The following is a 71,900-nucleotide window of genomic DNA, read 5'->3' as shown; positions in this document are numbered from 1 at the left end:
CCGTCTGTGCCTTTTTTACTTGTGTGCATTACCCAGATTCTAAAGGCTTCCTGACTTAGGTGCTTTAAAGCAGCTGTTCATAGGCCTCTGAGCAGGGTTTAGGGCTTCTTCTCCTCTGCTTTTGTCCAGGGGCCAAAGGCAGCAGAAATTTATCTTCCCCAATAGCCTTCATGGTAACTGTCTAAACAAACACAAAAGTCTGGGTAGATTAACTTAGAGAGTTGCCCTTCCAGCGCTCCTTCTTATGCACCAAGTTGCCAGAAAGATGAACATGATACATCTGTACCCATTTTTTTCCTGAAAGGGCTATCAACTGCCGGGGCAGTGGAGGGGATGGCCACAAGTGATTAAAAGTGTGGGCCTTGGAGTTACAAAGAACTGTCTCCAGCCCTACCTGGTGTGGCTCAGTGGACTAAGCGCCAGCCTGTGAACTGAAAGGTCTCCTGTTCAATTCCCAGTCTGGGTGTATGCCAAGGATGCAGGCCAGTTTCCCATTTGGGGACTTGCGGGAGGCAACTGATTGACATAGAACCAACCATTGTACCTGGCCTGTGGAAGGGAGGGGTTGGGTTGTTACAAAGTTATACTGACTCCAATTTCCTGTTCTCTTAGGAGGCGATACCTACCAAATCATTCAGTGGCTCAAAAGGCCTCCACGTGGGGCAGAACGTTTTCTTGAACGTTACAGAATGAACAACACAGAACGCAGTCCCTGACTTAGAAGAGCTAACAGTCTAACTAGGGAGACTATGTGAACCCAGAACCGGAATGAGTAAGAAGGCAAATACTCATAATTAGAAAATGGCAAATTCCACAGGCTTGATGATAATTCTGGGCAAAGTTCTAGAGCAGAGGATTAAACAGGCAATTTGTCAGCAGTTTGGAAAGGAAGCAGGGATCATCCAGCTCAAGCTCCTCTCCTCAGATGAAGGCATTCCGCAGCTGCAACAGGTCTCTGCTGACCATGTGTCAAGTACCAAACCAGGGGCTGGGTGCGGGGGCTGAAGACAGGGTTCCCACGCTCATCGAGTGCACACTCTGGCCGGGACATGAAATGTTAACTGAGTAATAACAGTAAGGGGTTTTGAGTGTTGAGAGAGAGTAAGTACTGGAGGCTCTGAAGCAGAGCAACAGAATCTGTCATTTTACGTCACCGGGTGCGCGTTACAGGTGCCCCTTTGGCCCCTGTGTTGGAAACACCATGCCGTGCCGATAAAGTCAGATCCACGTCATCTCTTTCTCTCCCGCCCAGTGTTCAGTTTTAGGGACTTATTGTACACTAACCAAACTTTCAGTTGATGGATATTTATATTATTTCTTTCAATTGTCTTTCTTTTCAATATTAGATTTTAAGGAGCTTCCAATTTAAATGTTGATGAAAATAAATAACAAAAACAAATGACACATTTTCCCCATTTGCATCTTTGTCCTGAAATTTATAAAATAAAGAAACACAACTTCAAAAAGGACACATTTTTAAATCTTTCTTAAATTCTTATTTGGCATAAAATCCTTATATATTTCTTTACTGTTGATGCATGTATACAATAACTAAGAATTGCTACATCTTATTTATTTATATGTTATCTGTGGAGTGAAACCAAATATTTAACATTATATAAAATCAATACAACTTTTGTGAGGTTACCAGGTTATCAAATTCATGTGCAAAGATCTTTAACTTAAAAAAGAAATATTTCTGAAAACTTATTGCAAATGTGAAAACTTTTTGATAAAAGTATCTTTTTAGTCATATACTTTAAAAATCCGTGAACCATAACTGTATCATTTAGTGGAAGGCCTATGAGTGAGATGCAAATTTCCATATTCCCAAGGTCAAGAAAGCTCTAATGGCTCTGGGTCACTGTGGTTGGTCCAGCGTGTTAAGGGGAAAGGCGCATGTGGAGAGTGGGCGTTGGCATTTTTATAACAATAACTTTATGAGGAGGTGATGTAGAACTCCATAGTAGTTACATTTGTTTCCCAAAGACTCAGCTATTAACTGTGGGGCTGGGTTCAGAACTGAGATTTTTCTTCTAACGCATATGTTAACTTTGATTTAAAAATCCATTCATTCATTTACTCACTAATTAACTAATTAATTAATTCATATTCTTATTTTAATGGACTTTTGTTTTATATCCTGTGGTTTAACAGTCTGTGAGGAAAGAAGCTCTACCCAGCCAGAACCATTTAGAAATGGCCCAGGAAAGAATTCTGGTTGGCTGAGTTTGTGTCTGCAGAAGGGAAAGAGGGGTTGGCTACTAGAAGAAGGGGGCGTGGACAGAGACTGGACCACGGGGGATTTGGGCCAAGGAGCTCCCCTGATTTGTGTCCATTACACCTACAATGTCACGTGACCCCAGGATGTGTCCTTGCCCGTCTCCAGTAAGTGTCACTTACACAGAATGCCTGCGAACAGGCAAAGGCCAATCAATGCTCCTGTGGAAAATAAAAAAGAACTTTTTATCACTAAATGGCTGGGATTGCTAAAATACAGCAATATTTATCATGCATTTTTGGGGAGAAACAGTTGTTGGTGACTGAAGGGTCACGTGGTTCAACCACCTCTTGGTATGTGACCTTGTTCCAACCAAATGCCAACCAAGATGGAATTTTCATTGCTTCACTGGGTCCCAGGTCTGCGTCTAGGCTTCCCGGATAAAAAGTTTCCCATACTCTGTAGTGGCACGGTCCAGCACAGAAGGAACCCTGGTCTAAGGAGGCTTTCCGGACTTTTTAGAGAAGCGTCGCTCATGTCCTTCTCCCAGGTTTGGGACCCAGAGAAGCACGGAGGTTTTTTGGTTTTAGTTGTTTTTTTTTTAAGATTTTATTTATTTATTTTTAGAGAGAGGGGAAAGGAGGGAGAAAGACAAGGGAAGAAACATTGATGTGAGAGAGAAACACGCACCCCAAATCCACAGCCCAGGCATGTGCCCTGCCTGGGAGTCAAACTGGCAACATTTCGCTTTGCAGGATGATGCCCCATCAAAGGAGCCACACAGTCAGGGGGAGAAGCAGGGAGTTTGGGGCTGGAGAGTGTTGCTTCGTGGATGTGTACTTTTTTTCACCATTCATTCAACAACTATTTATGTGCCAGACACTGTTCCTGATGAATGAAACAGAAAAAAGTACCTGTTGCGGTACAGTTACCATTCTAGTGGCATGGAGACAGAGAGTAAACAATAATTGTAACAAAGGAGTAAATTATATAATATGGTAGACTATGTTACAATGTCACAATATTTTGTAGTATGTACTATAGAAAAAATTAAAAATAAGAGTAAAAAACGGTGGGTGTCCCAGTTTTAAGTAGAAGATGTTTGAACAGGGGCTTGAGGGAGGTGGGGAAGCTATTCATGAGGCTCTATGGGGAAAAAGCATTTCGGGCAGAGGGGACAGTCAGTGCAAAGGTCCTGGGACAGGAGCAGGCTCGCCGTGTAACGTACAACCACAAAGAGGTGTTGTGACTGGGCAGAGTGAGTCCAGGGGGACCACAGCAGGGTGAGGTCAAGGGGCAATGGATCATTACGTGAAGCCACTGGAGGATTTTGGGGAGGCACAGTGTGATCTTACTTACATTTTGAAAGGACAACTCTGGCCACTTGTGGAGAACAGACTGCTGGGTGTGGGAAGTCCAGTTATGATAGACTGAACTGTAGCAGTGGTGTAGGGGGGCGATGGCGGTGACTCAGACTGGGGTGGTAGCAGTGGAGGTGCGGGAAACAGGGAGATTCTGGACATGTTTTGAAGGTAGAACTGACAGGATTTCCTGGTGAACTGGAAGTAGGGTGTGAAAGACGGGGGAGTCATGAATCACAGCAAGGTTTTTGGTCCGAGGGTTGGACTGCTGTGGTTGGACATGATCAGGTGGTGAGATTATGGTTAAATTTTTAAATGCTGCTATAATATTGCTTTTTATATCAATAAAATGGGAAGAAAGGCATACATTAGTGCATTAGTGACCTAATACTAACACACTTTAACATTTCAGACAAGTCATTAGTCTGAGGAGCAGTCCTGTGAAGTGGCAGGCCCAGAGAAGTGAGATAGTCATGTCAGGGCAGTAAGAGGAGCTGGCTTGCAGCCCGACTGACGGTGTGCTTGATGGTTCTTATGTCCAGAGCAGCTTTGCTCAGAGGGGAGAGAAAGGATGAGGTGAGCAGGTGAGTGAAGCCTCTCTTGACCCAAGAGGGCTCTGGGTTCTCTGGCTTGCCCTGTCTTACATGGGTGAGCCCTACATTAAAAATGTGCTTTGTATCTGTCTTCTCTCTCTCTCTGGACTTGAGATCCTTGATGGCGAGAACTAAGCTGTTTTAATTTTTTTTTTAATTTTGTTTTTAAAGGGGGTGGGGAGGCAGAAAACTGTACTTGAACAACAATAAAAAAGTTAAAAAATATTTAAATTTTGTTTTTAAAGATTGTATTTGTTTTTAGAGAGAGGGGAAAGGAGGGAGAAAGGGAGAGACACATCAATGTGTGGTTGCCTCTTGAGTGCCCCCTACTGGAGATCTGGCCTGCAACTCAGACATGTGCCCTGACTGGGAATTGAACCAGTGACCCTTTGGTTTGCAGGCTGGCACTCAATTTACTGAGCCACACCAGCCAAGGCTTTTAAATTTTTTAAATTTTAAATTGTGATAAAATAGACAACATAAAAATGACCATTTTAACCACTTTTAAGTGTACAGAAGAACTGAGTCTTAATTCCAGCTATGGCCTCAGTGCCTCACACACAGGAGACCTAATAACTAGTCGGGAAACCAGGGATAGATGAATGTCTGGAGATGGGGGAAGAGAAGGGTCTCTGCCTGTGTACAAGAGTGCATGCATCTTGTCTGTGTCTGGCAAGTACTTGTTAGGAAAGGACATAAGGGCAAGAAGGTGGCTTTACCCAGGGTCTCTTCATCTCTGGCGCACCCTGCTCTTTGAATCTGAGCTCAGGATCTTTCATCTCCTTCCTCCCTCTTCCCACTCCCACTCTGTGATGGTTAGTTTTTATGTGTCAACTTGGCAGACACATGGTGCCCAGATATTGGGTCAAATTTTATTCTGAATGTTTCTGCAAGGATGCTTTAGGATGAGATTAATGTTTTTAAATGGTGAATTTTGAGTAAAGCAATTGCTTCCATAATGTGAGTAGGTCTCCATAATGTGGGTAGGCCTTCAGCTGAAGGCCTGAATAGAACAAAGATTGATGTCCTCTGAGCAAGAGAAAGAAGGACTGTGGCATGCAGCCTTCACACTTGAACTGCGTCATCAACACTTCCTGTGGCCTCCAGACTGGCAGGCTTTGGGGACCCCGCAGATTTTGGACTTGCCAGTCTCCATAATCATGTGAGCAAATTCCTTAAAATAAACTTCCCCCTCTTTACACAAGCACCCTGTTGGTTCTGTTTCTCCAGAGAACCCCGACGAATACATGCCCATATTCTCTGTCTCTCGCTGTCATATACATATGTGCTGTTCTGCAGGTTTGGGGCACAAACACGTATGAACAGACAAAAACCAAAATTCTCCTAAAATAGAAGTCTGGGTGTGTGTAGGTAATGCAGGGCAAGGCCCAGTGCACCTTGACCAGAGATGTGTGCTATGACTTTAGGAATTTTTGGCTAATTTGTGAGCACTGAATTGCCTCTAACACATATAATAAAGAAAGATTCTGTGAGCCGAGTATCCACCGCCCCCATCTCAGGGCAGCCTGTCTTTTAACTAGAGGCTGAACACTGTATTTGCGGGGGAATCTCATAGTGAATTTCCTGCTTTGTTTCTCCTGTCAGTCTCCCTGGCCCTCCTTCTAGGTGGTTCAAAATGTGTTTAGAATTTCAGGGAGCACAAATTCTGAAGATACTGGGTTTGAATATAATAAAAATGGTTATAATAAAAAAGTAATTTATTTTAGATGCTCAAATTGCGATAATATAAATCATCCTTCCATATGAGCTGAAATGGAAACAAGGACCCTGAGAGGGGAAAACCTGCACACAGCTGTGTGCAGAAAGGCTGGACAGTTCCAGCTGCCCCTCTGTAGCTCTGTGGCTGCTCTGCAGCCACTCTGTAGGACGGCCTTTCACGTCCTCGAGGCCTCACCTGGATGTCTGCCTGAGGGTGGATCAGCCACATCTCACCTCGCTCATCTGTGTGCGATGAAGGTCCCGTTTGGCTGCCAGGCCTTGGGGAAACAAAGGCAAGCTACGGTTGTGTTCAATGAGGCTAGTATCCTGCTATGGAAACCACCTGTCTGGGAAAGGCATTCCCCTCACACGGTCAGCCACGGTGAGTAATGTGGAAAGCTGCCATTAGGGCCTCCGTGAGTCAGGATTACGTGAGCCAGGTGTCCTGGGGAGTGGTGGGTACCAGGCCTGGCCCCTGAGTCAGGCTGAGGAAGCAGTGGCTGGCGCTGCGAGGCTTATCCCTGGAGGTCTGCGGTGGCCCAGGGTTCTCTGTCGGCAGGATGGGCAGATGCTCCTCTGGGGGATCTGAAGGTTCTGTGGTTGGTACTGATTTGGAGGTGCTTCTCTCTGGTGGCCTGGTTGATGCCCCTGCAAGGCTAGCTAGGGCATCTTCTGCTGGGGTTTCTCCTTAGAGACATTTCAGTTATCTTAGGCCCATCTCCCACTCTCCCATTTGGCAGAGCAGGTGAAGCCTGGGAAGTTTCCTCACATCACCCCACTGCTTTCACAACAGGATGGCAATACAGTCCCGGGCAGAGTCAGCGTGATGCCCACTATGAAAGCCTTCCTTTATCAGGGGTTTGAAACAGTATCAAACCAGTGGGATAAATCAGCTTCACTGCCCCTCAGTTTCTTTATCTGTTTAATAATATATCATTTCCTGTATTCCAAGCATCACTGTTCTAATTATTGTACATGCATTGGGCCATTTAACCCTCATTAATCCAATGCGATAGGTACTATTGTCACCCTCATTTTAAAGATGAGAAAACTGAGGCACAGAGAGGTTAAGTCACGTGGCTAACAAGGGGCACAGCCAGGACAGGACCCTGGCGGTTGGGCTCCAGAGTTCTTGCTCTTACTCACTGTGCTCGGTGTGTTCTGATACCCTGGCCACCAACTTATTGCTGTGAAAGCTCCATGAAAGTACCCCTAAAATTCAGTCATGTTGTGTAGGAAGAAAGTCTTGGTTAAAAAATTTTTTTCAAAGCGAAATAAAAAGAGGGAGAAGGGGAACCTATAGATTAGAAGAGATCTAAGAGACATAGCAACCAATTATAATGTTGAACTTCATTTGGGTGCTATTTCAAATAAACACATTTTAATAATAAAAGAGGAAAAAAGAATTGGGAAATGTGAACACTAATTGGATATTTTGATATTAAGGGGTTATTGTAGGTGTGACAATAATAAATGGCTTTGTCCAAAAAATTAATAGATGCTAAATATTTACAGATCATATGTCATCTGGGATTTGGTTCAAAGCAATCAGAGGAGGGGAGTGAGTGGGGGTACATAAGGAACAAGATTGCCCATATTTAATAATTGGTGAAGCTAGGTAATGGTGCATTCCAGTTTATTATACTCTCTACTTTTGTTTGGAACTTTCCATTGCAAAAAATTTTTAAAAATCACCCAGGATACATTTTTTTATTCTCTCAGAAATGTCACGAGCACCATGGACCTCCTTCCCAGGGCTGGTGGGAAGAACACAGTCTGTGGGGAGAGAGTGTGTAGGACACTGCTTTCAACACTCACCTCCAAAGGGTGTCATTTATTTGAGGGTGATCCCCAGGGCTTTCCACATGGCAAATTCTTAGAACATTCTTCTAGACTGCATGAATACATGAGCATATGAATGAACAAAGGTGAGCGAATTTGTCTACAGTGAGTTGGAGAACCGTCCTGTCACAAGATTAGAAACAGAATCTAATTTGTGGACCACATATAATGATAAAATGATTCTGCGTGTTTCCCATTTAACCAAATAGTGCATTTAAAGACAGTTTCATCTACCACAATCATAACAAGAACCAAAATACCACTCCACTATTCCTCTTTATTCTGGGGGACAAACGTACATGAAGAAATTTGTTTAACACAAAACTCCTCTGCACATCTCCGAGTGCCACTGCCATGGTTTGTTGCTTGCCTAGCTGTGCCATTAAGGGGCCACTTAATTTGGAGGTACCCCTAAATTGTTCAGATTCACAGACAATAAAAACCCCAAGTCAAAGGTGAATAGTTAAGCAATGTATTAAGCCAGAGCAAAGAGACAGCAAGAATTAAGAGCACATATCACCAGACAGGAAATCACTAACACCCCAACACAGACACTGGGGAATCCCAGAGGCAGCTGCATTCGGGGTTTGTCTGGGAACAGTTCCGAGCAAAGCATCCATCCCTCGGGTGGGATTCCACAGTTTCATTTTGGGGGCTCTGGTTAAACATGTTTTAGACAGAAGTGGCTACGCGCCAAGAGCCTGTCGTGACTTGATTGACCAACCGTACCCTCTGGGAGAATAGCCAGTTCTTCCCCAAGGGAATGATCAGTGTTTACAGGTACTGAGTTAAAAATTAATGGTGCTTAGTCTTCTGTGGAGAAGGGCTAGTTCTCCCCGGGAGACAGCACACCTATATTTAATTCTTACAATAAAAGGTCATGGCTTGGGCATAATTCTTAACATTTCTTTAACCCGTCACCAGTCCAGCATCCATCCCAGTTTTTGTGATTACCTGAGTTCCCTCTGAGGAACCAGCATTTTTCTACTCATCTGTCTCCAGGACTGCCTGGGACTTGCACCTGCCAATCGTAGCATACAGTCCTATGTACATCGTGATGTATTTAGGGGTGGGCGTTCGACTCAAGCCAAGTCAGTCAGGCCCAGTCAAAATCAGTCCTGGGACTTTTTGTTTTTCTTTTTTGTTTTACATTTTTTCATTTTCTTTTTTTTCCATTTTCAGTTCTGGGACTTTTGTGGGAGTGACTGGAAAAGAGGCACACAAGTGCCTTTGAACTTGAAGTTGTGAAGGGACATACTTACATGAGGAGAGAGCCTAATTGATAAAGCAGAGCGGAGAGATCAGATTCTGACATTTGAACCCCTGGATCCAGCTGTACCTGAAACCATATACAGTGTACTACATGTGGTTTGCTGAAACTGATTCTGAAATATTACTGACACTGTCTCATAGTAGCAAAACACATAGGGAATGAAGATTCTATTTTTAGCCTAGTGTTGCTTGCTGAGTGGAAAAGAAGAGCTATTAATTTTTATACTCCTGAATTTGATTAGAAACTATTATAGATGTAGACACAGAGTAGAAAATTATGTCAGTGTAGTGGTTGGGTAAAGTATTAACAGATTAGGATCAATCTTTTTTATTATTCCATGCATTCTTCCTGAGAGCTGAGAGAAGCCAGGTGACTAGATGAACCCCTGTGCAGGTGAAACCCATGGATGCTTGACCGTCTTGCGTATGTATGTGGTAAGATGACTTCACCCTAGTGCTCAGATGCCCTCTGTATGCTTGGCGGTAGCATCAGACAGATCCAGATTGTGGTAATGAGTAACTGTGGGCTGTCCTAGATTCAGACGCAGCATGAGTTCAGATTTTATCCATAGACCTGTAACTGCCCCAGCTGGAGCTTCTGAATGAGTGATTGAAGCCTAGCCTTCAGCTACTGTGAATGTGCAGCAGCAGTTCAACATTTAGTGAATCGAAACCTCTGGGTCTGGCATGGTAGGTCAGGGTTGACCTTGCATGTCTCCTTGCATGAGGATGAGAATACTGATCATTATACTTTGGGCAAGTTCCCTAACATTTCTGTTTAATTTCCTCATCTGCAAAATGAGGATAATAATAGTTCCTAGCTCATAGGATTATTGTGAGTGAAATGAGTTGATAACATTTAAGCACTTGGAATAGAAATTGGCACCCTGTAAATGTTAGTTATCATTATTACTGAAAATCAATAATTTTCTCCTCAGACAAACATTTTCTCTAGAACCTGGGCATCTGAAATAAAGCAAAGAAAAGGCAGAAATATGAGGATTTATGAAATTGTGAAAAGCTCTATGAGAGTGTGCCATGCTTGTCAGATATCAGCACTTTGAAGTGATGTTTTTTAGTTTTTTGAGGTACTGAGTCAGTTGGAAAGCTGTATTGAAAGTTCTCAGCAGGGAATGAGGGCAGGTATTTCTTTTTTAGGGATCTTGGTAGGTGTGGTTCTGGGAAGGACAACTAAAATCTGTAACCACACCTACCCAGACAGTGGTTTCTGTAAATCTCAATAGTTAAGCTGGCAGGGGTTTGAGAGCATTCTTTGAAATACCCAATTTTCACAGGAAATGGTAGCAATTCAAGACCTGGATCCAGCTTTAGCCAATATATCAAGATGGTGAGGATAATGATAACAAGGAACCATTAGTTTTTCAGGGGTGAAGTGGTTTTTGTTCAAATATGTAGATTGCCGTTGTTATAATTTTCTTTATTTTCTTTCCCTCCCTCCCTGTTGGCCTTTTTTCCTTCCTTTCTCATCTCTCTCTGATTTTGTCACAAGAACTATTTGCTCCCCTCCCCAGAATTAAGCACTTTTAACAATTTGGCAGATATCCTTTAATTCCTTTTTCTATATATTTATACACATACACAATTAGAAATTGTTTTGTAGGTGGATTAAAACTTTCTTAATGTAAACAGGATATTCTGAGTTAATATCTAAATTATTTCTTCTCTCTTAAAATGTCTTTTCTCTTCATACCAGTACACACAGATCGATCTCTTTCTTTTGAATTGTTGACTACAGCCTTATATGGGTGCACCATAGTTTTATTTATTTATTCACCATTTGATGGAATTGGGTTGCTTTCCATTTTCTGCTCTTATGAAAAATCCTCCCATAGCCCTCTTTGGGCACATGCCCAGTTCCTGTGCCATAACGTATATTGAAAAACAACTTGCCAAAATTTAAATTATATAGTTTCATTTTACTCTAAAATTTTCCAGTGCCACCCTAGCTGGGTGGCTCAGTTGGTTGGAACATTCATCTCATATACCAAAAATGCTGCAGGTTTGATTCCCGGTCAGGGCATGTACAAGGGGCAACTGATTAGTGTTTGTCTCTCACATCGATGTCTCTCTGTCTCTCCATCCTCCTCTCTCTTTAAAAAATCAATAAACATATCCTTGGGTGAGGATTAACGTTTTAAAAAAAATTCCAGTCCCTATGGGAATTTATTTGATTTTTTGGATAGCCACAACTTAATGCTGGTTAAAATCATTCCCTATCTTCTCAACAAAATGTGGCCAGATAATGGTGATGGCCACAAAAAGGTGAAATGTACACCCCAAACATTCCCTATTCTTAACACTCATCATCTGCAAGTGTCATAGTGAGAGTGGTAACAAAAATATTTTTTGAAATGTTCAGGATCTCAGAAGTAATTTCCTGAACATTTGTTGCATAGCCTGGCAACATTTTGTGCCATTACACAATCTCTCTCTTCCATAAATACCAGGACCCTTCATTTTTAGCTAAATTGTATGCTGAGTAGTTTGCTGGCAAGTCTGCAGAGGAATGCCCGTCTCCACAAGGTGCTCATCACCAGTATTTGTGGTTAGCATTCTGAGCAGCCTGCACACTTCACTATCTCTGTTGAATAAAACACTTGTGTTTTCAAAAGCAAGAGGCCCAGATCTGCTGAGTCAGATGTGATGTTATCTTTCAACGACCCAAGTTCTATCACAAAGGTTTGGGAAGTTTGTTATCTGACACCAATCTGTTGGGGACTCTTCTGCTGTCAACTGTGCACAAATCAATGAGCTAAGATTAATTCAAAGAGACATAATTAGTGCCTAGATACTCTGAGACAGTGCTATGCAAAATTGCTGCCCTGTGAACTCTTTTTTACTGGTCCAGAATGGAATAAGGTGTTTGTTCCAGAATGTAAATCAACACTGTTTTATTCACTGAGAAAGTCTTGCTGTGAAAAAAACGTTGACTGAACTAAACAGTGTGTGTGCTTCCAGATGTAGCTGATTTACATTCTGGTGCAAGCTCCTCAACCTGTATACTTGTCTGTGAACCATACTTTGAGTAGCACCATCTAACGTGCTTCATGAAGTTGAATGAATGAGTGAATGAATGAATGAATGAAAGCTATATCTATGATGGATTAAATGGCTTTTTAGGATGGAGATTGGGAGAATGGAGAGGACGGTGATTAAATAAAGTTTTCTTTTTCAGTTGGAGAGTGTTCCTTCCCTGCTCTTGAGCTGCCACAGGAGGAGACAGTCAAGACACAAACAGCCTCCCTGGCTACTCCTTGCTGCCTGTACCACTGTCGTTCCCTGTCAAATGAATTTCCCCTTCTTACTTTTGCCCATCTTCCTGTTATGTCTGGCATGGGATTTGAAGGAAGAAAAACGATATACAGAGGGCTCATTGTATGGCCTTATGTTTTACAGAGAATACAATTCACAGAATTCTCATAGGAGTGTGTGAGCAAAGTATTATTGTCTACTTTGTAAATGCTCAGAGAGGTTCAATTAACTTAGTCTGGGTTCCATATGTAATAAAAGGGCAGGTTTGGGACTGGAACTTAGGTCTGTTTGGTTCTCTCCTGGGTGGTTTGGTGTCTTATTGTCACATCCAAGGAGGGTGCTAACAGAATTCAGGTCCTAGGACAGAACTTTAAAAGGAACGTTGAGGCTCTGGTAGTTTCATAATCTCAGTGCCCTCCGTAATGGCCACAGTCCTGCCAGTTCCCCACGTCTCTGTACTTATGTTATATACTTGTGTGTCCCTGTAGGTGTGAATGCCTCATCTTTGCATTCCTCATAGTAGTGTATGAAGCTTTGAAAATACTACTCGATGGGTTAGCACATTAATTATATTAGTCTATAAACTTCTTTATGTGCCTCAGGTAAATTAATGAGACTGAATGAGGCTCAGACACTTACATTTTAAGATGCTGTGGTATGAAATCTATTGAGCATGTATGTCACCCAATACAATAGTGTGCACTGAGGAGAAAGGCATCAGGGGCCATGTCAGGAAAATTTGGGGGCAGTGTCCAGCGATCAGGGCATGCTACCACATCCCCACTGAAGCACAAGACACATTAGTACAACTGGCATCTCACTATGAAGGTGAAAGCACAATGCGTAACAGGCCTTGTTGGGTTTTGAAGGCAGCATATTTCATACTGAAGAGTACCACTCTCTATACTGGGTGACATGAAAGGCTGTCGGTTCTGGGTGGGGCCCAGAGCAGAAATGGGCTCTCTGGTTGGTCCACATGGTGGGGGAAGCAGCCTGCCACTTGGGACATTGAACCTAGCAGACTCTGTGATATTAGAGATCTTGGTGGAGGGAAAAATGTGGAAAAAATTAAAGCAAAACCGTTGTATATAAACTCCTTTTTCTGTTTATTTTACTGAATAACTAAATGTATAAAAACCACACAGCACATTACTAAAGAAAATATTTTATTTTTAAACGTGTAATGGATTCTTCACCCCCAATTATTTCTGTAATAATTTTATCTTTTTTAAATGTTTATTGATTTTATTTTTATTTTTTGCTTTTTAATATATTTTTTAATTTTTAAAAATAATTTTTGTTATTCTATGACAATTGTCCCAAAATTTTATCTTTTTATTAAAACTATATATTTTAATACATCTTTCCTCAAATTAAAGAGTATGATATAATTGTGACTGTCTTTAGCAACCAAAATCTAAAGACCTAAACTTGACATGGAGAAAAATGTCGTGTCAGGTCCTTTGTACCTGATTTGGTGCTGAGGCTGAACTGGTGTATCGGTTTGTTCCAGAATCCAGAGGCCACTCCAAGCTTTAAAACAAAGCAAAACCCTTAGGTTGGCCTTGGTTGCTTGAGGAACCTCTGGTTGGGGGATGACTGCTTTTGCTCTGCACAGGACAGTGCCGCCCCAGGCTAAGAAGTGTTCTCTGGGAACAGTGGACTGAGGTACCTATGGTGTTCAAGTTTGCCTGGGGCGGCAGGTGGGGAGGACCTTGTTTGTTGTGTCATGTCTCTAATGCTAATCATTTCTCCACAAAAATAAAGAGCAACTGGGTAGCTCCAGGTCACTGATGACACCAATACTTTCCTCACAGTTCTCTCTCTCTCTCAGTGATACTAAGACCAGTGAAAAGGAACACAAGAGCTGCAATCACTGTGAACACAGGCAGTAAAAGTGACTGGCAACTGTGAGAGTGGCCGAAGCTGGGGCTTGACTTTTGCAAAGGTCTCCCAGGCTTGATTTATTCTAAGCAACCTGTAGAGAGCTAGAATTTGGACACACTGTTTTAGATCTATCCTTTTACTTTTCTCCATTGTCCTTTGACTTTAATTTTTATACCCAAAAATAGAGCGAGGGAAACATTTTCCATCTCTATCACAGAATATCCATAAAACCTAAGGTCATACCCAAATTTCCTATTTAGAGTGTCCATTATGAATTCAAAATTAAATAACTAAAATAAATAATGGGTAGCTAATAAATTTTTTTTAAGATAGTAAAAATATATGACCTTAGTGATTTGTTAGTATAATTCTGATCTCTTAAATGTGGGTAAAACCCTATTCAAAAGGAAGGTTTGGAATCCTACACAAAAACATAACATGCATTAAAACAAAAAATTCTTAAATATAAAAAATTCAAGTGACCATGTATCCTTACTGATATTAATATAACACAAATAAAATAATGAACATTTTAGCACAAAATGCACTTCATTTCTAGTTAAAACACTGAAACAATTGATACTCAAATTTGACTCAAGAATAGTCAAATTCTAATTACTATAGCATAGATGTCTGAATGAGACTCATATATGTACATATGCTTCAAAGCAGAATTTGACTTTGGGCTAGTAAATTTTATTCTAATCCACAATATTTATGACTCTTAATTTCAGTTGCCTTTTCTAAGAAATTGGGGGAAAAAAAACAAGATTTCTGACATTTGGCTCAATCAGAAAATAGCTAAGAGTTATTATCTGTATATACAGTAAGAAACTATTCTAAAGCTGCTGTTTTTCTTACCTATTTTGCTAAATAAAAGCTCTTGAATGGTAATCTACTCTCCTAGTTAAAGAAAAACAGTGTAACCCTTTCTATAATTCCTATTTCAACCGGAAGAGCCATGTCATTATTTTTAATGGTTTCTTCTGTATTTTGTATTTTTTAAAATGTCGGCAATATTACAATACTTTCTGTAAAATACAAAGCAGCATTAAAAGTTCATCTAGTACTGGCATTCAGATTTTGAAGATGTATCTCTATGATGAAATAAGTCATAAAGCCAAATGTTCAGAAGAAGTGTCTGAATAACTAGCTATTTAAAAAATCAGACTTATCACCCTTTCTAAAAAATTTTAAAGCTATGCAGGTTAACATCAAAGTGCTCCTAGTGAGGAGGAATAGTGTACTATACTGGAAATAGCTTGTCTCTGGACAACTTTGAAAGTCAAAAGATCTGTACCATACGCTGTTCTCAGGGTCAGTACCATAGGGTGTCTTGTATTTTTTTGGTATTACTGATAACAAAAGCACCTTGGATTAGATTCAAGATTGACATTGTTATAAATGAAGTAAGATGCATTTAAAGTACAATTCAAAAAAAGTATAATTCAACATATTTACCATAAAGAGTACCTAAGCAATAATGAAAAAATTCATTATTTTTCAATAATGAAAAAATAATAACAAAAGTATTCCTCTGAAGTCAAAAATCTGATGCTGCTGAAGAAGTGCCCAGTTCCTTCCCAATATAGCTTACTATGGCTGATTTGATATGACTTCCTTAGTCCTGAGAACTTTTCTTGATTTTTTAACACCTTACAATAGTGACCTGGCACTAATTTAGATCTATAAAAACATAATTGTCACACGTCACACAAAAACATGATAACTAGCACATATTTCTGCATGTCTTCAAAAAAAAGTCTTTGGATACCAACTATGATGCATAATGCTGCAGAGGAGGATCCAAAGAAGCACTCTAAATGATGGATATTGTTTAATGATGATAAATAAGAATTACTTTCTAAAAAGCTGTACCAATGTCAACTTTAGGCAGAACATAACACAAGATTATTTCATGAAATATAGTCTCGTTCTATGCTTTCCTGACAATGCTCCCAACAGAAAGCTTCCAGTCTATTTGCTGTGTCTTGGCTGATGAGACAGTCATCCTTTAATTCCCTGATTGTCTTCCTCAACGATTTTTGAAAACGTTTCTCTCGGTCTAAAACATTCCGCAGGCTTTTCTTGGTATCCTCTAGCTCGCTGATCACATGATCTAATTTATGCTTAAGTTTCTTTGGACTGTCCATTACACTGTAGCTATGTTCCTAAAAACATAAACACCAAGTTAGTAAACCAGACAGATAAGTACCTAAAAGCTTATAACTAGGCTCAGCTGTTTCTCCAAATTTACTGTGCTTATAGAAGGTCTCCCAGTTGATGACAGTAAGAAGTTTAAAGAACATAAGGAGAGGATGAGGGCGGCAGCAGTGTTTCAGGTGCCTGGGGCCTCTTTCTCTGGGCTAAGCCTAGGTAGACCTGGGGAGTGCACAGTACCTGGGTGGGATGAACTTCTCCTTTCGAGGTAGGTATCTGCTTATGAACACCATGGTACTCACAATGACTACACAGCTTTTGTTCCCTAAGTGTGGGGCTGCTAAGTTTAAGTTTTATCTATAAAACAAACTTCCATTCTTAAACTTGTAAATGAGTTACTTTATTTTGATGAATATTTGACTTTATAAGGGAAGGAGCACTGACTGAAGCAGGTCCTTGGGCTGGGTGTTATGGGTTTAGAGAGGACTCTGGCCTTGAATTTCTGAAGAGATAATTTGTTCTCTCAATATTTATTATGATTATGCTTATGTTTGCTGGGTATACCTTTTTTTAATTTGAAAACAGGGAAAATAACACTGACATTTATAAAGGTACTATATAATAATTTTGAAAAGCTTTTTATTTAATATTAAAATTAGTGAGGAGACCTTTTGCTTCCAGCCAGAAATAATAGAGACTGGAGTGACTCCCACCTAAAAAACATTTTGACATAATGAATGGCAGGCAAGGAAGGAAGCGATGGTGGAGAGATGGGAAACAAAGAGTTGGCCCTCTGATCGCCTGCTGTGGCTCACTCCCTTGAGAGAGACTGTAGGTCTCAGTGCAGGGAGTGGAAACACAGGCAGAGCCTGGTGAACTGAGTTGGAAAGATAGTGCAAAGCATCCAGGGAGCCTGAGGTGGCTACAGTTCACAGGATAAAGAACTAGAGAGGAGAGATCTGCACAGAGAGAACTCTGCAGATCCACAGAAGCTCCCTGTCTCCCCCCACAACAGTATTCTGAGTAAGATCAGAGCACGTGAGTGGGAAACTGCTCAAGGCTGAAGAATGAATGACCAAAAAAGATTAGGAGTGCACTGTGCTCACAGGGCATAGCCATGCTTCCACCAGCCAGACTAGAAACCTTCAGGATTCGTGGGGCACAGAGTATATTGAAGGGTCTTGCCTCTGCAGTGGAGAACAAAAACGTCTGAGCACTGCTCGGGTCCTGCCTGCCAAAGTTAAACCTGAAAGGATCAGACTGTTTCCAAATAACTTAACTATATCCCAGAACAAAGTCAAGAATACAGCATGCAAAACTATCCAGCATCCAGCTGAGTAAAATCCACAATGTGTGGCACACAAAACTTACCAGGCATCAGAGGCAGGAAAATATGAGCCACAGTACTATATAACCAATCAACAGAAACCAACCCAGAATTGATGAATGTGTTAGAATTAGTAGACAAGGGAATTGAGAAAGTTATTAAGACTGTATTCTGTATGTTCAAAAGTTAAGTAGAGACATGAAAGATATACAGAAAATCAAACAGAACATCTAGAAATAAAAACGATATAAGGTGTGAGGTGAAAATATTTTGGAGGGGATTAACAGCAGATTAGACACTTCAGAAGAAAAAGACTACTGAAGATGAAGACATAGTAATAGCAACTGTCCAGAATGGACTACAGGGTTAGAAAAAGGAGTATTTAAAAAAAAATGAACAGAGAATCAGTAAGTGGTGGCACAACTTCAGACAGCCTAATGTACATGTACTTAGATTCACCAAAGGAGAAGGAAGAAAAGTTGAGGTAAAAGAAATATTTGAAGAAATCATAGCCAAAAATTTTACAAGTGTGATAAACACTATAAACCCACAGACAAAACAGCTCAACAAATCCCAAGCACAAGAAATGTGTAGAAAACTAAACCAAGGTACATCATAATCAAATTATTAAAAAACATTGGAAAAGAAAAATTCTTAAAAGCAAAGAAAAAAAGAAACGTAGGTAAAGAGGATAAAGTATGACAGTAAATTTGTCATTAGAAACAATGTTTGTGAGAATACAGAGTAGCAACATCTTTAAAGAACTAAAATCAACAAACTCCGAAACTGTCAACATAGAATTTGATATCTAGTGAAAACATGTTTCAAAAATAAAGACTAAATAATGACTTTTTGAAGACATATAGAAACTGAAAGAACTTATCACCAGCACAGCCGCACTGTAAGAAACATTAAAGACAGAGGATGATACGGACTGAAACAAAGGAATAAAAACCGCTGGCCACGGCTACTACGTGGGTAACATAAAAGATTTTTTCTTGTTATTTAAATCTCTTTAAAAGATAATTTACTGTTTAAACAAAGTAATAATAATGCAACGTGGGGTTCATAGCATATGTAAAAGTGAAATGTATGACAAGCAGTAGCACAAAGGTTGGAGAAATAAAAGTATATTATTGTAAGATTCTTATACTAAATGTTAAGTAGTTTAATATCACTTATCATGTAGCCTGTGACTAATTAAAGGTGGATGCTATAGACCTAAAAGCAACTATTAAAATGAAACAGTTACTGCTAATGAGTAAAAATAAAAAGGAGGGGGATACAATGGAATCATAAAAGAATTAAATTAATCCCCCCTCAATAAAAAACAGAAAATGAAGAAAATGGGAATAAAGAATATAAATAGAAAAAATAGGGGATGACTACAATTACAGATTACTTGTTAGCAAGATTCCTAAACTAAACCATATCAATAATCATATTAAGTGTAAAGGGTTTAAATAACCCAATTAGAAGGCAGAAATTATCAGATTAGATTAAAAAAATTCAAGATCCAAAAGCATATGCTGCCTACAAAAATTGTACTTCAAAGATAAAAAGACACAAATAGGTTGAAAGTAAAGGAGTGGGAAAAGATATACTATGATAACACTAACAAAAAGAGGGCTACAGTGGGTATATTACTATCAGACAATATAGATTCAGACAAAGGATATTACCATGAATAGAGAAGGTCATTTCTTAATAATTAAGGGTTAGTTTATGAAGCTGTAATAATACTAAATATTTAGTACCTAATGCTGCAGAAAGTAAGGAGAAAATACTGACAACTGCAAGAATTAGACAATCTGTAATTATACTAGAAGATTAAATACCTCTCAATAACAAACAAGTAGACAGAAATTTAGTAATGATGAAGGCTTGAACATTATCAAACATTTCAATCACACTGACATTTATAAAACATTGTAGCTAACATGACCAGAACATACATTCTTTGCAAATGCACAGAGAACATTTGCCAAGATAGACCATATTCTGGGCTATAAGCCTCAAAAAATTTAAAGGCATTCAAGCCATGCAATGTATATTCTCTGTCCACAACAGAATTAGAAATTAATAACATATCTTGAAAATTCTCTAATATTTGAAAGCTACATAGCAAACTTCTAAACACATGGATCAAAGAATAAATCAAAATTGAATTTAGAAGCATTTTAAACTAAATAAAAATGAAAATATAACATTTAATTTGTGGAATGCTGCTAAAGCAATACTTATGGAAAAATTAATATCACTAAATACCAATATCAGAAAGGAAGAAGCCCCAAATCAATGACCTCAGCTTCCATCTAAAGACACTAAAAAGATGACAAAATTTTACTGAAATAAGCAGAAATGAGATTACACAGATGAGTGGAGATCAGTGAAGTAAAAAACAAAGACAACAAAACAAGTGAGAAAATGAAAGCTAGTTATTTGACATGATCAATAAAATTGATAACTCTCTAGGTAGACTGATCAGCGATAAAAGAGAATAGAAACAAATGATCAATATCAGAAACGAGATGATATCCCTACAGATCTTATAGATATTAAAAGGATAATAAGGAAATATTATGAACAATTTTAAGCTAATAAACATGTCAACTGACAAAAATACAAGCTACCAAACAATCTTTTCCACAAAGAAAACTCCAGGCCTAAATAGCTTTGCTAGGGAATTCTACCAAATATTTATAGAAGAAATAATTAATTCCAATTCTATACAAATTCTTCAAGAAAATCAAAAAAGGAGGCAATATTTTCTAACTCATTCTCTTGAGTTCAGCATTGTTCTGATACTGAAACCAGACAAAAATACTAAAAGGAAAGAAAACTACAGGCCAATATCACTCTTGAACATACAAGAAATATTCTAAACAAAATTTCAATAAATCAAATCCAATTATATATACAAGACATAATCCTTCATTAAGAAGTAGGGTTTATTCTAGGAATGCAAGTCTGGTTTAACATTGAAAAATCAATTGATGTAACTAAACATTAACAACATAAAAAGAAAAACAATATGATCTCTCAATAGATATAAAAAATCATTTGACAAAATTAACATTATTTTCTGATAAAAACTCTCAGCAAACTAGGAATAGAAGGGCATGTCCTCAATCTGATAAAGGGCATTTATAAAAACTATAGTTAATATCATATTAATGTCTTTAATAGTGAAATTTTAGGAATTTCTTCCTAAAATGAGGAGCAAAGCATGAAGCTGTGGGCAAGTAGCTCAGATGGTTGAAGCATCATCCCAGTATGCCAACATTGCAGGTTTGACCCTGGTCAGGGCACATACAAGAATCAACCAATGAATGCCTGAGTGGAACAACATATCGATGTTTCTCTCTCTCTCTAAAATCAATAAATAAAAATTAAAAATAAAATGTAGCAAGGCACAGAGATTAGTTCTTAGTAATTCTGTTCAGCATAGCGCTTGGTTCAAGGCAGTACAACAAACCAAGAAAAAGAAATGAAAGTTATTCATATTTAAAAAAAGAATTAAGACTGTTTTTAATGATACACACCATGATGTAGAAAATCTAATAGCTTCTACAAAAAGTTTTGACAATTAACATATGAGTTTGGCAAGTTTTCCAGATACCATAATCAATATATAAAAATCAATTGTATTTCCATATAGTAGCAGTAAATAAAACAATACCATTTATAAAAATGAAGTGAAAAATCTGTCCACTGAAGACTATAAAACATTGCTGAGAAAAGTTAAAAACCTAAATAAATGAAGAGATATAATCAGTTCATGGGCTGAAAGACTTAAATTAGTCTTATTAAGATGATGATTCTTCCCAAATGATCTGTAGATGCAACACATTCCCAGACAAAATTCTAGCAGGCTTTTTGGTAGACATTTATAAAGTGGTTCTAAAATTTATCAAATAAGATGCAAAGAACACAGAATATCCAAAGCAACTTTGAAAAAGAACAAAGCTGGAAGACTACCTGATTTAAAGAATGATTATAAAGCTACAGTAATCAAGGTAGTAAAGGAGATTTGGACTCCAGACCTGCTTCTAATATGAACACACAGTAAGACGAATAAGTGTATGCAAGATTAACTACTCTGCACATGTATGACTGTTCTTTAAAACCTAAAGATGTAACTATTTCTTAAATTAGACATTTCCATATAAAACTATAGTACCTAAGGGGAAGAAGTAATTACTGTAACTTCTTGGTTGAAATATCCTTGTGAAAGCATTATCTGAACTAGATATGTAACTGAAGGATTAACTACCTCTATATTATTATTGTATTATAACAGCCCAGGGAAACACTATTATTTTTGGATATTACAGATTAAAAGTAATTCTCAAATGCCTAATTTTTTGGATAAGATTTCAAAAGTTTTAATACTAATGGAGAGGACAAATTCATCTTAAAAATACCAACATTAGCTCTGTAAGTAATTTTACTTACAAAAACGAACTGGGATTGAAATTCTTCAATACACGAGGAAGCACCAACAAGCTGGCGGTTGTGGTTTGTGACTGGGAGGGTCTTGAGGGTGAAGTTTTTTCTACAGTGAAGTTTTTCTCTTTTCTCCTGTTGAGAATTGTTAATAACAATTATGGTAGATACTTCTGTCCTTTCAAAGTTTTTATTCCTTCCTAACTATAGTAAAATTAATACATTTCTTTTCATGGAAACTGCTGTTAAGTCAGCAAATTTTAAATTCCACTGAAATTATTTTAAAGGAACCTTCCCCAAATTACTCTAAAGTTAATCTAGAAACACAAATTTTCCTAAAAAAGAAGAGTGATAATGAGGGAAGTTATGTCCTATAGCAGTGATTTACATACACATCCCTGGGCCCCAGAAATCCCACATCCAACAGAAGTGTGCACATACTCTTTAAAAAAGTGTACATAAGTGCATCATAGGACATAGACTAAGATGTTCCTAGTTGAATGGGGAAATTATAATTTACTTATAAAATGGAGTATTATAGTGCAAAAAAAATTAAATGGACTACTATCACATGCTACAATGTGGTTGAATCACACCAAGTGTTGAGCTCAAGAAGCCAGAGTATACACTGTCTGACTCCATTTACATCACTGACAGTGACAGCAGCTACCCTTGTGGGTGTAGGGTTGGGTAAGAGTGTGAGGGAGGCTTCTGGGGCACTCGTAGCATCCTATAGCTTGGTCTGAGGGGAGTTACATGAGTGTTCATTTTGTGCAAGTTCACTGATATGTGTGTGCGTGTGTGTATATATATATATTTAAGATCTGTGCACTTTTCCATGTATGTTATACTTAAATGTAAAGTTTAGTTAAAAAATTGATGTTCTATATAAGTATTCTCTTAAAAATGTGATCTACAGATCTGCAACACAAGCATGTAGGGTGCTTGTTGTAAAGTACAGATACCTAGACTCTAACACAAATTTATTGAATCAAATTCTGTAAAAGAGGGGCAAAGGATTCTGCATTTAAACAAGCTTCTGGATAAGTCTTACATAGGCTAGCAGTTGAAAGCCACTGTTGTGAAAAAATACAGACGAGGGCAAATGTAGGTTTACAGTTGTTAGTATGTGAAACAGTTTATTCTTGTATTACTTTTCACAGGAACAACTGTATACCTACTTTTGCCCCAGTCTGTATTTAACATCATGGAAAACAGTAGTTAAGAGTGTACTCTGGAGCCAGAATACCTGGGTTCAATTCCAGCCTCTGCCTTTTTAATAGCCGTGTGACCTATTCCAGTTCTCTGGACCTCAGTTTCCCCAATGGTAAAATGAGAATAATAATAGTATTTATCTCATATGACTGTTGTTAGGACTAAATGGATGGATAATATATGTAAAGTGCTTAGAATGATTCCTGGCACACAATAAGTAATTTCTTTTCAAAAAAAGAAATAGAAGCAAATAAGAAAGAGGACATACACAAACACAGATGTACAAATGACTGAAAACATACTCACCAGAGTGTTAACAGTATTATTTCTACATTATGTGATTAGGAAATAGTTTTTGAAAGTTAGTAACTTAGGCTTTATTTGGATAATTACGCCCACATTACTTAAGGTCCTTTTAACATTATAGATAGATGACACCTTACTATACGGAAAAAACCTTTAGAGAAAATTGCACAAGACACTGCACATTTATTATCAGGAAAGAAAGTGAGGCAGTCTCGATTTGATAACTGAGGTGCCACAATGGGAACGACTGCAGAAAGCGGCCAAGACCGCATGGGTGCAGCTCATGGTTGTGGACTACTGCCCGTGTTTCCAGCAGCCGGGAAGGAGATGCCTTTCCCTGCTATTGAAATGAAACTTTCCACATTGGAATCAGGCAGTTTAGTTTTTGGAAGCAAATACATTTCCAGGTATGTGAAGTCAGGAAAGGTACTGGGGAGGCAGCCAGCCCATGGCACTAATATAACTGAGAAAAAACAGAATTCAACTAGAATTTACTTATAGTTGACTTATAGTTGACTTATAGTTTACTTATAACAATTCTGTTATTTTCTTTTTCTGACCTCTTAACTACTTACATTCTCCTGTTCTTATCACATTTTGGTTTTCCTTCTTTCAGTCCTACCTAGGCTTTAAGTCTGAATGTATGTGGCTCTAAAAGTGTATTTTGGTCCTGATTGAGGCTCTGCTCTTGACTTTTGCTCAAGTGTGAGGAGGGCTGTCCACCCTCTGATGTTCCTCTGTTTCAGTTACAAATCTTGAGTTATGCTAAATCCTAGGGTCCACTTCACCAAACCTTAGTAAAGTACAAATATTTCAGATAAAACATTACTGGTCAAATACTCCTACTACATGTTACAAAGTGTGAAGCAGCACTTTACATATTTAAAAGCTTAAGGATTTCAAAGCAAGTATGGTGAAGCTTCTTCAATAGTACCATAAAGAGTGAGTCATGATGGTGAATGGTACCTCATAAACAAACCTGAAAGTGAGATGGGGAATCAAAGATAGAAGGTATGACTCCAGGTTTCAGTTTAATATTTGGAGCACTTCTGTCAAAATCTGTCTTCTTAAAGTGCCTTGAACATAACACATCTCCTTTTTTAGGCTCCCAAATGCCTGCAGCATTTACATCAAGTCTTTTCATTGCTAATACCCATTTTCTTTTGACATTTTCATCTGTGGGGAATCTAGAAAAAAATAGAAAAAGTATTTTAAAGTTAAATACTATTGATATTATTTTTGATTAAGGCTGTGACTAAATCAATTCCTTAACTAGTTTGTTATTACTCTTGGGAAATATTACGGAAACCATCAAGATCCATGCTTTCAGTTTTAATAGATTTTTCTACCAATCATAGTGTAGATTAATGACCCCCATTTAAATTTTTCTCATGTTATAAAACAGTTTCAAAGGATATTTAATACTGTATAGTAATATCCTGTAGTAATATAGTAATAAAGACAGCTGAAGGTTTGTCTTTATCCATAGATGATAAAGAACATCACTTGGGCCTTTTCCTATCTGAAGTCATATCCAGAATTTATCCTGGGAAAGAGCCCCTGGTATTTTTATTGTGTTAGCATTGCAAAGTAAAGCATTTAATACACAACTTAGTCTGTAAGAGCGTAGTGAATGAATGCAGGGAACACCTGCATTTTGGCCTTCTTGGGATCAGAACTATTTTGAGATTTAGAGGCCAAAAACCTTATACCTTTTCTAGTTTTCTAAGCTGGTTCAAATCCTTTCCAGAATAAGGTAGAGGACACATACTCACTTTTGATTTCCTTATACCAAGCAGAGTACTTACTAGATCTTTCTCTAGCACATAGCACAGTGCCTGGCACAAAAGCAGCAAAATAAATCTTTAGCAAATGAATAATTATTAAATTTTACTGCTCCTATACTATCAGAAGAGTGGCTAAAATACTAAATTAGAATAATCTTGATTTATGTGCAATACAGCTAGAGAATTATTGGTCTGAACCTGTAATTTATATTTTCTCTCTACAGCCTAAACTTGATGTTTCTAAACTTAAAGGACAGAATATACTTGGGCAAAGATCCTTCATTCAAATTAGAAACTACATGTAAACAACACTGCATTTCTTTGTAGGTATGTTGAAGTGCAAAGTAATGCTAGCAAACATGACTTGGATGATATTTTTGTTAACCAGACAGATACCTTGGCAGGTATTTTAAACCTTTAAATTATAAAAATGTAAAGGTATCACTGTCACTTCAAATTTAACTTAAAAAGTTATTTAAAAAGAACTTGGGAACTAAAGTTCAAAACTGAAATTTTAAGTAAAACTGCTTTTTGCTTTTTAAAGTACTTGGCTTAACTTCAGCAAAATCTTACACGTGAAATGTCAGTCCTTTTAATTTGGAATTTGGCAAACAGCGAGAAGCACATCCAATCGCCGAGCAACATTTCACCATGATTTTAGCAACTCATAACAGAACTGAAAGAAAATTAAAGTTCAGAGTTAGTAACTTCAAAGCTAAGGGGAACATATTTACCTTTCTCAGTACATTTCAGGTAAAGTGAAATCATGCTAGACAGCCAAAGGCAAAAATTTTCTTCCCACACCTGCAGCTTTGCTCATAAAAATTTCCAGGGGTTTGGCCCTTTAATAAGGCAAGTCATATTTAGCTATGCACGTGCTCAAGCATACGATTTCAATTCCACGGGCTTATTTGTACAATTCCTTTCCACTGCTTCTTTCCACGTTCTCGCTCCACGGGCTTTAGCACACTCAACCTCTCCTGGCATTCTAACCCATCCTCAACCTTCAGCCCCTGTTGCTTTCCCGGGGAAACCTTCCTTGACTCCCAGATTAAATCAGATCCCCTCTGGCATTAGCTCTCGTAGAGCATACACTTCATTCTAGCACTTCTCAAAGTTCTAATCTTAGATTTATTTCAGATATTCTCTGAGGTCTTTCTCCCCCACCAGCCTGTAAATTCCCTGACGGCACGGTGAGGCGTGTTCTTCCTCACTGTTTGTCCCCATGACCTAGCTGGTGACTGGCACACAGTAAATGTTAATACATATTTTGAAGGAATGAAGAGCAAGTACAGGGGTAGGGGAGGACAAAAGGAAGAACGCAGCCCCAGGAACGAGTGAGTGCGGCGGTGCCCAGCAGAAGCGGAGCACGCCCGGGCACCACTCGTAGCCCGGAGGCGGGCCGAGCTCCGCCCCTTTCTCGAGGTTCCCAGCTCCCGCAGGGAAAGAGGGAGGGGCCGCTCTGTCAATAGCGCGGCCGCAGAGGGGCCCTTCCCTGGAGGTCGCCGGACGTCGCCGGGCATCTCCGCACCGCTGCAGTCCTCCTCGCCCCAACCACGCCCAGAGTTCGGGCGGGAAGCCATGGGGTGGGGAAAGAAGAGGCAACTTAAGAGTTATTACCGTTAGCAGCGAAGGCAAAGACTAACATCGACGACAGAGATTGCGTCTTCCTTTGCTTCCGTCCCGTCAGCCGGAAATCCGATTGCCCCGGGTCACGTGCTCAGTCGCCATACTGGCTCTGGTGGCAGCTGTCTCCGGGAGGGGGTGTGCTAGGGCGGCACTGCTTCTCTGTGCGTAGTTTTCCTTCTAGGAGAAGGGTCCTTGGAGTGTAAGGGGAGGTAGAGGAGATGGCGGCCTTGGTGCGGGAAGATGGCGCCCGAGGCCCAGAGAAAGGGCGTCGGGGCTGCGAGCATTATGACAGAGGATGTCTCCTGAAGGTGACGACTTCATTGGGCTCTTCCTCTACGAGCTTCCGCCGGGCCGGGCTGGGGGCGGGGTGGGCGAAGGGGTTAGGTTTGGGCTTAATTTGAGGTTAGGCTGTTTGTCAGGCTACGTTCTCCACCTCGAACTGGGTTCCTACCGCAGAGAACGTTCTTGGCAAGGCGTCCACAGGCTTACCTCACCTCATGTTTTGTGGTTTGCAAGCAGAGCCCTTTTTGCTTGGGTAGAACCTGGGTTGCACAGTGATAATTTTATGAGTGGGTTTTTCGCTGCTGGAAGTAGACTGAGGCAGCCTTGGGCCTGTGCCTTCTTTTCCCCAGGATCCCTTTCGGGGCTGTGATGAAATAATGGAAACGGGATAAGCAAGTAGAGACTCGGCCTATGATTTCAGCACCTGTAGTAGATAAGTTTTACGGCTTGCCAGCTTCATTTTAGAGTCAATGAGTGTGCTCAAACCTGCCAAGGAGAAAACGTATGTGTGAAATAGTAAGACAGTCATTTAACTGCCAGTAAGTAGAAAATTATGGAAAGGGCAGTACCTGGTATGCATATATTGTTATTTTTGCTGTTTACTTTGAGAAAAATTCCTAGTCAGTCTAGAATTTTTAAAATTGGCACCCATCTAATTCAAGTTTCCTGATTTTTCTTGCAAGAAACAGTTTAAAGATTTTGTTTAGAAAGCTTGAGATTTGGAGTCCCACAGCCGTACACCGAAATCTTAGCACTGCTTGGTAAATAACGCAGTGATTTTGAGCAAACTACCCTTTAAGTGCCCCATATGTAAAATGCGAGTAATAGAAGTTCCTGTTGCATTAGAACTAGGAGGCCTTTAGGGATAATCTAAAACCTTTTTGCAGGCCATGGTTTGGTGAATATTCCTCTGCTGCACTAAATGAGCTCTTTGAAAGTTGCTCATTCACCCAATGTTGTGTAAGGAATTGAATACTATCATTATGATTTCATTTCCACTGAGTTGTTCTGCTACTCTTCCAAGGTTGAGATCTAAAACTGAATTCAACATCTTGGTCTTCTCTTCAAACCCCAAGAAACTATGCAGATATTGATTCTGTGTTTCATAGTACTAAGATACTGGGCTCTGAGTTATCAAATACTTTTTTGTCTTTTTCCCTCTGTCTTCCGTAAATACCAGAGGCCAAGTGAAGAGTTTTTAGGAAGAAGTAACCAACTAAATCAAGGGGTGCTGTTTGAGTAAGATAAGAAGTAAAAATTGACCTTTAGATTGGTCAAGGAGGAGGTAACTGTGATCCTGTGGAGATATTGGGATAAGCCTTAGAGGTATGGATTCAAGAGAGAATGGGAGTAGTGGAACTGGGTAGCGATCTTTATAGACAACTCTTGGAGTGTTCTTGTAAAGGAACAAAAATATGAAACTGGTTGCTGGGAGATGTGGGTTTATGGGATTTTTCCCCGTTTAAGATGGGAGTTATTGTAGTAAGTTGGTATATTCTTGGAAATGACCCGATAAAGTGAGAATTATTTTATAATGCAGGAGGGAGGGGGGGAAACTGTAGGGGCACTGTCCTTGAGCATCCAAAGAATATGGAATCCAGTGCACAAGAGGAGGAGTTAGCCTTAAATAATAACATGGACTGTTGGTTCTGTAACAGAGGGGAAGATAGAGTATGAGGTGTATTTGTAAGTAGGTTGATATGGGAGGATATTCCGTTATTTCTACTGTTTTCATAGTGAAATAAGCAAGGTCGTTCAGCAGATTGTAAAGAGGGAGGAAGAGGTGTTTGAGGTTTAAGACAGGTCCTAAACTCTGAAAGAAAGAGGGTAACTGGGGAAATATGGTAGTAAGAGCTCACTGGTTTTTTTAGTGGTTATGACTTTAAAGAGACAAGTCAGTGTCGGAGTGCTTTTTCTTCAGCTGTGTTCAGCTGTTCATATATACGTTAAATAGGAGAGACTTGGATTTAACCAGTTGAGATTCTGGGTTGGTGAGCATGTAGAGGAAGAGAGAAGGAACTCCTAGAAAGGAAGGACTGGAGTGAGTTAGAAAGAGATGTTTAGAGAAGTCCATGCTTGAGATTAAGTTACAAATAGTATTCAGTTGTTCTAGAGCTGTGTTCTGGAAGTGTGGAATGGACCCCTGGTGATTCCTGGGGCCCTTTCTGGGGATCCTCAAAGTCAAAACTACATTCTGATAATGATACTAAGGCATTATTTGTGTTTCGTTTTTTTTCAGTATGTGCAAAAATAATGATTAAAGCTTCTGGCACCATAGCAGGAAGCAAGGCAGTGGCACTGAACTGTGCTACACCTACAGTTAAATGAAATGAAATGAAATGAAATGAAATAAAAAAGCCAGGTTCACTCAAGAATGTCATTGATAAAATTACAGCAGTAGAATTACTGATTTTATAAAATCTTGTCCCTTGATGCATCTTTTCACATGTTTGAGGAAATGGGATGTTTTCATCAACCACTTCTGCAAACTGAAATTAGGCAGTTTGGTAGTTAGGTAATAAAAGGAAAGGCTGTTGTGCATTTGAATTACGAATGAACTATTTGCATTTTTCATAGTACAGCATATTTTTACTTGAACTATGGTTATTGAAGCTTGAGTGTTTGGAGGACATTTTCTCAAAAAGTGAAGTGAGACTGCCATTACAAGGTAAACAACCAACAGTGATAAAATTTGAGTTTTCATGTACAAAGTAGGATTTTATCTCAGCTCCAAGAGCTTGAATATTTCCCAATACCTAAATAATTTTCTGATGAAGTGGGTAGTGATATTAACATGTGATTTTTTGATATTGCATGTCAAATATGTTAACATAGGAAAGATCTGCATAATTTGGTGAACTGATACTTTCCAAATGAACAAAAGATACATTCAAAGTTCAAGATAGGTCAGTGGGTTTTAATGTAATGGGGAAAAGTTTACTGATGTGATGTCAGAGTCTGTGTTGCAACCAACGATTTCTAAGAGTTGTTGAGTTTTGGTGTAGTATCAGAAGAGTATAATTCTCTGAAAAGACTATTAAAGTAGTCCCTTTCCATGTACTTATTTGTGTGAGTCCAAAATTTCTTCATGTACTTCAACCAAAACTCATTGAATATAGAAGCAGAACTGAGAATCCAGCTATTTTGGGGGGAAATATAACTTATTTTTTATTAAAATGTTATTTATGTTAAGATGTAGTGGATTTGTTACTGTTATTTTAAAAAGTATTAAATATTTTTAAAACCTGTCAGTTTTAATTTATAATATAGTATCAATAGATATAATTCACATAAAAGCTCTGTGGGACACTCAATTTTTAAGAGTGTAAAAGTGTCCTAAGACCAAAATGTTGGAGAACCACTGTTATAGAGTGTGACTGGGCATATGTGGCTGAGGAGGTTGGAGGACAAGGCCATTGGAAGTGAGAAAGTCAGGGAATTGAAAGTTCATGGCATTGGAAGGATTATCATTGTGGATGTTCAAATCACTAAGATTTAGGACAAGAGAGTGTTGGAGAGAAAGGTAGCCAGTTGAGTGTTAAAGACTTCAAAGAGTGAACTGTATTATGGTAAGTCATGGCACAGGAAGTCTTCAGAGATGAGTGGAGCTAAAAGGTCACAGTGTACTGGGAAGTATTGGGTTAGTCTAGTAGCCTGGAAACGTCTTAATGTACTAGTTAGGGTCAGGCAACATTGCTATAACAAAAAGTCTCAAGTAAGGTGGGTTAAAGAATGAGTTTATTTCTTTCCATTTACAATTCCAAGGTGAGTGATCACTCCAGGGACAGTTTTTACCATTGTATTATTTTGCCATGTTTTAGGGCATATAGTCATCAGCTGAGTTACTCCATGTCCAGGTTTCATCTTATGGAAAGGGAAAAGGGAGCATGAAGGAAGAGTCATGCCTACTTAATATTCAGACCCAGGGGTGGCACTGATGTCTTTGGCCACAACTAACAGCAAGGAAGGCTGAGAACTATAGTACAGCTGGGCAGTCATGTTCCCAGGAGGAAGTAGGGAACAAATTTTGGTGGACAACTCGCAGTCTTTGCCACTCTCGAAAACAAGGACCATTTGTCACATACATTGTATCCTCTAAAACATCAGGCATGTAGTTGATTAATAAACACAAGTGAACTAAAATACAATCTTTACAATATTTAATGTTTAGGTACTGAAGTAAGTAAATGAATTTATCTGGAAATGTCTATAAGAAGGTGGTGGCTTGCCATTTAGGCTAAGAATGTGTTCAGGGTGTTGCAGGATTACTTTTTCAGCCTAGGGATTTCTATTCATCATGATTGTTTTGTCTTTAAGGACAAGGTTGTGTTCAACTTCATACAGACATATAGATGTTGAAGAGAATAGTTAAAATATACCAAGAAATAGTGAAATATTATGCTTAAGATTAGCTTACCCAACAAATCCATTGGTTGCAATGTTTGATCTTGTTCCAGGAGGAGGAAGAAGATTTCATTTTTTTGTTTGTTTGTTTGTTTAAAAGATTTTATTTATTTATTTTTAGGGAGGGAAGGGAAGGAGAAAGAGAGAGAGAAACATCAATGTGTGGTTGCTGGGGGTCATGGCCTGCAACCCAGACATGTGCCCTGACTGGGAATTGAACCTGCGACACTAGAAGATTTCATTCTGCATTGCCAACTTGTCTTCTCTTGCTTCTTTTAACGCTTTCTCCCCCCTGGTCATTAGGCACCTTGCTGTGACAAGTTGTATACTTGCCGGTTGTGTCATGATAACAAGGAAGATCATCAGCTAGATCGCTTTAAAGTAAAGGAAGTGCAGTGCATAAACTGTGAAAAAATTCAACATGTAAGATTTTACCACATTTCTGTTTCTTTATTTTTAAAAAATTTTTACTGAAGTGGTTTAAAAATTCAATCAAGTATTGCCAAGTAAGAAACTCTCAAAGTAGGCAATACCTTTGATTTAAAAGGTTTAAAAACTTGTTTAAATAAAACTGCATACACTTTAACATAAATTCTGGATATTCAAATATAATTCAAAATGTTTTGGTAAATTTATCCCAATTTTTAATGATATGTACCTTTTTTTAGGCCCAACAGACTTGTGAAGAATGTAGCACATTGTTTGGAGAATATTACTGCAGTATATGCCATCTGTTTGACAAAGACAAGAAGCAGTACCACTGTGAAAACTGTGGAATTTGTAGGTACTGTATGTGAAATGTTCCTTTCTAATTCTAATGTATCTGGACAATAATAGTTTTTAAAAATCAACTTTATTGGAATATAATTTACATCTAGTAAAATACATGCATTTAAGTGTCCAGTTCAGTAAATTTAGCTAATATCTATATCTATGTTATTAGTAACACAGTCAAGATAAAAGAAAATTTTCCATTCTAAAAAGTTTCTTCATGGTTTTTTGTAATAATCATTTAATTAGCCCACCAACTATTGTGTGGCTATTTAACATTTTAATTGGGATATAAAATATGTTTGTATATGAAGGGTTTGGCAGGCAACTGAGGTGAAAATCAGGGAGAATTTTTCCTTTTAAAATTAGTTTTTAAAAAGATTATCAAAAGTTTTGATAAAAATCAGAAAATACAGAAAAGTAGAAGGAAAAAGAGCTTACAATCCAACCACTCATTGACAAGCTACTATTGACATGTTGGTGTGTAGGAATTTTTTTCTTTCTAAAAAAATCCTGAATTATACAAAAGCATATCTGTGATGTATATATGTTTTGAAGTATAGTAATAAACAAAACCACTCAGTTTAAGAACTAGAATGTTACTAAGGTTGTTGATACTTCTAGTGTTCTCTATCAATCCTTTCTCTATATTCCCATTGGAGATACTGTTTTGAATATTTTAAATCACTTTCTTGATTTTGTTTTATAGTTTGTTTTTAAGGAAGGATAACAAACACACTGAAAGATGCAAAAATCATAAACAGCATTATGAGTTTGATTATGAACACACTCTTTTTTTTTTAAGATTTTATTTATTTTTAGAGAGGGAAGGAAGGGAGAAAGAAAAACAGAGAGAAAGAGAGAGAGAGAGAAACATCAATGTGCAGTTGTTAGGGGCCGTGGCCTGCAACCCAGGCATGTGCCCTGACTGGGAATCAAACCTGTTGTGCTTTGGTTCGCAGCCCACGCTCAATCCACTGAGCTACACCAGCCAGGGCATGAACACACTCTTTTAACCACCACCCAGATTAAAAAAAATAGAATATTCATAATACTTGAGTAGACTTCCTTTTGCCCTACGTCATTACTTCCCCAAGATAACCACTCTCCTCTGACTTTTTGTACATGTTCTTTTGTGTTTTGTTTTATATATTTTAAGGCAATATTATTGGGTGCTTACATAGGCTTGTTATATTTTCCTTTATGATTGACCTATTTATTATTATGTGTCTGGTTTTATCTTTAGTAATGTTTCCTGCCTTAAGATCCAGTGTATCTATATCAGCTTTCTTTTTATTAGTTTTTGCTTGTATATGCTTTTTCATTCTTTATTTTCAAACATTTTGTATATTTACATTTATGCTGTATATCTTGTAAGCAGAATATGAGTGTTTTTACTGAGTTTGATAAAGACTGATTTTTAAATTAAACTATTTAGTCCATTTATTAATATAATTATACTTCGTTGACAATTTTAGTGTTTTCTGTTGCCAAAGTATCTGCATATTTGTCTTTTTTATCTCTCCTTTCTTACCTTCTTTTGGATTAATCAGCCTTTTCTATTTTATTTTTATTCTCTGTAAACTTATTAGTTGCACATTCTTTCATTAATCTCAGTGTCTAATTTTAGAAATTATAATATACATCCTTGGCTTACTCATGTAATACGTTTACCATTTCCCAGACATTGCAAGAATCTTAAACACTAAGAGGATTTATGTGCTATTGTTGTCATGTACTTTAATCTATATATATTTTAAACTCTATAAGACATTGTTTTGAACAGTCGGTACTCTTATATTAATCTGTGTATTTACAATTTCAATTGCTTTTTATCCTTTCTGCATCTTTTTTTTGCTTTTTAAAATTTAAATCATTTTTTACTTTTTAATTACAGTTGACATACGATATTATATTAGTTTCAGGTGTACACCCCAGTGATTAGACATTATGTAACTTACTAAGTGATCATCCCTATAAATCTAGTACCCATCTCACACTGTACATAGTTATTAGACTATTGACTGTATTTTCTATGCTGTACTTTATATCTCCATGAGTATTCTGTAATGACCAATTCATACTATTTAACCCCATCACCTTTTTCACCCATGCCCCCAGCCCTCCTCCTGTCTGGTGACTGAAACATGTTCTCTATATCTATGAATTTGTTTCTGTTCTGCTTTATTTATTTTGGTTTTTTTTTAGATCCATTTGTTGATAAATATATATTTATTGCCATCTGATATTTTTATCTTTGTTTTCTTCTTCTTAAAGAGACTCTTCCATATTTCATGTAATACTGGTTTTGTGATGATGAACTCCTTCAGCTTTTCCTTGTCTGGGAAGTTCTTTATATGTCCTTGGATTCTAAATGATAGCTTTGCTGAGTAATCTTGGTTGTAGGTCACTTTGAATATTTCTTGCCAATCTCTTCTGGCCTGCAGAGTTTCTATTGAGGAATCACCTGACTTATGGGAGCTCCTCTGTGGGTAACTTAACTGCCTTTCTCTTGCTGCTTTTAAGATTCCCCGTGTCTTTAACCTTTTGCATTTTAATTACAGTGTGTCTTAGTGAGGCTCTCTTTGGGTTCATCTTATTTCTTGTTTGGGACTCTGTGTTTCCTGGACCTGCATATCTGTTTCCTTTACTAAATTAGGAAAATTTTCTGTCATTTTTTATTTTATTTTATTTTTTAATTGATGTTTACATACAGTTGTCTCCATTTTCCCATCACCGTTTTCCGCTGTCATTGTTTTTAAATAGGTTTTCAATTTCTTGCTCTCTCTTCTTCTTCTAGCACCCCCATAATGTGAATTTTGCTACACATGGGTTGTCCCAGAGGCTCCTTACACTATCTTCCTTTTTCGGATTCTTTTATCTTTTTGCTTTTTCCAAAAATATTTATTTATTTACTTATTTTTAGAGAATGGGGAAGGGAGGGAGAAAGAGGAGAGAAACATCAATGTGCAGTTTCCTTTTAAGTGCCCCCAACTGGGACCTGACCTGCAGCCCAGGCATGTGCCCTGACAGATTGGAACTGGCAACCCTTTGGTTTACAGGCCAGCACTCAATCCACTGAGCCATACCAGCCAGGGCTCTTTTTGCTTTTCTGATTGGGTATTTTTTTGCTTCCTTATATTCCATATTGCTGATTTGATTCTTGACTTCATCTAGTTTACTGTTGTTTCCTGTAAATTATTCTTTAGTTTAGTTAGTGTATCCTTCATTTCTGAGTGGTCCTTTTTAACGCTGTTGAAGTTCTCACTAAGTTCAGTGAGCAAAGTTATAACCAGTGTTTTGAAACTTACATCTAGTAGTAGATTGCTTGTCTCCTTTTTGTTTACTACTTTTTTTGGAGTTCTGTTCTGTTCTTTCATTTGGGACATGCTTCTTTGTCTCCTCATTTTGACAGCCTCCTTGTCTCTATTTCTGTGTATTAGGTGGAACTGCCACATCTCCTAGACTGGATAGAATGGCCTATTGTAGGGTAGTGGCACTGCCTCCCCAATCACCCAAGCTGGGCATTTGAGGTATGGCCCTTGTAGGATCTGTGTATACCCTCCCCTTGTAGTTGAGCGTTGATTGCTGTTGGCATGTCACTAAGAGGGACAATCAACTGCAAGTACTGGCTACAACCACTGGCAGCCATGGAGGATCAGTTGTGCAGGGTCCTACCCCACAGAGCAGGACTTATTTCAGCAGGGCTTTGGTGCCCACTGAGTCTGTCGCTTGAGTGTATTATCATTGTGGAGGTGGCGGGTGGTGTTTTGCAGTGTTCTGATGCTGTCCACCAGGTGCTCTGGTTCTGAGATATCCTGGGAGATACAAGCCAAGTCAACTGCTGCCTATGTTCTCCCTGGGCTACAGTGATCTCCAGCCACCTGCTACTTGTGCTGGGTTTGTAGGTACCCAGTAGAAGCCAGGCTGTGAAACATGGCTGGCTGCTGCTAGTGCCTGGCCTGGGGCCCACTATCAAGAGGTACAGGGCATGCTGAAGCCAGATGCTGCTTGTTTGATAGATTTTAGGAAAGCCTGAAGTGGGAGCCCAGACAGACCATTCATATGAAAAAGCCATTGGAAATACCTAGGGTGGTGTGTGGGCCAACAAGTTTGATGAGGTGGGGTCTCAGGGAATCTCCAGAGCAAGGCAAATAGTAATAGCCTGGTCAGTGGAGACTCAGATATGGTACCTGCCTGCCAATTCTGTAGAGGGGACACTCATCAAAGGAAAAATGGCCTCAACCAGCATTTTCGTCTGGGAGAAAGCTGCTCCCCAGCTCTTGCTCTGATGTCAGACACTTCATTTCCACCCCATATGTCCCTGGTGCCTTAAGAGCTGCTCTCCCAGCCTAGGAGCTCAGAAAGAGTGAGTCACAGTAAGTCTCTGTGGGTCCTTTAAGGGGAGCTGCCTAGGACTTTAGAAGCCCTCCTCACTCAGCCTCAGTTCCCACTGGTTATGGGGAAGTTATGGGGACTTCTTTCCCCAGCACTGGAATCCTGGGCTGGGAACCCTCATTCTTCTGGGGGGACAGGACCTCTGCAGCCAAGATGTCCTTCCTGATTTTTATCTGCCACATGTGGGTGTGGGACCAGCTCATTCTGAGTCTCTGCCCCTTCTACCAGTATTGATATGGCTTCTTTAAATCCCTAGTTGTAGGAATTCAGCTTGGTTTCAGGCAGTTTGGAATTCTTGTTGTTCTGTAGTTTAGTTGTAATTTTAATATGGTTGTGGGAGGTTACGAGTATTGTGTTTACCTATACCATTATCTTAACTGAAGTCTCTCTCTTCTTTTTACTTTTGGGATTATTTTCCTTCTGCTTGAAGAATTCTGTTTAGTATTACTTTTAGTGAGGCTCTGCTGGTGACAAATTCCGGTTTTTGTCTCTTTGAAAATGCTTTATTTTGCCTTCATTTGAAATTTTTATCTTTGCTGGGTGTAGAATTCTAAGTTGACAGTTTCTTTCAGCACTTTATTCTGGTGCAGTGGTTTCTATTTAAGTCACCTATCAGGATTATTATTGCCTCCTTGAAGGTAATCTGTGTTTTATGCCCTTCTCAATGTTTTTAAGTCATTAATTTTTAGTAGTTTTCTCATGGTGTATTCAGGTGTGTGAGTGATATTTATCTGTCTTGCAGGTTGTAGAATTTCTTGAATCTGTGGCTTGATGTCTTCTGTCAGTTTTGAAATGTTCTTGGCCAGATAATGTTCTTGGAAATATTCTTAGCCAGCTAATTATCTTCAGATAATGTTTCCGCCCCATTCTCTACCTCTCTCGGGGCTCTCGGTACAGACCTTTTCACTGTGTCCCATATCCCTGTTATCTTTTTTCTGTGTTACCGTTTTTTTTTTTCCTTCATGCTTAAATTGAGTAGTTTCTATTAGTGTTTCTTCTAGGTCTCTGTTCCACGGTGTTTAATCTGCTGTTAAATCTGTTTTTTCATTTTAGTTTTTTTTTTAAATAGAATTTTCTTTTTTAAATCCCCCCTCCTGAAAGTTTCCAGTTCTTAGATGAAATTCTTCACTTTTTTTCTTGAACATATTAATTGCATATAATTTAAAGGCTGTATCTGTTAACTCCAATATCTTGGTTACTTGTGGGTCGGTTCTGTTTTTTATTTTTTTCTCCATTGGTGTTTAATTCTTTGGTTCTGCTTTTTGGTATGCTTGAGACTTGTTTTAGTTGGACATGGTATGTAAAAAATTGTATAACTTCTGGATACTATTTTGCAAAGACAATTTACTTTTCTGTTGGTAGGCAATTAATATAGAGATAGACCACCTTAATCCAATTAAGGATAGAGATAATTAGAGGCTAAGTTTTTCTAAGTCCTGTTCTATTTTGTTTCCCCTTATACTCAGGCTCCTGGGACACGGTCCCTTAGTAGTCTTAACTTAAAGCCTAGACCAAAATGGGATGGTCCAGGTTCTTTTTAGTAAATGCTGTGAATTGAAGTCCTTTCTATTGAGTAACCAGATGAGGGTATCATATTTCTTTTTTTTTTTTTAAGATTTTTTAAAAAAGATTTTATTTATTTTTACAGGCGGAAGGGAGGGAGAAAGAGAGAGAGAGAAACATCAATGTGCAGTTGCTGGGGGCCATGGCCTGCAACCCAGGCATGTGCCCTGACTGGGAATTGAACCTGTGATGCTTTGGTTCGCAGCCCGCACTCAGTCCACTGAGCTATGCCAGCCAGGGCTCATATTTCTTTTTGTCCTTAGAAGTATACTGTCAGTTGATTTTCTTGAGTGAGACTATTCATCTAGATAGCATCTGAAAACCATAACCTGATTTATTGCATATGTGGTTATTTTCATCATCATTATTAGAGTCTAAACAGTGGTTTCAAACGGGGATGATTTTGCACCCTTTTCCTTGTCCAGGGCATATTTAGCAATATCTGGGAACATTTTTTGGTTGTTATAGCTGGGTTGGGAGGGGAGATATTCTGCCATTGCCATCTACTTGTTATAGGCCAGAGATGCTGCTAAACATCCTACAATGCACAAGATAGTTTTCCACCAAAATGAATGATCTGGCCCAAATAGTTAATTGTGCCTAGGTGGAGAAACCCTGGTCTAAAATGTTGCTGTCTCTGTGTTAGGATGAACAAATTATCAATGTAGTAAAAACTAAATCTTTGGCACTACCAGTCAAGATGGAGGTGTAGGTAAACATGGCTCACCTCCTTGTACAACCACAGCAAAAATTATAACTAAACTACAAAACAGCTATTGCCCAGAATTGTCAGAAGAATTGAGCTGTGTGGAAGTCCAACAACCAAGGAATTAAAGAAGTAACATTCACTCAGACTTGTAGGAGGGGCGGGGATGTGGAACAGGCAGCCCCACACCCACCTGTGGTGGATAAAAATCAGGAGGGATATCTCACGAGCGAGGGATTCCAGCCCCATACCAGACCACCCAACCCTGGGTTCCAGGGTCAATAAGATAAATCTCCATAACTTCTGGTAAAAACCAGGGCAGCGGAAGAAACTGTAGGATTCTCAGGTGTCTTCTCTTAAAGGGTCCCCAGTGGACTTAGGACTTAATGTAGACTGATTCCCTTTGGGCTCCAGCATCAGGGCAACAGCTTGAAGGGCACTAGTGGCATATGGAGAGAAACTGAAGTGTCTGGCATTAGGGGGAGTGCCAGGGGTCAGGTTCCTTCCAACAAAACTCCAGGGGCCAGTAGCAGCCATTGTTCCTTTTCTGAACCCTCTCCCACACAGAGCAGTGACACTGCATCTATGCCTCCATCAACCTGGTTCACACGGGTTGCCCCACCCAGGTGATTACCTAAGGCTTCACCCCATCCAACTTATGGTGCCCTTTTCTACATTAGGCTATACTACTAAGACGGAGTCAAAACAGCTCTACATTATACACAAAAACAAACAGAGGGAGGCTGCCAAAATGAGGAGACAAAACAATACAGCCCAGATGAAAGAACAGATGAGAACTCCAGAAAAAGAACTAAATGAAATAGAGGTTAGCAATCTATTAGATGCAGAGTTCAAAACACCGGTTATTAGGATGCTGAAGGAACTCATTGGGTACTTCAACAGCACAAAAAAAGACTCAGGCAGAAATGAAGGCTACACTAAGGGAAATAAAGAACAATTTACAGGGAATCAACAATGGAGTGGATGAAGCTGGGAATCAAATCAATGATTTGGAACACAAGGAAAAAAAAGTTCAATCAGAACAGCAAGAAGAAAAAAGAATTTTAAAACACAGGGATAGGGTACGGAGCCTCTGGAACAACTTCAAAGCCACCAACATTCAAATCATAGGGGTGCCAGAGGAGAAGAGAAAGAGAAAGAAATTGAAAACTTATGTGAGAAAATAATGAAAGAAAACTTCCCTAATTTGGTTAAGAAAATAGACATACAAACCCAGGAAGCACAGAGAGTCCCAAACAAGATGGGACACAGAGGACCTCACCAAGACACATAATTTTTTAAAAGATTTATTTATGTATGTATGTATGTATGTATGTATTTATAGAGAGGGAAGGGAGGGAGAAAGAGAGAGAGAGAAACATCAATGTGTAGTTGCTGGGGGCTGTGGCCTGCAACCCAGGTATGTGCCCTGACTGGGAATCGAACCTGTGACACTTTGGTTCTCAGCCTACGCTCAATCCACTGAGCTACGCCAGCCGGGGTAGACACATAATTAAAATGCCAAAGGTTAAAGAGAGAATCTTAAAAGCAGCAAGAGAAAGGCAGATAGTTACCTACAGTTGAGTTCCCATAAGACTGTCAACTGATTTCTCAACAGAAACTTTGAAGGCAAGAAGGGACTGGCAAGAAGTATTCAAAGTGATTAAAAGTAAGGACCTACAACTTAGGTTACTGTATCCAGCAGAGCTATCATTCAGAATTGAAGGGCAGATAAAGTGCTTCCCAGTCAAGGTAAAGCTAAAGGAGTTTGTCATCACCAAGCCATTATTGTATGAAATGTTAAAGGGACTTATTTAAGAAAAAGAAGATCAAAACTATGAACATTAAAATGGAAACAAATTCCTAACTATCAATAATTTAATCAGAGAAACACTAAGCAAACTACTAGAACAGAAACAGAATTGTAGATATGGAGATCTTTGAAGGGTTACCTATAATTTTAGAGTGGGGAGGGGGAGGATGGGGGAGAAGGTGCAGGATTAAGAAGCGCAAATTGGTAGGTACAAAAGAAAGAAAAGGGGGATGTTAGGAACAGTATAGGAAAGAAAAGATAGGGGGATGTTAAGAACAGTATAGGAAATGGAGTAACCAAAGAACTTATATGCATGACCCATGGACATGAACTAAGGGGGAGAATACCAAAGGGAGTGAGGGTTACTGGGTGGAGAGTGGCAAAGGGGGAAAACTTGGAACAACTGTAATAGCATAATCAATAAAATATATTAAAAAAAATCTAATCTTTTGGCTTTCACATTTTTTTTTAGGATTGGTCCAAAGGAAGATTTTTTCCACTGTTTGAAGTGTAACTTATGCCTAGCTATGAATCTCCAAGGAAAGCACAAGGTATTAGTTTGCATAATTTTAAAAGTATTAAGAATGTTTTTCCAAACCAGCAGAAATCCTAATATGTTTGGAAGCATACTAGTTTTCTTTTTTTTAAATTTAATCTTTACAGTATTTTTTTCCATTACCATTTAGTTCCCTTATACCCCCTTCCCCCAGCAATCACCACGCTGTTGTCCATGTCCATGAGTCCTTTTTCCTTTTCTGCTCAATCCCTCCATCTCTGCTCTCCCCTCCATCTATGAGTCTTAATTTTCAATATTACCAAGTACAACTATGTCACTTTTTACTTCTAAGCAGTATTAAGTAGTGGATGTTCTAAATTATATGCCTCAGAATATCTGATCTATTCCTTTTTTTAGTATGTAAGAATAATTATATCAGTTATTAGTATATTGTTGACAACTTCTAAATTGACTCATGGATTTTTATCACTGGTACTAATAGTTTTAAGAATAGCTTTTAAAATGCATAGTACAGGAGAAATATAGAGCAATGTGACCTGTTAGAACCCAGCTTTCCAAGAAAATTCATAAACCTTTTATATTTTCTTTCATAATTAGACATATTTTTAATTTGGATGTAGCAATTATATCATGATCCCAGACTCTTTAAAATTACTTTTCAGCGTTTGGGAAAAAAGTAATAAACTATTATTTGTAGTCTAATATAAGAGTTTAGAGAATGGAGAAACTAGTGAGGGTTTTTAAAATAGGGAGAGGATAATGACTGACCTAAAATAGTAAAGTGGTAAAAGAAATGAAGTGAATAATGACTATGTGGGATATGGTGACAAGGTGTGATGGAAGGAAAAAGGGGGCTGAGTAAGCATGACTTTCAAGTTTTTTAGCCCTGGCTTGTGGTAGTTATTTAATAGATTGTGAATTTGTTTTAGTTAAAAGGGTTGAGTTTGGTTGTGTAGCTTGAGTTTGGGGTGATAGCAAAATATGCTATGCTGCCTTTCAAAAGTTATGTACACTTTTCTCTCAGGATATTTTTGTTTTGTTCCTCAGTTATCTTTTATTGTCTGTATTAGTAACTGGCCCCACAATCTACTCTAGTGCTGACTTTAAAAACCTGGGCATCATCCGTGGTTTGGTGCTTTCCCAAACCTCCCCATATCTTCTAATCAGACACTGTCTGGTCAAGTTAAGAACTCAGACCCCAGAGGTATCCTCCTGTTGGAGCTCAAATATAGTTCCATTTCTTACGAGCATGTAATTTTAGAAGTTATTTAGCTTCTCTAGGCCTCAGGTACTCATCTGTAAAATAGGATAATTATACCTATTTCATTGAGAATTCTGAGAATTAAGCTAGTATAGGTAATGAACCTAGCATATGGCATATAGTAAAATCTTAATAATATGAACTGTTATTATTATCAATATTAAGTAATTAAGCTTTGGAGTAAAACACATATAAAATAGAAAGGTTCCAAATGTTACTATCTCTGCAATTTTAATAGGTCTTGATTTACTGAGTTTTCTTATCTGTAAAATGAATATAATGTATAATTAAGATGGATTGAGCAATTTCATTGTTTCAGGTAATATGCCAAGTCTGAATTAGTTGTGAGAGTTAAATTGTTCTTGACTGACATACAGGAAACATGTTACATGTTAATTATCTTTAGTAAATTGATATTGTTTCCTTTATTTGTTAGTGGTTATTAATAACATTGTTTTATCTGTTATTTACATCTGATTAAACTTTTGGTAACTTGACTTTTTCTTTTAAACAGTGTATTGAAAATGTTTCTCGGCAGAACTGCCCAATATGTTTGGAGGTAAGCTTAGAATATTTTTTTATAATTTCTTTTTTAAATATACTTTATTGGTTATGCTATTATAGTTGTCCCATTTTCCCCCTTCACTCCCCTCTACCCTGCATACCCCCTTCCACACACATTCCCCCATTTTAGTTCATGTCCATGTGTCGTAAGTTCTTTAGGTTCTACATTCCCCTTACTATTCTTACTCTCCCCCTGTTTTCTACCTACCATCTATGCTACTTATTCTCTGTATCTTTTCCCCTTCTCTCTTCCTCCCACTCCCCTGTTGATAATCCTCCATGTGATCTCCCTTTCTGTGGTTCTGTTCCTGTTCTATTTGTTTGCTTAGTGTGCTTTTGTTTTAGATGTGGTTGTTAATAATTGTGGATTTGCTGTCATTTTACTGTTCATATTTTTTATCTTCTTTTTCTTAAGTAAGTCCCTTTAACATTCATAAAATAAGGGCTTGGTGATGATGAACTCCTTTAACTTGACCTTATCTGAGAAGCACTTTATCTGCCCTTCCATTCTAAATGAAAGCTTTGCTGGATAGAGCAATCTTGGATGGAGGTCCTTGCCTTTCATGACTTGGAATATTTCTTTCCAGTCCCTTCTTGCCTGTAAGGTCTCTTTTGAGAAATCAGCTGACATTCTGATGGGAACTCCTTTGTAGGTGACTGTCTTCTTATCTCTTGCTGCTTCTAGGATTCTCTCCTTCATTTTAATCTTGGGTAATGTAATTATGATGTGCCTTGGAGTGTGCTTCCTTGGGTCCAACTTCTTTGGGACTCTCTGAGCTTCCTGGAAGTCTATTTCCTTTGCCAGATTGGGGAAGTTCTCCTTTATTATTTGTTCAGATAAGTTTTCCACTTGTTGTTCTTCCTCTTCTCCTTCTGGTACCCCTATAAATCGGATGTTGGAACATTTAAAGATGTCCTGGAGGTTCCTAAGTGTCTCCTCATTTTTCTGAATTCTTACTTCTTCATCTTTTCTGATTGTTTTTTTCTTCCTTCTGGTCCACTCCATAGATTTGAGACCCAGTTTTCTTTCCATCACCATTGGTTCCCTGTGCATTTTTCTTCATTTCACTTAGTGTAGCCTTCATTTTTTCATCTAATTTGCAACCAAAATCAACCAATTCTGTGAGCATCCTGATCACCAATGCTTTGAACTGTGCATCTGATAGGTTGGCTGTCTCTTGGTCACTTAAAAGTATTGGCTCTGGGGCTTTGATTTGTTCTTCCATTTGAGCCTTTTTTGGTGTGGTCACACCTGTTGCATATGAGGGACCAGAGCCTTAGGTGTTCACCAGGGTGGGGCAACCCAGTCTCTGGCTTGTGGCGCTGTATCTGGGGGTGGGGTCAGAGAGGGAACAGTGGCGCTTGCTCTGCTCTCTCAGATTTCAGTCCCCTCTGCCACTTCCCACAAGCAAACTGGGCCCTTCTGGTGCTGGTTCCCAGGTGGGTGGGCTTGTGTATGTTCTAGGAGCCTGTGGGTCTCTCCAATGACCTCTCCTGTGAGCCTGGGAGTGTCTCCCGGCACCTCAACCCCCACAAGTGTTTTCCATCAGTGCTTTTAGGCTTTATTTCCCAGCACTGGGTCCTGGGTTGCGAGGTCTGTCTCACTGCCCTTTTTTACCTGGTTTATCTGTGCGCGAATGTGCGACTGTGGACAGTCAGCTGCCTTGCAAGCCTCACTGGTTCTGCTCATTGCCTCCCTGCACCCGGGGTCTCCCACTGGTGTCTGCTATCCGCCACCTGCACGCCCGGGTCTGCCAGCCACTGCTTTTTTCCTGCTGTGACCCCTCTCCTCTGGCCTCTGACTCCACCTGTTTTACCTGTCTGGATGAATGGTTGTCAGACTTCCATACAGTTCAGTTCTCTGTCTGTTCTGGTTGTTTTTTTGTTTCTAAATTTTTGTTGTCTTTAATTTTGGTTGTGCAAGGAGGCACAGTGTGTCCACCTACACCTCCATCTTGGTTGGAAGTCTCGGTAGTAGCTTAGAATATTTTTTGTTTTGGAAATATCCCCTCTTGAATTTAAAATATTTGGCTGTTTATATTGCCTTCATGTAAGCACTAACTTTTTTTTTTTTTTACAGGACATTCACACCTCTCGTGTTGTGGCTCATGTCTTGCCATGTGGACACCTTTTACATAGGTAAAGTAACTTTGGTTTCTTCAAAATGTTTGAAAATATTGGAGATAATTTTTGCTTTACTGAAATAATGTTATTTTTTTCAGAACATGTTATGAAGAAATGTTGAAAGAGTGAGTATTTGGGATTTTAAAATGTTATAATTGTATGTAAGATGTCTGGGTTTTTTTGATTTGTTAGCATATTGGGCATGGCACATACTTATCTCAGATGGGTAGGGTAAATGAGTAGGGTTGAACTGGGCAGAGCATCTTGGGGGATGCAGGGCTACGTCTTTGTACCCATATTGTCTAATCCTACAGACTGAGACAGATAACCTCTGATTTTCTGGCTGTACTCACCAGGGATCACAGTCTTTGCTAGAGGCAGTCATAGCTTTGTAAAAATGCTGAGGCATTTTGTTCAAAATTCTGTTAAATCATTATGTTTGCCCAGCATAATGACCTGCAGAGAAAGCTAGAGATGAGATTATCTACAGCTGAGACTTATTGTGGGGGAAGGGTGTTAAATTGAGATAAAAAGAGTTCGGAAAGAGGACACAGTAAAATGTATTTTGGCCCAGCAAATTGATGAGCAGAAGTTGTGATTTATAGATAGAAGGAAACTTTTTCAGAATTTTTAAGAAATAATATCTGAATAAATTGGAAAGATTATAGTGTCTTCTATACTTGAATATATTTAGAAATTAAAGTTATTTAACTAAAAAGCAGCTTAATTGACTTAAAATATAAAGTGTATTCTACAAAGACTATGAACGAATTCTTCTGCATTTTAGAGAACTGAGAAAAAAGAAATACATTTAAAAAGTGCCAGGATTTAATTGAGAACTTTTATAGTGTGAAGTTCTGTCTTGGATGGCGTATATAACAGTTAGTGTGTATCTTTTATACCTGAGTTTCATGTTTGGAAAATAACTGTTCAATTCTAGAGGCTACAGATGTCCGTTGTGCATGCACTCTGCTGTAGATATGACCAGGTACTGGAGACAGCTGGATGATGAGGTGGCACAGACTCCTATGCCGTCAGAATATCAGAACATGACTGTAGATGTGAGTGGAAACTTTTCAAATTCCTTGTTGATATTCTTGTTTATTTTTGTCCTTTTGATCAAATCTGTCTAAAAAATACTGCTTTGGCATAGATGGCAATGTGATGATTAATGGAAGGTTGGACAAAATAATCTTTAAATTTTAGTTACTTTGAACTTAAAAGACCAGGAAAAAAATAGTTCTGTGAATACTTTTGTGCAGTTCTTCCCAACACTAGATGGCAGGCACAAACTTTACTCTGAATTATTTACACTTTACTTGCCAGAATCAGTCAGTAATGTGACTGAGTAGACGTGAATTACTGGCTTGTTGTTTCATTTTCAGTTATTTTGAATTTACTTCACACAAACATATTTGCTAACTTTTGAAGATTGCTTTTGGTATTAAATATTTATTACCCTGTTCATTCTATCTTAGACTTTTTAAATTTGGTCTTATTAGCCTACAACATAAAATATAGAAGTTTTTCTGTCCCTTTTGCCTTATGGAGAACGATCATCTTTTCTCTTGAAATGTGCTGCTATCTATTCTCAGCATAGTATATTGAATTACAGATCAGAATTAGAACTTTAGATAGCTTTCTGGTGCTTTAATAATTTGGGGGCATCTCTAAATTTTCTAAACACCATCAGTTTAATTCAGATACTTATACATAAAAGGGTCAGAACGACTTAAGAAATCCAAATAAATTTTTTTTTTTACTTTATTCACACCGGAGTACTTTATAATTCATGTGGATAATGAATTGTTAGTAAGGTCATTGACCACTTTTGCATTACTAACTGATAACCATGTGATGTTTTACTAGAGGCTGCAGTGTTCTATGTTCCATGTAGATGATGTTTTAAAATAACAGCTTTAATAGATATAATTCACATATTACTCAACTCATCCTTTTAAAGTGTACAATTCAGTGCTTTTAGTATATTCTTGCAGTTGTACCGTCATCACCTTCGATTTTGAGAACTTTCATCACTCCAGAAAGAATCCCTGCACCCACTAGTAGCCATTCCCCAGTTCACTAGCTCTAGGCAACCACTCATCCAATTCTCTACATTTAGATTACATTCTTCAGAGAATTATTTCCAAATTGTAATTTAGAATACATTTGGAATACATTGGAAGTTTTCTACTTACTGAGGTGTGACTATTCTAAAGCTAACGCTTTTCTCACATCGTATTAATCAGTTGTCAGGTGAACACCTTTTTTATTTTTCAGAATCTCAGTACTAGAAAAGATTGATTCTGAAAGTGGCATCTTATTGGCATTTTAGGGATGAGTCAAAAGCTTCTCTTCAATTTTAAGAACTACTTTTGAAGTTGAATTTATTCGTGAGACATAGAAGACTAGGAATTTAGGGTATTAAACCTAAAGAATAAGAAGCAGAGGGTTTACTGTCCAGGAAAACCTGGTGCTGAAGTCCCTTACCATAAATGGCCAAGTTCCAAGTTTCTCCAGTTAAAACTTGCCCTATTAGTACTTCTGCATACTTGTTCTCCCTGACTCCTTAAAACCCTCTGATGTAAGCCATTGAGGAGTTTGGGCTTTTGTTGAGTAACAGCTTTCCCATTCTCCTTGTGTGGTTCTAGCAATAAAGTAACTCTAATTTTTCCACTGCAAAAACAAAACAAAAGAAAAAAACCCTAAGGAATAAGCAAAAATGTTATAAGTATGTAAACATTTTTTATTAACTAGTATAATTTTCTAAGTGTCAATGAAAATAATAAAAATTCATGTGTTTTATTTTAAATTGTAAGTATGGATGGTCTTGGACTTATGATGGTTTGACTTAGGGTTTTTCAACTTTATGGTGGTATAAAAGCAATACACATTCAGTATTAAATGCCTAGGCTAAGCCATGATGTCCAGTAGGTTAGGTGTATTAAATGCATTTTTGACTTACAATATTGACTTATCATGGGTTTATCAGGATGTAACCCCATAATAAGTCTGGGAGCATCTATATAGATGATGATCTGATTATGCCTATGTTAATTTTCATGCTAGTACTATTTATATACTACTTGGGAGTTATTTTAAATTAAACTTCTTGGCACAAATCCACATTTTCATTCTCTGAATTCAAAGTAGCCTCAGAGCTTTCAGTGAACAACAATGAAAAAGGTATTTCTACTTACAGAAATGTTTAGACATATATATGTATTTTCACATCTTCAGTATGATTTTTGAGGAATTGTTTTTGAGCAGACAATGTCACTTTATATGCATAAGGTTTAATATACTTAATTTGAATCCATCTCTTCACTTTTTAGATTCTCTGCAATGATTGCAATGGAAGATCTACAGTCCAGTTCCATATATTGGGCATGAAGTGTAATATTTGTGACTCCTACAATACTGCTCAAGCTGGAGGCTGTAGAATTTCACTAGATCAGCAATGACCAGCCTATACTACACTGGAAAACTCAACATTTTCTGATAGAAAAAGGCTATATTTAGTATCCTATTGTCATCATGTGTTTGAATCTATGCATTAGAGTTGATGGGTTTTGTACTAGTCTCACAGCATAAAGTCACATTACAAATACTTAAGGGTTCAGGGTCTCTTTATAGAATTGTCATAGCTGTATGTTTAATGAAAGCCACTGTGCTGTGTTTTGATTGAAAATTCCTTTAGTGTCAGTTGTTTGGAAGCCAGTGATGTTGCCACTGAAATTCACATTCATAGAAATGTGTTATACTTTCATGGAACTTTGATTTAAGTGGCACTGCGCACGCAGGATTCACTTCAAGTTGACAGAACTATATTTAATTCTCAGTATTATTCCTGACTTTTTAAGGGCTGTACTATAATAAGGATATGTTCTATCTTACTGTTAAATTTTATCTACATATGCTTTAGAATTTTCTAAAACAGTCCTTTGGATCTTCAAATGTGAATTTTGACATAATAACTGCTAATAAAATTTTATTGAAACAGTGTTTTATAGAAACTTTTTTCCAAGGCTCAGTTTTTGGCTCAATTAGGGCAATATACTCTTATAATGTAAAATAAATATTCTTTTCTTACTTCCTTTTTTTTTTTAAGTATTCTTCCATAAGAGTAGTTGGTAAAAATGTAAAATAACGGAACTCTTTTAAGCCTTAAGAAAACATCAACATTGAAAATAATTTTGGTTGCCCAAAATTATTTCTTCAAAGAATAATTTATTCTGTTAGTATTCAGTGAGCAACTACTTTGTACTGTAGAGGTAACAGAGAACAGTATAGGCAAAAGTCCCTGCCCTTGTGGTGGTCCATTCTTTTCCTTGTTTTTCTTTATGTATGCAGTGGTTGTCTTTGTTGTAAGTGGTTGGATTCATTCTTTCTTGAATGCTTGAAAGTAAGTAGATGAGTAGAAAGGGCACCAAATATTCCTGGCAAGATGTCTGTTTTTATAATACTTTTTTTGATTCATGTAATGGGATTAAATATACCTCTTAGTTCAGGACCAATGCACATGACAATGCTTGATGATCCTGAAGTTTTACAGTAGTATCCCAGTATCCAACTTAGCCTGTTCATAAAAAGCTTTAGATTAGGAGGTAAAACGTATACTTATCGGTCAACACTTACTACATCTCTAACTTTGAGCTAGTTGAATCTTTTGTGAATAAGGAAGATTGTGTTATAACTAGAGATCCTAACATTTCTGGTACATTTATTTCTTCTTTTGTTGAAATTTCTTTACCTGGATAAAGGCAGCAGCATGGATTTTCAGTTTTGGGTTCAGGTCTTCTCTCTCTTGCCTTTCTGTCTTCCATAGTCTACTCCTCTTATGATCTCTTCCTTTATTCATCTCCTTGGCCTGGGCAGAGCAGCGGAGCCCATCTTGGTTTGGGGAGGGGGTGGGATATCTTGCTAAGTGTTACCACTTGGTATACAGATAAGGAAAGACTAGTTTTCTACTTGTAATACTTTTTTTTCTGTTGTCTCATCCTACTAAACTAGTTAAATCATATTACTACTTTTAGTCATAATCATTGAATCTTCGAGTAGGAGTGAGAATATAACCAAAGTTCTGTGTTTTGAGAATTTGCTGTGTGTCAGGCTTGTGCATTAGTGTTAATCACTACAATAATTCTGTAGGGTAGGTGTTGTCTTCACTTTATAAACCAGAAAACTGAGGTTCAAAGGATACATGACATCCTCAAGTAAATGACAGATACTAAATGTTGGAGCTGGGAATCAGTTCCAGGTGTATGACTCCCAACCCACTGTGTAACAATGCCTTTGACTCAAACTTCTGTTTTGCTAAACTACCATTGATAGCTAAGTTATCTATTATGGAGGAGCTCATGATTTGATAGACCTTCCATTTTTAGATGTTTTAATTCAAAATCTGATTACTTGTATCTTCAGCTCAGGGTCCAGATTTGTCAAAAATAATGAAGAATTAGTATGTAATTGCTTGTTTATGATATCCAGTCATGTACCTGAAGCAGTTTTCAAAGGCCCTTCAAGTCTAGGCTACAGTACTCCGGGTTTCTTCAAGGATTTGTTCATGAAATGTCAATTCAGTGCTTAAAATTCTTTAACAATTCCCATTCACCATGAGTTCCTAAGCATTCAGAATGTAGTAACTTAAAATGGAAAGTTTTAAATATTTTTGGCTTTTTCTGATTCAACAATATATTGTGGGAAATATGTAAGAAGGAGGTAAAAAAAAAAAAAACCCTCACATTCTCATGTTCCAGAGATAACTACTGTTAACATTTTAATAGGCAGCTTCATTCTTTTCTTTTCCTGTTTATAGGGATGTTTAAAAAGCTTATAGGAATGTCAGATACATACTCTGGTCTTAGGAATGGTAAAATTGTCTGTCCCCGAAGTAAGATTGCCCTGCCACAGATTTTGTATCTTAGTGTACTTATTTTAAAAACCAGTAACTGTTTTTTTAATTTCTTAGTGCATAGAAGCTCATTGGCCCCTTTTATCATTAAAGAAGTGTGCATAGGTTATTTTTAAAAATCTCTTGTAGTTTCTGGAGTCTTCCTACCCAGTATATGGAGCTCTGTAGAGTATTAACTTTAGCTCATGTTTGAAGTAGTATGTTTATGGAGTAGTAGATTTTTAAATCAATCTTGGCTTATTTTATGAAAACCTGCTTCCATATTGCGTATGTGTGTAGTTTTCTTTTAATTTTTGAAATTTTGGTCACAAATCAAAATGAATGTGAGTACTAAGGAGCCAACATCCCTAAAAGTGCCTGGCATTTAGTAGGTGTTCTGTAGTAGTTAATTTGAAATGAATTAATTTGAAGTGGATATTAAATATTTTAATCTATGCCACCTTTAAATAATCACCTCTGCTTAAGTTCTCTTTGAAAATTTTTCTGTTTGCATCATATTCATCAGATGTTTCTTCCTAAGTGAACTTGTTTCTTACTGTCATTTTCATGTAGATTTTTTACCTTGTGTTTATCCATGTAATCCTTTGGGTTATATGCCACCTTTTTCCTCCCCCCCTCTCTCTCCCTCCCCCCCATCTTTTTTAGATTTTATTTATTTATTTTTAGACAAGGGAAAGGAGGGAGAATGAAAGGGAGAGAAATACCAATGTGCCAGAGAACATCAATCAGTTACCTCATACACCGCCAACCAGGGGACCTGGCCCCTAACCCAGGTATGTGCCCTGATCAGGAATTGAACTGGTGACCTTTCAATTCATAGGCCAGTGCTCAATCCACTGAGCCACAACAGCCTGGGCATATATGCCACCTTTTGACAGGTCTGTTTTTTTGGTTCTTATACATCCCTTTTCATTCCCCAAATACTGGTAATTTTATACCTACCTGCTTGTCTCATAGCTGATTTCACTCTCTACCTTCATATCCATCCTACTAGATTACTTTTCCTAGGCTTAGACTTGTTATAATTTTGATCAAAATAACATACAGGTCCCCAACTGTGCATTTAATTAAGTCCAGATTCCTCACTTTGAAATCTTTACAAAATGTTTTAATTTCATCTTTTTAGTTTTATTTTCGACTTAACATATACAGTATTTCTTAAACATACCTCTGAAGTTTTGTCCTTGTCTTTGCACACATAGATTCCTTGTGGAGCAATAATTCTTAGAAAAATGTCGTCAAAAGCCTGCCTCTTCATAATCCAGCTCAAAGTTCACCTTCACCGTCAATGATAATTCACATCCAAAATTCTTTTGTAACCTCTCCCTCTCATACACTACAGCACTTGTAGCAGTCTTAAAGGACTTAGCATTTCCTTTACTGTGGTTCAGTTTTTGCCTCACCCTTTCTCATTTCAACATTGTATGTGAAGCAGTATATATGAAGTTTCCTGTGGACACAGGAGGGGTGGGGTTGGGGGCACAACAAAAACTCCTGAAAGCCCTCTAGCAGTTGACTTGTGGAAGACAAACATGGGTGGAAATGGACAGCAGCAAAGGTAGAGGTAAGAAGGTGGGCTCGGGGGTGGGAGAAAGGGCCTGGTTTTGAGGACACGGTGGGGATTATTATCTCATACCTTGCTCATAAGAATTTGTTGAATTTCTAGTGGGATTTAAAAAAAATCTTGTTCCCAAGTTTTCACTGTATTTAATAATCTGATAGAAGTATATATACATATATATGTAAAAATTCCTTGAAAAGACCCCCAGAAGTGTACTAGAATGTATTGATTAAAATGTGACGGTATCACAAACCTTTCTCAGACCAGCAAGGAATCAAGTCATGCTGGAATTTATCCCATATGACAAATTTTATTTTGTACCAGTTATGTGGCAGGTTATTAAAAATAAAAAAGAGCTCTGGCTGGTGTGGCTCAGTGGATTGAGCTCAGGCTGTGAACCAAAGGGTCGCCAGTTCAATTGCCATTCAGGGCACATGCCTGGGTTGCAGGTCAGGTCCCCAGTGGGGGCCACGTGAGAGGCAACCACACAATGATGTTTCTCTTCCTCTCTTTCTTCCTCCCTTCCCCTTTCTCTAAAAATAAATACATGAAATTTAAAAAAAAAGAGTAAGAGTAAATGACCTCAAGTTGTTCCTGGCCCAGGGCGGGTAAGTGTGTGGCAGTGCGACAGGAGTGCTTTTCCTGATTTCTAGCAGCAGTGTCAAGTGGCTCAGTACGTGAGGAGCCGTTAGAAACAGCCTTTTCGGGACAACCTTTTGGCTTGGTTCTTCCACGCAGGTTCTGAACATGAAAGTATCATCTTTGGGAGGTGTGTTAGCCTGGGACTTATGTGTTCCCTATTTTAGAATAAGTAGTTAAGCTTAAATTCCTATGGGTGTCAACAGATCTGCTCTGTGATTTGTTATACACAGGGTCCCTGCTGGAATGCCTGCCATTCCCCAGTTATTAAGGATTGCCCTTGTCCAGAGTTTGCTGCTTAGGTCTGCCAAGCATCTACTCCAGTAAACTTCCAATCAGGGTCAGAGCATCAGGCTGGTGGCACTTATTTCCTCCCAGAGGCAAACACACATGATACTCAAATTGGAATCAAAACTTCCCTTGACCACCCACCTGCTTCCAACTATTGTCCCATTCTCACTCCTCTTCCATATTCTATTTTTCTTAGAGTCAACATTCAGCATGAGGTGTGATGAACAGCCCTTTAACCTGTCTAGAGCTGCTCCAGTTCCAACTGTTGCCTGTAGAGTGGGCTTAGGTAGGGCTTGGCCGTTGGCTCCTGCTCTTCCTGGGTGGGCACTCTGAGGGGCTGAGCCTGCCCGAGTCTGGAAAGAAATAGTTCTGGGTCTTCTAGAGCCTGGTTATTTCAGAAGATCCCTTGGAAACCATCCCTGATTGTCCCTCACTGCTGTTCCTCACCCTCTAACCCCCACCTGCTACTTGGCACCATAACATTTGATTGAAGTCTCTGGCATTTGTTCCAGTCTGCTTTGCTTATTTACATGTTAATCTCTCTTGTTGAATTCGAATTTTTTTTAATATATTTTATTGATTATGCTATTACAGTTGTCCCATTTTCCCCCCTTCACTCCCCTCTACCCTGTACACCCTCTCCCACCCATATCCTCCCCTTTAGTCATGTCCATGTGTCATACTTATAAGTTCTTTAGCTTCTACATTTCCCACATTATTCTTACCCTCCCCCTATCTATTTCAACCTACCATCTATGCTACTTATTCTCTGTATCTTTTCCCCCTCTCTCCTCCTCCCACTCCCCTGTTGCTAACCCTCCATGTGATTTCCATTTCTGTGGTTCTGTTCCCGTTCTAGTTGTTTGCTCAGTTTCTTTTGGTTTTGCTTTAGGTGTGGTTGTTAATAATTGTGAGTTTGCTGTCATTTTACTATACATGTTTTTCCTTTATCTTCTTTTCTTAGATAAGTCCCTTTAACATTTCATAAAATAAGGGCTTGGTGATGATGAACTCCTTTAACTTGACCTTATCTGAGAAGCACTTTATCTGCCCTTCCATTCTAAATGAGAGCTTTGCTGGATAGAGCAACCTTGGATGGAGGTCCTTGCCTTTCATGACTTGGAATACTTCTTTCCAGCCCCTTCTTGCCTGCAAGGTCTCTTTTGAGAAATCAGCTGTCAGTCTGATGGGAACTCCTTTGTAGGTTACTGTCCCCTTATCTCTTGCTGCTTCTAGGATTCTCTCCTTCATTTTAATCTTGGCTAATGTAATTATGATGTGCCTTGGTGTGTTTCTTCTTGGGTCCAACTTCTTTGGGATTCTCTGAGCTTCCTGGACATCCTGGAAGTCTATTTCCTTTGCCAGAATGGGGAAGTTCTCCTTTATTATTTGTTCAAATATGTGCTCAATCTGTTGCTTTTCCTTTTCCCTTTCTGGTACCCCTATAATTCGGATGTTGGAACATTTAAAGATGTCCTGGAGGTTCCTAAGCTTCTTGATTTTTTTTGAATTCTTATTTTTTCATGCTTTCCTACTTGGCTGTTTTTTTTCTTCCTTCTGGTCGACTCTATTGTTTTGAGTCCCAGTTTCCTTCCCATCACTATTGGTTCTCCGTGCATCTTCCTTCATCTCTTTTATGGTAACCTGAATTTTTTCATCTAATTTGCACCCCAAATCAACCAATTCCATGAGCATCCTGATCACCAGTGTTTTGAACTGTGCATCTGATAGATTGGCTATTTCTTGGTCGCTCAAAAGGATGAGTCCTGGGGGACTGATCTGTTCTTCTGTTGGAGATATGTCTCTCTCTCTCTCCATTTTTTCCCCCCGGTCTGGTTGCCCTTGTTACAGTGAGGGGCGGAGCCTTAGGTGTTCACTGGGGCTGGGCACCCTAGTCGCTAGATTGTGATGTTGTATGTGGGCGCAGGGGTGGGAGGGAACAATGGTGGTAGTTCCATTCTCTTGGGACCTCAGTCCCTTCTCTGGGATCCTGGGTTGTGCACTCTGCCCTGGTCCACAATGCTGCCTCAGTGGGTCCACCAGCCGCCGCTTGCGTACTCAGGGCCCACTGCTGCAATCTTGCACGCCCCAGAAGGCTTACGTTCTCCCAGTGCCTTATGCATTCAGTTCCCCCCGATCTCCATGCGCCGCGACCCGAGCTTGCTCCTCCTCAACGCCCCTCCTACCGGTCTGGATGAATGGGTCTACTTCAACTTCTTGGCTGTCCGACTTCCATTCAGATAAATTCTCTATCAGTTCTGGGTGTTATTCTGGCTCTAAATTGTTGTTGTTCTAATCTTGGTTGTGCGTGGAGGTACGGTGCGTCCACCTATGCCTCCATCTTGCCAGAAGTCTGAATTCGAATTTCCTTTAGAATGTGCCTGATATGGGACTTAGTAAGATCTGTGTCTTCTCTTAAAGTTTTAAAGGGTTATATTCCTCCAGAATTCTGAATCAATTGAGAAGTAAACTTGGGAGTAAGATATCACTGCTAATGGGGAAAAGAGATTGTGTCTTGAAACCAAGGCTAAATTGAGTTTGCTCCTCCTTATTCGAAGTTGAATTTACTAGCACAGTCACTGACTACAGGCCTCCCAACTGCAGGAGAGGCTCTGCCTTGGAGAGGAGGTTAGTAAGGCCTAAATAATGCAGCTGCCAGGGGCCTGGTTGGACCCTAGACAGGGCTTAGGCCACACATGTGCAATGGCTTTTCCCCAAATCTCACCACTATCAGGTAATGCCTCTGATGGGGTGGGATAAATGGGGAAGCCAAGGAGAGAAGGACGGAGGCTTGCTTTCTAATGCAGTTGACCTTTGAACAATGTGGGGGTAATGGTCCCGGACTGGCTACGCAGTTGTAAATCCAGGTATATCAGCAAGCCCTCTGTATGCGTCCCATTCTCAGCTTCCTCTTGATTCAATGTTGGTCAATTGAGAAAACCCTCTTATATATAGACCCATGTAGTTCAACCCTACATTGTTCAAGGGTCAACTGTATTTCCAAAGGGAGTAGAATTGTTTAGCTGAGACAAGAATATGGAGGAATCCCTGTTCCAAAACCCAGAGATGGTCGTGTTGTCCTGGCATCCTTTGGATGGAAGGTAATCTAGATCTGGTCAGATCATGTGGGCTGGATGATGTAATTTGCAGATAAATAACCTCTACCTGGTATAGACTCTAAAGCTGCCCTGACCTCTGTGGTTGGTGGTCTGTGGCACCAAGCAAATCCAAATTCCACTCTGTCATTTTGAGAGTGAAGCAGTGCTGGCTGGTGTAATCTGTGCACTTTTTTCTTTTTCAATCAAATCATATTCATGTCCTAGGCAACAAGTAATATTTGTCAGAATTTCTCTTTCTTCTGGCTGTTTTCTTTGTGACTTGATGTATTTCTTTTGGAATATTTTGTGAAAATTAACAGATTTGTTTTTTTAAAATATAAAAAATATATTTTATTAATTATGATATTACAGTTGTCCCATTTTTTTCCTCCCCTTTATTCCCCTCTGCCCAGTATCACCCCTCCTATCAGTATTCCCCGACCTTACTTCATGCCCATGGGTCTTACGTGTAAGTTCTTTGGCTTCTCCATTTCCCATACTATTCTTAACCTTCTCCTGTCTATTTTGTACCCATCATTTATGCTTCTTATTCCCTGTACCTTTTCCCTCATTCTCCCCCCTCCCCCTCCCCACTGATGACTTCCATGTGATCTCCATTTCTGTGAATCTGTTCCCATTCCAGTTACTTGCTTAGTTTGTTTTTGTTTCTGTTTTTGTTTTTAGGTTCAGTTGTTGATAATTGTGAGTTTGCTGTCATTTTACTGTTCATATTTTGATCATCATCTTTTTCTTAGATAAGTCCCTTTAATATTTCATGTAATAAGGGCTTGGTGATGATGAACTCCTTGGCCTTGAACTTGACCTTATCTGGGGAGCACTTTACTTGCTATTCCATTCTAAATGAAAGCTTTGCTGGATAGAGTAATTTTGGATGTAGGTCCTTGCCTTTTATGACTTCCAATACTTCTTTCCAGCTCCTTCTTGCCTGTAAGGTCTCTTTTGAGAAATCAGCTGACAGTCTTATGGGCGCTCCTTTGTAGGTAACTGTCTCCTTTTCTCTTGCTGCTTCTAGGATTCTCTCCTTCATTTTAATCTTGGCTAATGTAATTATGATGTGCCTTGGAGTGTGCTTCTTTGGGCCCAACTTCCTTGGGACTCTCTGAGCTTCCTGGACTTCCTGGAAGTCTATTTCCTTTGCCAGATTAGGGAAGTTCTCCTTCATTATTTTTCAAATAGGTTTTCAATTTCTTGCTCTTCCTCTTCCCCTTTTGTCACCCTTATGAGCAGGATGTTGGAATGTTTAATGTTGTCCCAGAGATTCTTAAGCCTCTCCTCATTTTTTGGAAATCTTGTTCCTTCATTCTGTTCTGGTTGAATGTTTATTTCTTCCTTGTGCTCCAGATTGTTGATGTGAGTCCTGGTTTCCTTCCCTTCACTGTTGGTTCCCTGCACATTTTCCTTTATTTCACTTTGCATAGCCTTCACTTCTTCCTCTATTTTCAACCATACTCAACCAATTCTGTGAGCATCCTGATTACCAGTGTTTTGAACTCTGCATCTGATAGGTTAACTATTTCTTCATCTCTTAGTCCTATTTTTGGAGCTTTGATCTGTTCTTTCACTTGGCCCATATTTTTTGTCTCAGCGTACCTGTTACGTTGTAAGGGGTGCAGCCTTAGCTATTCCCCAGGGCTGGGCAACCCACGTGGCTGCATTGTGGCACTGTATGTAGGGGAGGGTTCTAAGAGGGAACAATGCCATTTGCTCATCTTTCTGCTGGCTTTCAGTCACTTCCTCTGCTACCCACAAGCAAATTGGGCCCTTCTGGTGCTGATTCCTGGGTGGGTGGGTTTGTTTACATTATAGGACCCTGTGGTTCTCTCCAACAATCTCTCCTGCGAGGCTGTGAGTTTCTCCTGCTGACACAACCCCCACAGATTTTTACAGCCAGAGTTTTTATTTCCCCATGTGGGTACCCTGGGTTGCGGGGTCTGTCTCACTCTCCAGTTGTTCTTCCCGGTTTATCTGCATGACAATATGGGACCGTCTGGTCCACCAGCTGCTGCCTTGCCATGAGTCCACTCCACCCCAGCTGCCTGTCTCCACCCCTCCTACTGGTCTGGATGAATGTTTCTTCTTTAACTTCTTGGTTGTCAGGCTTCCATACAGTTCAATTTTCTAGCAGTTCTGCTTATTTTTTGTTTTTAAATTTGTTGTCCTTCTTTTGGTTGTGCAAGGAGGCAAAGTATATCTACCTATGCCTCCATCTTGGCTGGAGGTTCCTCCTATTCTATTCTTAACACCCCCCTATTTTGTACCTACCACTTATACTTCTTAATCCCTGTACCTTTTCCTCCATTCTCCTCCTTCTTCCTCCCCATTGATAACCCTTCATGCGATCTCTGCTTCTATGGTTCAGTTCCTGTTATAGTTGTTTTCTTAGATTCAGTTGTTGATTGTTGTAAACTTGTCATTTTACTGTTGATAGTTTTGATCTTCTTTTTCTGAAATAAGTCCTTTTAACATATAATAAGGGCTTAGTGATGATGAACTCTTTTAACTTGATCTTATCTGGGATCACTTTATCTGCCCTTCAATTCTAAATGATAGCCTGTCTCTGCCCCTGCTGGATAGTGTAATCTTGGATGTAGGTCCTTGCCTTTCATGACTTGGAATACTTCTTGCCAGTCTTTTTTTGCCTGCAAAGTTTCTTTTGAGAAATTTGATGATATTCTTATGGGAACTCCTTTGTAGATAACTAACTGCTTTTCTCTTGCTGTGTTCCTTTCCTCTCTTTATCTTTAACCTTTGGCATAATTGTGATGTGTCTTGGTGTGGCCCTCTTTGGGTCCAACTTGTTTAGGACTCAATGCTTCCTGGTCTTAAATGTCTATTTCCTTCACCAGGTTAGGGACATTCTCTTTCATTATTTTTTCAAATGAGTTTTCAACTTCTTGCTCTTCCTATTCTTCTGGCACCCCTGTGACTCATATGTTGGCATGTTTGGAGTTACCCAAAGTTTTCTTCTCTCCTGGTTTTCTTGAATTCTTGTTTCTTCGTTCTGTACTGGTTGACTATTTATTTCTTCCTTATGTTACAAATCGTTTATTTGAACCTTTACTTCCTTCCCTTCACTGTGGATTTTTCTTTATTTTACCTAGTGTAGCCTTCATTTCTTCCCTTATGTGTTTGTCATACTCAGCGAGTTCTCTAAGCATCCTTATCACCAGCGTTTTAAACTCTGCATCTGAAAGGTTGCTGATCTTCATTTTGCTTAGCTCTGTTTCTGGAGTTTTGATCTGTTCTTTCATTTGGGCCATATTTCTTTGTCTCCTCAATTTGGCAGCCTCTCTGTGTTCACCTCTGTGTACTAAGTAGAGCTGCTTTGACTTCCTCTCTTGTTGCACCTGTCTGGATGAATATTCTTCTTTAAATTCTTGGTTGTCAGACTTCCATACAGTTTGATTTTTTTCTGGTAGTTCTGGGTATTTTTTGTTGTTAGGTTAGTTAAAATCCTTCTTTGGTTGTGTGAGGAGGCAAAGAGTGTCTACCTATGCCTCCATCTTGTCTGGAAGCCCTACTTCTATAAAGGGTTTAGACAAAGAGAGCTATATTAGGACGTCTCTCATGTCTCTTACCTATTAATATTCTCTACTTATTACCATTCAGCTACACACACTGATTGGATGTTCATTCTTTACCTTCACCATCTCAGCTGAATTAAGTACTATACTTTCCTCTCCTCTCTGATTTATGCTTTTACATCTGGATAAAGGTGACTGGCAGCCTATGGAACAAGGGTGCTGGCAAATCCTGCAGGCAAAATGGACCCAGGTTACCTTTAAACTTTGTTTCCTGACAGCAGAGGGTGCCACAGTGTTTCTGGTGACAGCAATATTTTATTCAGAATGCTTTTTTTCCCTACCTGGTACTTAAAAAATAAGAGCTTTTCCAGTATACTGACATTGAGTACTTTTGTTGTCCCTTATGTAAGAATGACACAAACGAACACCAAAAATGTGCAGTCATTGAATAATTCAGTTTCAAATTTTAATTAAGCATATTTATTAATATCATATTTCATTTTTGCCTGTTTGTAATCTTTGGGTTAGATGTGTAAATGTGGAATATTTTCAAGAGTATATGACCAGTGTTTATCTGCTAATGTTATATCCTTATACATTTTGGGGCAAGAGAGGAGGGAGGAGAAGTGGTGAGGGGTCAGGGGCAGAGGAAGAACTCTGGGAACAGGCAGCACCTATGTTGGAGTGATGCAAATTTTGGTGCCACAGGGAACCTTCAAGCTGAGCAGGACCAGATGGATGATAGTTGTAAGTTGAAAAGTGCTATTTGGCTTGCTGATAATTGGGAACTGGTGAAGCCAGAGAAACAAATGTGCATATGAAGGGGGATCCAAGGTATGGCAGATTGAAATTTTAAGATGGCTGCAACAAGATCTCCCTTCCATATGCTCATTTTCCAATGTGACATTGATACTCCTTCCGTTAAGAGCTGGAACTTTTTTTGTCCCCTTGAATGTTCATGCCCAGTGACTGTGGTTGAAGTGTTGTTTCCTAGACTAGGTCATACAGGGGATAGAATTTCTACCTAGGATATATTGGGGTGCTAGCTCTTGGAACCTCACTGTCATGCTATGAGAAAGCCTGGGTCACATGCACAGACCACATGTAGGTATTCTGGCTGACAGCCTCAGCTGAAGTCTCAACCAACAGCTAGCATTGATTGTCAGGCTTGTGAGTGAGGATGCCTTCAGAGGACTCTATCCTCAATCACCTCCTGATTGTAACCACATGACATACTCTGAGTGTAGAACTGTCCAGCTCAATCTAGTTAATCCCCTAGAACCATAAGGGATAATAAGAAAATGATCTTCATTGTTTTAATCCACCAACTTTTGGGGTGATTTTTACTCAGCAATAGTAAATGAACTACATAGTTAGGGTCCATCAGCCAGAGGGTCTGGGATAAGAGTAAGTCAAGGATGCATTTCCAAAGTTAAAAGCTAGTAGCAGAAAGGAGTTTGAGCACAGAAGAAAGATTCAAGATCAAGGTTAGGGTAGCCAATTAGGGAGTCTATGATAAAGCATGACTATCAGGGTTCTGTGAAGTGCCAGATTACTTCCTATCTTGCTGTTCTTAAAAACAAGCCCACAGTTGTAGCCTCCATAACTCCGCTCTCTAACTTTAATGGAAAATGTCAAACACATGCCAAACTGGAACAACAAATACCATGAACCTCATATTCATTGCCCAGTTTCAACATGATCGACTCATGGTCAGCCTTACTATACCCTTAGTTTCACCCTTCACATTATTGTGAAGCAAATCCCAATCACAATGTTATATTATCCCCAGGTATTTTAGATATAGCTTTAAAAAGTAAGGACTATAGTAAAAAACATAACACTACTATCACACTGAAAGAAATGAACAAATGAATAATTAAATATATAGTAAGTATTGTGTTTAAATTAGAATCTGAATATCAATAATACCAGTGCATCCCTGTATATGATTTACCATGTTCTTCTAGTTCCTATATTTCCTGTAAACAGGTAGCTTGATCTAGAGCTCGATCAGATTTAAGATAAATTTTTGTCAAGACAACTGGTAGGTTATATTTTGCTCTTCCATTTTGAGACACAGTGACTGACAGCCATTGGTGATCAATGTCTAGGATCCATTACTTGTTAGGGGCTGAAGATTAGTCTATTAATCATCTTTTGTTTATTAGCAGGAACATTACAATAAGGAGAAAGCTCCCCACATCAATTTGGTAATGTAAATAATTGTGGCTTGATATTTTTATTTTATAAATTATTGCTTTAAAATTGTATAAAAATCAGTAAAATACCTACTTTTTTTGTTAGGATTAGAGTACTACTTTATCTTCCCCTTCCCCTCAATTTTCTGAATTTCAGAAATAAATAATTCATAAGTTTTAAATTGTGCATTGTTCTGAGTAGTAATAAAATCTGGTGCAACTCACTTTGTTCTGCTAGCGTCTCCATGCTGTATACGCTCCCTGCCTGTTAGTCAGTTAAGTAGCCCTCTTGGTTATCAGACCAACTGTCTGTGTTCCAGTAATCCTTGTTTCACCGATTGATGGTCTCAAAGAACAAGAGTAATGATGCTGGCAATTCGGATAGGCCAAAGAGAAGCTATAAAGCACTTCAAGTGAAAAGGCGAGTGAGTACAGTACAATAAGAGATTTTGAGAAAGAGAGAGAGACCACCTGTACATAACTTTTATTGCACTATAATGTTGAAGTGTTGTATTTTTATTTATTGTTGTTAATCTCTTACTTTACCAAATTTATAAATTAAACTTTGTCTTAGGTACAGGAAAAACATAGTCTCTGTAGGAGTTGGTACTGTGCGAAGTTCCAGGCACCCACTGCCTGCTTTCACTTTTTAAACATCCATCCCTGCTTCTCATCTATGGGCAGCCAAGTGCTCTTGACAGGACCAAAGGAAAGCACTGCTCAGGTGCTGAAGTAGATCAGGAACTGATGGGTTGCCTGTCAGTCTGCCATTCCCAGACTCTTAGCATCATTTGTCAGATGCTCTGGAAATGCATTCCCATAGGATATGTTGAAATAGGCAGGTTCCTTCTGGCTGCTGTTCAGTGCCACCTTAGCTTACAGTTGACCCTGGCAGCCATTTCCTGGCTTGCAGTGGGGTGCGAGGAGAGAGGAGATAATTGTGCTTCCCAGCCTGTCATTATGTTAAGTGCTTTGAAATGATCTCTCTGCCCTGCAAGCATGCAGTACTCCAGTTAGAGGGCCAGGTACAGGCTTCCTTTTCTCTAAATTGGTGGTACACTTGTGGTGTCACATTATTCTTGTCAGGAAAGAATTTCCACTGTGTTTTTCTCTGTGGGTGAGGCGTGATTCATGGTTTTGACTCTGGCCTCAGGATGGGTCCTTGGACTACCTTTGTGAAGATATTCGTGACTTCCTCCCCGTCTCCCTCAAAATAGAGAATACAGAAATAGCTCTTAGCATATAAGAGAATTTAAAATGCAATAAACTGCTATTTCACTCTGTTGGGAGAAGTTAGAATTATTTAATACTAAATGTAGTAGAAATCTAGGAAAAGGTAAAATTGGACCCATATATGGGAATATAATTTTAAAATTGTTTAAAATGTAAATGAAGAAAATGATGAAAATTCTGCAGGAGAATGTAGGAAAATAATCTACAATCTAGGGATGGAAAATATCTCAAATAGGACTAGAAATTCAGAAATTGTATTATACATGTATGTACATGTGTGTATCTATGTTTTTTGTTTTTCTGTCAAGTTATAATGATCAAATGAATGACTGAACTCATGAGCAGTCAGGAAATGGAAATTAAATTAACAGTGAGATATCAATATCTATCATACTGGAAGAAAATGTAAAGTCAATAACATCTATTGCTGACAGGAAACCAGAGAAATAAGTAGTCTTGTATATTATTTATTTCTAATAAACAAGGAAATTCACCTACACATCCACAATACAACCACTTAATTCATGAAAATAACATTGATATATCATTACCATTCAATCCAGACTCCATTCAAGTTTCACAAATTGTCCCAGTAATGTCCTTTATAACAAAAGGGACCAATGTGTAAGTCATGTGCTGCATTTAATGGTCATGTCCCTTTAAATTAGAACAATTCGCCCTGGCTGGCATAGCTCAGTGGATTGAGCGCAGGCTGTGAATCAAAGTGTCGCAGGTTTGATTCCCAGTCAGGGTACATGCCTGGGTTGCAGGCCATGGCCCCCAGCAACCGCACATTGATGTTTCTCTCCCTCTCTCCCTCCCTTCCCTCTCTAAAAAATAAATAAATAAAACCTTTTTTTAAAAAAAGAGATTCATATTTAAAAAAAAGAAAAAATTAGAACAATTCCTTAGTTTTTCCTTGACTTTCATTTCCTTGATACTTTTGAAGATTACAGGCAAGGTTTTAAAATTTTTGTTTTATTTTATCTTTTTGATAGAACATCCTTCAATTTGGATTTGCCTGATGTTTCTTCATAATTAGATTCAGGTTATGTATCTTTGGCAGTAACACCACTGAATTGGTTTTCTGTTCTTGGGTCCTACCAGGTGGCATATGCATAATATTTGTCCCATTACTAATGACACAAACTTTGATTGCTTGATTAATGTGATATCTGCCCTGCTTCTCCACGTTGAAGTAATTCTTTCTCCCATTTTATGTGATAAATATTCTGTGACGATTCTTTGAAGCTATGCAAAAAGCTATGCAATTCACCCATTTCTCATCCAACTTTCTATTTATGTTTATATCTGTATTAACTAATTCTGCCAAATTTTTCAGTGAGATATTATTTGTTTATCATTTATTTTGGTGTTCAAAATATGCCCTGTTGGTCAGTGGAAGTCCTCTCAAGATAGCATATGTATTCTTTTGCATGTCTCCATCATTCTTTGAGTGCTGCTTTGCTTTCTGACACAACAGTGTGATCCAGGACCATCTCTGCATTTGCCTTGCCCCAGCCCTGATTCAGCCATTTTGCCAAGCAGTCTTGGTTCTTTTTAGTGGAAAATGGTATTATCTGGGTACTAGGTGCACCCACTGATTTGGGCATAATGCTGTCTGTCTCCAGTCTTCGTGGACAGAGTTGGGGAATATTTGTATTCCCCTCCCCTCCCCTTTCTCTCCCTCCTCTCTTTCTCTCTCTCTGTCCCTCATGCACATCTATTAATTTCTGTATTTATAAATTGAGAACCATGATTTTGCACAAGTATCTTCATTTCCAATCTAACATCACAGGTATGATCTAGCTTTTTTCCTTTCTATCATCATTTGAAAGTTTAATTATTCAAATTTCTTTTATACTTATTTATTTTTATAAATTTTGAATACATTTAACATATTTTCTGTTTTATTCAACATTTACCAACTTCAGAGAGACTGAAACAGAAATTTTAAATTAAATATCCTTCAAAGTTCACAAAGCTAAATAAATATAGAAGAAATTTCAGTATTCCAACATTAAAACTAATTTTTATAAGTTGGTAGAATTTATGGTTCTAAGTTTTAAACCTTAAAATTGCACAAAGACTTCTGGGATACCCTTTATTTACTTATTTGATTATTCCCCCATATGTAACCAATTTTGCATCCCTGCCACCATGCCCACCCCATGGGTTGTCTTCCTCACTCTACCCATTCCTCTCTTTGAAGGCCAGGCTGCCCTTCCACGGGGATGCCTTCCTCACCCTGCTGGGGCTATGACTCGCTGAGCCATCAGGGTGGAGATGACTTCTTACCCTCCTTGTCTAAGTTGAGCCCCTCCCCTGTGTAGACACCTGCCTTTTAATCTTCCTCAGAGGCCAACTCTTAGCTCTGGGACACCATGGCTCACCCTCTCCCCATCTTATGATATGGATCTCTACTTCTCTTGGTCTCATCTAATAAATTTAGGACTGAATTGCTCAGGAAAAAAAGGCAGGAAAAAAATGGAAGGGAAAGGCAGAGGAGTAAGAACAGAAATAATTTGTTTGTAATCTTCCTTCACTATAATCAAATATATAAATTTCTAAGTATTATTTAGGTGTATCTCACAAATTTTATTTTTATTTTTTAAGATTTTATTTATTTATTTTTAGAGAGAGAGGAAGGGAGGGAGAAAGAAAAGGAGTGGAACATCAATGTGTGGTTGCCTCTTGTGTGCCCCCTATTGGGGGCCTGGCCTGCAACCCCGGCATGTGCCCTGACTCGGAATCGACCTGGTGACCCTTTGATTCAAGGCTGGCACTTAATCCACTGAACCACACCAGACAGGGATCACAGATTTTGATATAGAGCACTTTCATTGTCGTTAAGTTCTAAGAAGCTTATAATTCCCCCATGACTTTCTGTTTAACCCAAGCATTATTCATTTATTGAATTAAGACAAGATCTTCAATCAAATTCGGTGTAAAACAGAATTCTAAAAGTCATTTTACCTGTTTTCTCTAGTCATGTAAAGTGCCAGTGTTCTCTTTCTGGCTTAACATGGAAAGTCAACAAGTATTTATATCTTTAAGATGCCATTTTGCATATTATCTCCGAGGCAACACATTGTAAAATAACCAATCAGCAGTATAAGCCTTTTAGAGATGAGGAACGATTTCCTTGGGATATAATAACAGTTTCTAAAGCCTGGATGTCTTACAAATCTTTGTTAGAATTAAAGTTGTCAGGCCAGTTTTATGATGCAGAATATTCTGTGCTTTTTCTGGCAGCTTCAGGGGGAAGAGGAAATATTTGCTCCTTAACTTGCTAAGACTTTTCACCAGAGTTAGCAGAATCTAGTTTTTCAAGGCTAAATGTTAAAATGTGTGAAAAGAAAAAGGGGCAGCTCTGAAAATCCCCAAATTCACAGTTTGGAATGGTTTATGTAAATTTTGCATTTATATTTAGTAAGATTTTTTTTTTAGTTTTAGTCTGAGAATTAGAATTAAATATTCTATATCTTTGTTCTTTTTTTTTTTCTGCTTAGACTATCTGTTTCTGAAACTGGTGACTTAAAAATCTCTAAGTAGAAGATTAATTGATTAATTTTATTGTTCTATCAGTTATTGTACAATATATTTTTAAGTTTACTATTACTAAGTACATATATGTTAATTGTCATTAAATCTTCTTGGTCTCTTGTTCCTCATTCCAATATATAGCACTCCTATTTATCCCATATGAAGTTCTTCATTTTATACATTTTTGTCTATTAAAATTTCTAGGCTAGATTCATTTAGTTAATGTCTAAATAGTTTATTTTTTAAAATCCTTTAAAAATATTAAATATTTTTAACTTACCATCTGACTCAAGAATGAACACTAATAATTACGTCTACCTATGTGCTTCTCTTCCTGCCAGCACCCCACCCCACTTACCTGTTTCCCTCCAAGGCAACAGCTTTCCTAAATTTTGTGTACATCATTGCCTTGTTTTTTAAAAGTTTTATATATGTATACATATATATGTATATCATATGTATGTATCACATGTAAACAATATGTTTTTATCTGTCTTAAACTTAAAAAAGCATATATCATGTTAAATGCCGTCTACTTAGACTTGCTTTTATTACTCAACATTATGCTACTTACTTCTTAAATTAAGACAATAATGAAGTTTGCCACATCCATTTACTATTGTTTTCACAAATTATTTCTCATGTGATGCTGTTTGATAGCACTTTATCCACAATAAAACTTTTTCAAAACTGGAGTTGGTGTTCTCAAACCCTGCTGCTGCTGCTGCTTTATCAACTAAGGGAATGTAATATTTTAAATCTTTTGTTGGTATTTCAAGAATCTTCACAGTATCTTCATCAGGAGTAGATTCCATCTGAAGAAGCCACTTTCTTTGCTCATTTGTAAGTAGCAACTCCTCATCCATTAAAGTTTTATCGTGAGATTGCAGCAATTCAGTCAACGTCTTCCAGCTCCACTTCTGGTTCATGTTCTCTTCTGCAGTTGTCTCCTCCACTGAAGTCCTGACTCCCTCCAAGTCATCCCTGAGGGTTAGAACCAACTTCTTCCAAACTCCTGTTAATGTTGATATTTTGGCCTCTTTCCATGAATTATTAATGTTCTTAATGGCATCCAGAATGGAGAATCTTTTCCAGAAGATTTTCAATGTACTTTGCCCAGATCCATCAAAGGAATCACCATGTATAGCAGCTATAGCCTTAGGAAATGTATTTCTTAATAAGACTTAGAAATTGCAATTATCCTTGATCCATGGGTTCTGGAATGAACCCTGAGTTAGCAGGCATGGAGACAACATTGATCTTGTTATACATCTACGCTCAAGCTCTTGGGTGACCACATGCCTTTGTCAATAGCAGTAATACTTTGAAAAGAATTTTTTTCTGAGCTAGGTCTCAATAGTGGGCTTAAAATCTAGACTTTGTTGTTTCATTTATAGAGCATAGGTAGAGTAGATTTAGCAAAATTCTTAAGGGCCCTTAGAATTCCAGAATGGCAAATGAGCATTGGCTTCAACTTTCACCAGCTGCATCAGCCCCTGACAAGAGAGCCAGCCTGCCATTTAAAGCTTTCAAGTCAAGCATTGATTTATTTTCTTTAGCTATAAAAATCTTAAATGGCATCTTCTTCCAATATAATGCTGTTTCATCTAAATTGAAAATTTATTTAGGGTAGCCACCTTCTTTCATCAATTGTCTTAGCTAGATATTCTGGATAATTCGCTGCAGCTTCTACATCAGCTCTTACTGCATAACTTTGTAATTTTATGTTATGGAGACAGCTTCTCTCCTTAAACCTCATGAACCAACATCTGCTAGCTTCAAACTTTTATTCTGCAGCATCCTCATCTCTCTCAGCCTCACAGAACTGAAGAGAGTTAGGGCCTTGCTCTGGAGTGGGCTTTGGTTTAAGGGAATGTTGTGGCTGGTTTGATCTTCTAACCAGATCACTAAAACTTTCTCCATGTCAGCAGTGAGTCTGTTTCACTTTTTAAAAAAATCATTTGTGTGTTCACTGGAGTAGCACTTTTAATTTCCTTCAAGAACTTTTGCTTTGCATTCACAACTTGGCTGACTGTTTGGCATGAGAAGCCTAGCTTTCAGCCTATCTTGGCTTGATATGCCTTCTGCAATAACCTTAATTATTTCTAGCTTTTGATTTAAATTTGTAACTCTTGCTTTCACTTGAATACTTGGAGGCCATCATAGGGTTATTAAGTGGCCTGATTTCAATGTTGTTATGTCTCAGGGAACAGAGAGGCCTGAGGAGAGGGAGAGAGATGGGGGAATGGCTGGTCAGTGGAGCAGTCAGAACCCACAAAACATTCACAGGTGAAGTCCACCATGGTATATGAGTGTGGTTCATGGAGCCCCAATGCAATACAATAGTAACATCAAAGATCACTGATCACAGATCAACATAACAACTATAATAATAATAAAAGTTTGAAATATTGTGAGAATTACCAAAATGTGACACACAGACACAAAGCTATTTGAAAAATGGGGCCAATAGACTTGCTTGAGGCAAGGATGCGGCAAACCTTCAATTTGTTAAAAACAAAAACAAAAACACAGTATCTGCAAAGCACAATAAAATGTAGTACAATAAAAAATGAACACGTGGGGACTTCTGGCAAGATGGAGGCATAGGTGGACGCACTGTACCTCCACACACAACCAAGATTAGAACAACAACAATTTAGAGCTAGAATAACACCTAGAACTGATAGAGAATTTATCTGAATGGAAGTCGGACAGCCAAGAAGTTGAAGTAGACCCATTCATCCAGACTGGTAGGAGGGGTGGAGAGGAGCAGCCGGGCGCGGGTTGCAGTGCATGGAGAACAGGGAGAACTGGGCGCATAAGGCAACCGGGAGCGTGTAAGGCATCTGGGGCACACAAGATCCCAGCGGGTGGACCCTGAGTATGCAAGCGGCAGCTGGTGGACCCAATGAGGTGGCAATTGTGGACCAGGGCAGAGCACGCAACCCAGGATTCCACAGAAGGGACTGAGGTCCCAGGAGAACAGAGCTACTGCCATTGTTCCCTCTCGCCCCCGCCCCCACATACAATGTCACAATCCAGCAACTGGGGTGCCCAGCCCTGGGGAACACCTAAGGCTCCGCTCCTCACCATAACAGGAATGACCAGACCCTCCCCCCCAAAAAAAAAGAGAGAGAGAGAGAGACATGTCTTAAACAGAAGAACAGATCAGTGCCCCAGGACTCATCCTTTTGAGCAACCAAGAGATAGCCAATCTATCAGATGCACAGTTCAAAGCACTGGTGATCAGGATGCTCACAGAAATGGTTGGTTTTGGGTACAAATTAGATGAAAAAATGCAGGTTACCATAAAAGAGATGAAGGAAGATGCACGGAGAACCAATAGTGATGGGAAGGAAACTGGGACTCAAAACAATAGAGTGGACCAGAAGGAAGAAAAAACAACCAAACAGGGAAGAATGGAGAAATAAGAATTCAAAAAAAACGAGAAGCTTAGGAACCTCCAGGACATCTTTAAACATTCCAACATCCGAATTATAGGGGTACCAGAGTGGAAGAGGAAAAGCAACAGATTGAACACATATTTGAACAAATAATAAAGGATAACTTCCCCAATCTGGCAAAGGAAATAGACTTCCAGGATGTCCAGGAAGCTCAGAGAGTCCCAAATAAGTTGGACCCAAGAAGAAACACACCAAGGCACATCATAATTACATTAGCCAAGGTAAAAATGAAGGAGAGAATCCTATAAGCAGCAAGAGATAAGGGGACAGTAACCTACAAAGGAGTTCCCATCAGACTCTCAGCTGATTTCTCAAAAGAGACCTTGCAGGCAAGAAGGGGCTGGAAAGAAGTATTCCAAGTCATGAAAGGCAAGGACCTCCATCCAAGGTTGCTCTATCCAGCAAAGCTCTCATTTAGAATGGAAGGGCAGATAAAGTGCTTCTCAGATAAGGTCAAGTTAAAGGAGTTCATCATCACCAAGCCCTTATTTTATGAAATGTTAAAGGGACTTATCTAAGAAAAGAAGATAAAGGAAAAAAATGTATAGTAAAATGACAGCAAACTCACAATTATTAACAACCACACCTAAAGCAAAACTAAAAGAAACTAAGAAAACAACTAGAACAGGAACAGAACCACAGAAATGGAGATCACATGGAGGGTTAGCAACAGGGGAGTGGGAGGAGGAGAGAGGGGGAAAAGGTACAGAGAATAAGAAGCATAGATGGTAGGTTGAAATAGATAGGGGGAGGGTAAGAATAGTATGGGAAATGTAGAAGCTAAAGAACTTATAAGTATGACACATGGACATGACTAAAGGGGAGGATATGGGTGGGAGAGGGTGTACAGGGTGGAGGGGAGTGAAGGGGGGAAAATGGGACAACTGTAATAGCATAATCAATAAAATATATTTAAAAAAATGAACATGCCTGTATAGAATTGGTGTTAAACCTGTCTACT

General features: G+C 38.6%; 2 protein-coding genes across 3 annotated transcripts; one reads left to right on the top strand and one right to left on the bottom strand.

The window, feature by feature from the left end:
• Positions 1-13,388: 13,388 nt before the first annotated feature.
• Positions 13,389-27,113, bottom strand: THAP6 (THAP domain containing 6). Of its 2 annotated transcripts, XM_045857861.1 has the most exons (5): positions 27,033-27,103; positions 25,986-26,088; positions 24,605-24,812; positions 22,114-22,239; positions 13,389-16,339 (listed from the first exon to the last, which is right to left on the bottom strand). In XM_045857861.1, exons 2-5 carry the CDS (start codon positions 26,063-26,065, stop codon positions 16,085-16,087), a joined length of 669 nt encoding a protein of 222 aa, XP_045713817.1. In that variant the 5' UTR covers positions 26,066-26,088; positions 27,033-27,103; the 3' UTR covers positions 13,389-16,084. The 2 variants fall into 2 exon arrangements, with proteins under 2 accessions (XP_045713817.1, XP_045713818.1); XM_045857862.1 differs by lacking the exon at positions 25,986-26,088 and having other exon boundaries at positions 27,033-27,113.
• A 98-nt stretch (positions 27,114-27,211) lies between these two features.
• On the top strand, positions 27,212-49,444 carry RCHY1 (ring finger and CHY zinc finger domain containing 1). Its single transcript, XM_045857860.1, has 9 exons — positions 27,212-27,349; positions 32,031-32,150; positions 32,396-32,511; positions 41,451-41,529; positions 43,271-43,315; positions 45,401-45,459; positions 45,543-45,569; positions 46,385-46,505; positions 48,780-49,444. The coding sequence occupies exons 1-9, from the start codon at positions 27,260-27,262 to the stop codon at positions 48,906-48,908; spliced, it is 786 nt and encodes a 261-aa protein (XP_045713816.1). The 5' UTR covers positions 27,212-27,259; the 3' UTR covers positions 48,909-49,444.
• Positions 49,445-71,900: the final 22,456 nt, after the last annotated feature.

This window comes from Phyllostomus hastatus, unplaced genomic scaffold (assembly GCF_019186645.2).
Source record: "Phyllostomus hastatus isolate PE091 unplaced genomic scaffold, TTU_PhHast_1.1 phas_scaffold_1674, whole genome shotgun sequence".
Classification (NCBI taxonomy): domain Eukaryota; kingdom Metazoa; phylum Chordata; class Mammalia; order Chiroptera; family Phyllostomidae; genus Phyllostomus; species Phyllostomus hastatus.
Note: the sequence above shows the minus strand (reverse complement) of the source record. Positions and strands in the feature narration are given on the sequence as shown.

Coding starts and splice junctions, on each gene's coding strand:
- THAP6 (XM_045857861.1), bottom strand. CDS start 26,065: ATGGTGAAATGTTGCTCGGCGATTGGATGTGCTTCTCGCTGTTTGCCA. Junction 24,813..25,985: donor AAAGGACTGACATTTCACGT/GTAAGATTTTGC, acceptor ATTTTTTTCTAG/ATTCCCCACAGATGAAAATG. Junction 16,340..22,113: donor TTCAATCCCAGTTCGTTTTT/GTAAGTAAAATT, acceptor TTATGTTTTTAG/GAACATAGCTACAGTGTAAT.
- RCHY1 (XM_045857860.1), top strand. CDS start 27,260: ATGGCGGCCTTGGTGCGGGAAGATGGCGCCCGAGGCCCAGAGAAAGGG. Junction 45,460..45,542: donor TGTGGACACCTTTTACATAG/GTAAAGTAACTT, acceptor TATTTTTTTCAG/AACATGTTATGAAGAAATGT. Junction 45,570..46,384: donor TATGAAGAAATGTTGAAAGA/GTGAGTATTTGG, acceptor GTTCAATTCTAG/AGGCTACAGATGTCCGTTGT.